This window comes from Paroedura picta, chromosome 2 (genome assembly GCF_049243985.1).
Source record: "Paroedura picta isolate Pp20150507F chromosome 2, Ppicta_v3.0, whole genome shotgun sequence".
Lineage (NCBI taxonomy): Eukaryota > Metazoa > Chordata > Lepidosauria > Squamata > Gekkonidae > Paroedura > Paroedura picta.
In genome coordinates, this window is record NC_135370.1 from 150,359,139 (window position 1) to 150,431,227 (window position 72,089).

A 72,089-nucleotide genomic window follows, 5' to 3' on the forward strand; every position below is an offset into this window, starting at 1 on the left:
AGCAGGCACATCGCTGCCTCCTGGGGCTCTGCGCTACTAGACAGGCCCCAGCACAGGCAGTTTCCCCAAACGGAAATCAAGAAGCCCGTACCAAGCCACCTTCTACCGATACAAAAGAAGGATGCGTGGAGACAATATTTGTTTCATTCACACCACCCATTTTGTTTCTTGGGTCTCTCTTCGCATGAAGTAGAACGATGCTGGAAAAGACCTGGCCTGGCTCAGGTATGACCCTGACTGAGATGAAAGCGCTCTTTCATGGGCCTTTGTCCTCCCAGTGTTTCCTTGAAACTGGGCTGCTACCCATTCTACACAGCACACCTAACCCTCTGTGGCACACACATCACAGGTTTGCGTGAGAAGCGGTCCAAGTCAAATGAGACGTTGCAAGCACAAAGGGCCACGAGGAAGGGCTCTTGCCTCAGCAGGCTTCTAATTTAAAGCAGGCCTCGATTTCAGGGATGGAGGTGGAAACTGCAATGTCTTCCCTCCACCCCCAGTTCTTTCCTCATTTCTTTCTTTCCAGGCCCTGCCTCCCAACTTCGGTTGGCATTTCTGAAAATTCTTTTCCCATCGGCCACTCATAAAATTTCAAAGTTCAGTCCTCCTTCTGTGGTACATTTTATTTCTGTACCATGATGCCTGGCTTGACCCAACCGTATAACTTCAGGTACATAGGCAATAGAGCTGTGGCGTGATGTTTTTTGCCCTTGCAACATAATGTTGTGTGGAGTTTGAAGCAAGATATAATTGTTGTAAATGGATAAATGGTGACTTGACATAGGCCACAGCAAACCCAGAGACCCTTCACAGCACTCCATTGACTGAGAACTGCAGCCCAGCCTGAATTTGTTACTTGTGTTTGCAAATGTCTGTTGCATTCACACTTTAAAGATTTTATATTTTTAGATACTTACATCCCACTTTTCTGTCCAAAGATTTAGAACATAGCCTTCCCCTCCTTCATTTTCTCCTCACAATAACCTTGTGAGGTAGGTTAGGTCCTGATGTCATCTATGATCCCTCAGCAGAATGGGGATCTGACCCTGGGTTTCCCAGATACTAATCTTATCAGATCTTATGCGTGCAGTTCAAAGGCTAGCATGCAGTGTGGTCCTCAGCACTGAGGAAAGAGCAATTTGTTCTTACTTAGAGGATTTCCATATCCATTAAATGTAGTGTTCTGCCAGATGAATGTAGGTGTTATATTCTGGCCCCTTCACATGACGTCGCCCACATCCAGCATCTGGCCAGCTGACAGCTTGCTACATTCTCCAAAGCACTTCTTTGGGAATCGCATAAAGTGGATTCACCACCCTAAAAAGCGCTAGCTTATGGAGAGCAACCAGCAGAAGGAAGGTATGGAGGCTCAATGGCACTAGAGTTGTCTGTATCGTCCTGCCCTCACACCCGCCCTCCTCTCCCAGGGATGAGAATTTCTTTTTAAAAATGGCGAGGTGCCCGGAGCAACAAATAGGTGGACATGCGTATAGGCAATGCCAAAAATAAAAGACCTTGAATGGAGACAGATGCAGCAGGGGAGAGAAGGCAGTGGGGCGGAAACAGTGAATATAGACAAAGATTTGTCTGTGACACAAAGCATAGCTCTCGAAATTGGCATTCAGAAACACTGTGCATCTATGATTCCATGCATAGGCATTGCAATGGATAAGTTTGAATTAAAAAAAATAGTGGGCATCACGGGACCTTTAAACAGCTTCAAAATATGGAGGAAGGGGATTGGTTGCCTTTATTGATTGACAGGTGGAAGCGTGATGCATATAAGGCAGTTGCTCTCTTCCGCCTTTTCCAGCAGCTGATGAGGATGTGTGAAAAGACAGCAGACAAAGGCGAGACAAGAAAAAAGGTGAGGAGGGCCTGGGAGGTGCAATATAATTTTGTGCTTTGCCATTCTGCAGGTGTGACGCTATTTTAGCTAATGTGCAGAAATGCCCTCAGAGACACTCTTCTCCAGCTTTTCTGAAGAAAAAAGGAAGCAGTAGCACATAAAAGCAGAATTCCCGGGGCTTAACACTGGCTTTTGAAATGTCACCAGGCTTCTTGATTAGTGCCTTTTGACTCAGATTAAGCACAGAACCTTCCATTTTTCTCACAATGAGTGTGGTTTGAGAAGTAAAAGCTGTTTTGTACAGGGGAGCTATGCTTCAAAAGGAGTATACTGAATTAACCAGGGAGAGTACCTATTTTATGGTCCTTGTCTCTGGTAAAGCACAGCCCCTGTGGTGTCTTTTGGGGAAGACTTATCAAAATGCTGCTCATGTGAGTTTCAAGGATTTATCTCTCTTTGTGGTCTGTCAAAGTTAAATCTCTATGCAAGGAATGCATGCATCTTGTACATGTGTTCTTTTATTTATGTATAATGTCTATCCCACATTTCTCAACCAATGCAAGTCTTCACGATGGCATACAAAACACAAGATGTTGTTTGCACTGTTGACGTTGCAGAGTAAATTAACCCAGCAGCCTATAACTGACAGAGTAGAGCTTTCCACAATATGTTTGTTCATGCTATGACTCTTGGCATGAGATTAAGGATTAGAATTTACAAGGAGATCCTTATTCAAGCCTGTGAAATGTTGTGGGTGGGAAAGGTTTAATCAGTATGAGAGATGGTTTATAATACATGGAGACATTTGTAAAATGTTTCCGGAAACATTGCTGGCAGGGAGATAAATTATGCCAGGGCAAAATACCTTTTCTGTCACTTTGGTTTATTAAAAGTCACCAAGCAAATTAAAAGAAGATTTTTGCTGTAGCATAAAGTTCTCCCAACCTTTGGCCAAGGGAAGTCCTAGCCTGCATTGTTTGAATGATAAACTACACCCATCTTGGAGCAAAATGACCTGGCACCTCCAGCTCGATGTAGTGGTTAGGAGCACGGATTTATAATCTGGCGGGCCGGGTTTGATTCCCCACTCCTCCTCCTCCACATGTAGCCAGCTGGGTGACCTTGGGCTTGTTACAGCACTGATAAACCTGTTCTTATCAAGCAGTAATATCAAGACTCTTTCAGCCTCACCCACCTCATAGGGAGACTGTTGTGGGGAGTGGAAAGCCGCAATTGTAAGCCGCTTTGAGACTCCTTCGGGTAGAGAAAAGCAGCATATAAGAACCAACTCTTCTTCTTCATGGCAAAAGCTGCTTGGCCACTCTACAAGACAAAACAAAAAAAGGGGGCGGGGGACTGGAACTGGAACCATAAAAACCCAACTGATGACAGTTAGGACCTTCAAAGGTTGAATGTCTGTATTAATTTTAAAATTATATAACTATCACTCAATGCAATACGTGTAATTATAAGAGAACACACCATTGAAATTTTTGGCAGCCTTTAGAAGAGAGCTTATGGCTGATAAACAGACCTCTTCATTCATTAAGTGACTTTGGTACTTTACAGCTCTTACTTTGGAGCTTTTATTGGCTGCTGTACATATGTCATATGTGTAATGAACTGGTGTGTGTTAAAACCAGACCTTTGTAGAAAGCCATATAGGGGCCGAAACATATCGGTCTTTGGTTTCATATAGTGCACAGCACACTGTTTTGCAATAGCCTATGGGGCTGGACATATGTTTTTAAATTCCAATTTTTTTTAAATTGTGCACAATAAAAGTTATATAATTTTTGAGAGGACCTTGGAAGGTCCTCTCTGCAAGACAGCCTACCTTCATGAGCCTATCTTGGCCAGGCACCTCCTGCCTAGGTATGGCTGGGCAGATTCTCCCTTCCTCCAGGGGTGTGGCAGTTTTACAGGACCGTTCTTCTCCCAGGCTGCTCCTGCCTTCAAACTTCTAGGAATTTCCCAAGCAGGAGTGGGCAATCCTGTCTCCAGTCAGGCTGGTCAGCTGGAAGTACCAAGGCTGCAGGAAAGAGCTACAGTCTGTGCTGCTGCCTAGCATGAGCCACTGTCTAAAAACTGGAATTCCACAGCTGGATCATGCCCAGATTGATGCCCTGCATTCCACTGGAATGCCCAAGATCCTGCGAGTATTTTATGTGGCTGACCAGAATAAGGACACTTGAAAGAATTTGCCAGACCATTCAGGTGATGCAACTCAGCTGCCTAGACAAGGACTCTTTTCAGCTGCCCTCATTGAGATTCTGGACATTTTTACCCCCTTTGCAGTAGAGTTGTGTCTGAAGGCACCTTCTGCTAACTGGTGTACTTGTCCAGTCACGTGAGCAGGGATGTTTTCCCCAAGCAGGGCTTTTGCCCTGGTACAGGAAGAGAAACCTGGGTTGCATACCTACAAAGTTCCAAGTGTTCAAAAATGCATTTCCCCCTTCTGCCAGCTTAAAAATTAAGGGTGAATTGGAACTTAAAACCTAATAAATAAACATTTGAACCACGTAGTTTTATCTTGAGGAATGTGGAAATCCGTTAGATGTCTGAGCTCAGCAAATCAACCAGGCTCCATCCATATTTCATCTTTATTTTGTGAGCTGAAGCAGCAGCGGCAGGCCAAAAAAAAAAAAGGGGGGGGGGGGAGATAGACAGTTAATTGGAAATGTTACGTCTGCTGGATATGCAAAAGGCATAAATATTTATACCGTGAAGGCTGACTTTTGGGTTTGCTCCTAAGTAGTAAGAGAGAATTAGATTTGGAAGAGAAGAGTTTTTTCTCTTCCTATCTGTAAACGTGAGCAGTTTTTTATCCCCTTAAAAAGGAGCACTCTGGCCTTGCATTCCTTTTATTTATATATATTCAGCCCTGCCAACTTCAGTGGGAAGTGTGTATTCTGCTTAGAGTCTTTCAGAGATTGAATGCATTGGCTCCTCATTACGGAGTGAGAATGAGGGCACCATGCCTGATAGGGACAGGTAAGAAAAATCATTAGTAAATATAAAGCTCGAAAGATGGATTTAGCAATGGTCCAAAAATGCCAGCTTAAAAAAAAATCCATTTCCAATTATAATACAGAATCATCTGTGTGGATGGATAAAGCAACTTGGGCAAAACACTAGTAAATAAAAATATATCTCCCTTTCTGTTCATAAGGATATAAAGGAAATGAGCCAGCGCAAGATATTTAGCTGTTGCCAAAATCTGAGAGTAAGTACAGGCTTGTGGGAAACATGCTATAACATGAAAACCTATTCTGAGCCGGTGTCTTCTGCCAGGCATAGATTTGTGGATATAGACATGAGCATATTGCATTGACCACTGTGTAGTGTGGAGGTTGCCTGCCTGCCCATGATCTCAGGGAGCAAGAAACCCCCAAGTTCTGCCCTTTGACTGGTGTCTCTGAGCAAGCAGGAGTTAATTACATGGATGTCATTCTACCAAGCTCAATTCAGATATTGTATGAAACTATGGTTTGGTTGGTCAGTGTGATTCTCCAGGTTCAGGCCACTAACTATGATTGGCTAGGATCTGAGCTCATTGTTTGAAGCAGGTTAATTCCTGTAAGATTACAAAATTATTAACCATAAGGTCATTTTAGCAGTGGTTTTGTGGAATGCAAAATCACACGCCGCCTGGCTGGTCCCCTGGCGCTTCCCTCGCCACAGTGCAAGTGGGTCACTTCAAGGGAGGCAGGGCAAACAGGAAAGGATAAAATCAAGGAGTTCTGGGGGTTTGAATGAATTGCCTGTGAGCCAAATAACAAAACTAACTTTAGTTCAAGTAAACCATGGTTTTGCATTATGTATGAAGTGACTGCCAGTGTAATTAACGCATACTGCAGGCTTGTAATAAATTCCAGAAGTAGCTGCATTAGTCTCTGTTATGAAGCAACAAAAAACAAGACTCTCATGGCACCTAAAAGACCAACCAATATATTGTGATAGGAGCTTTTATCAACTTTGTCTAATGCAGATACTGACTGAGTTTACACAGAAATATCACAGAGTTACTGGATGACTTGCATTTATTTGCTCTGGAGTTCACCGATTACAATCACTTCCCTCTGCTTGCAAGTGACTATATGAAGACTTGTGCCACTAACAGTCTTTAAGATGTCACCCACTCTGTGTGTGTGCATGTGTGCATGTGTGCATGTGTGCATACACACATGCTGCAGCAGCCTAAAGTCTCCTGTTCTGGAATGCTATTTCATTTAAACATTTTTATCCCATGCAAGTCAAATGGCCTACAACTGAATAAAAGCAACATTCAAAAGTACAACAATATCAATATCTGCAACACAGAAGTACAACTTTCAATGATGGCTTCTTAGGAAAACTGACCTCTGGACTACAGACATCAGTTCCCGTAGAGTTGCAGTCATCTATACTAGGCTTTTTCCTTTCTCCAGGCAGCTTCCCCAAATCTCTGAGAATTTTCCAAGCTGGATTTGTCAACCATACTGTTTGTGTCATTCTATGCAGAGCTTCTCTGGTTTAAACCCACAATAGGAGCAACTGCATATGTCTGACTTTTGACTCTGCATATTCCTTGCTCTGCACCATACCCAGTTAGGGGTCAGAGTATATCTGTTGAGCGCTGCTTCCTCACACTGAAATCCTGAGCAGAATTGTATCTTTCTCATTGGCTTCAGTGCACTTAGAAGGACATAACTATTGGGATGTTCTCCCACCATACCAGCCAGAAATGGGTAAGAATCATCACATCACAACGAACTTGCAGGACAAGTTACATTCACACTTTTTTCTAAAAGCTGAGAGGCAAGTATACAAAGTTACCCCTATCTGGAAGATCTTTGTACAGCCTCAGAAGGACAGACACAGAGGTTCTTGATGCAGGAAGTGAAAACAGCTTCAAAGAGGAAACGAGGAATGATTTCCGAGCTTCTCATTTCTCCTGGTTCACCTTGAAAATCCCATTTTGCTTTGTTTCTCCCTTGCGCATATTAACTTTATCTTCATGCAATTTGTCCCCGTGCCTCAATTTTTCCCCTGTTAAAGGCACATATTTTAAATGCTCTCTTTTATTGAAACATATAAATGCTGTATGATGTACAAATGCTGCAATGACATTAAAACGATGCACAAGAAACAAACTAATTAGAAATACCTGCAGTAAAAACTGGTGGAACAAATAGGGTCACAACAACATCATACAGAGCCAAAGAGAGGTGGGAAAGGATATTTTTGTGTATCCCTAGAGGGAACTCAAAGTAGGGTAAGATGAGAAAATGGGAGAGAGGGCATGCTTATACAGAGAAAAGCATTCTCGGGGACTTCCTTGAGTGAATAAGATTCTCTTCTCTGTGACATTAATCTGTCTGGCAACTTTTGGCTGGCAACAGTTTTCAGCCCACTAAATTTTGCTCTTTGTAACAGCTTTGTTGTTTCCCTTTAGGATGGCCCTTAAAGCTTTGGTTTTTAAAACATATTTTCACAATATTGAGCAATGCATATTTGAAAGCACCCCTGAATATGCAGTGAACTAAGCATGGGAGGTATCCAGATCTGTCTGAAGGGTTCCTCTTGAGCAGTATCCTTATATACTAGAGAATTTGGAGGCTTTCCATGTATTTCTTTCCAGTGAGGACAGCAGACAGTCCTGAACAAGTGCAGAATTACCTGCCTGGGATTAATACTAAATAGGAAGGAAATTTCAGTTATGCTGCATAAGCATGGCTATGGGAGTTTGTCATCTTCCTTTTCTTTTGTTCCCCTTTTTTCCTAAAGCCATGGATATCCAGGGCAAGATTTTAATTTTTGTGTTACTAAAGAAAACCCCAAAACAGGTCTTCCTATGGGATTATTTCTTTGGCTCTCACTTTTCTTTCTGTTTCCATAGCAACCACAGCTGGCTCATATCTGTGGTTGCTATGGTAACCCCAGTGCCCTTCTTCCCCCTTTCTTCTTTAAAGGATGCAATGAAATGGGAATTAGATTAGCATCCTTTGCACTCTGTGTGGAGCAAAACCTGTCCTGAATGTTATGGGGCTGAGGTGAGATGCTCTTGACAACCACCAGATCTTTCCCCACATTTCATTTCTGCTCTCAGGCACTAAAACCAGACTGTTATGCCTTCCTGCAAGCAGATGAGGACAAACAGAGAAATGGAACAATTGCACTTCAGCAGGTTTGCTAGTGAAATATTTTCCGAAGAGCATTGCAAGGACCAGCTTTTTTAAATGGGTTCTAGATTATTTTTTGCACTCTCAGTCCCTCCCCCATCAAACATGGGTTACCTTAACCAATGGGCAAGGCAGGCAGCTGCCCCAGGCCCCACACTGGTGGTCCCTGACCACTCATCGCTATGCAGACAGGAGCAGCAGGCTTGGTGGCAGCCACTCACAACCACCCGGTCTTCCAGTGGTAGCAGCAGTTCCTGCCTATCTCTTGGGATAAGGGTCACCCCTTATATGGGTCATGATGGTGAGAAGTAAGCATAGCAGGAGGCTGGCAATGATTCTAGAGGCTTGTCCTGGATTGTTGCCGGAGCCCCAGAATCATTTAGACCAGCGGTAGTCAAACTGTGGCCCTCCAGATGTCCATGGACTACAATTTAGACCATCAAACATTTCTGATTTTTATGCACCAAATATTCTGTACTTTCCAACCAATTATGGATTAGTAGCTACCTTTAGTGTTCCTTTGGTGGACAAACTGTGCAGTATTTAATCTTAAAGATAAGAGTTCACATAGAGAAAGATTATTTTTAAAAAAATTACAAACTATAAACTACTCTGTAGTCTGTGCTGGACTTCATCTGTGATATCCACCCACATCTCCCGCTGCCTAAACCTCTAATGACCTCTATGCTACAAAGTCATTGTCTCTAGTAAAAAGTATCAGGTAGCAGATGAAGTGAAAGACCACCACTCAAGGGACCCTGGAGAGCAGCCCCCAGTCAGAGAAGAAAAAACTGACCTAGATAGGGATTTGACTCCGTATAAGACTGCTGCATGCATTCACCAGCTGTCGCCTGCAATGCTTCGCAGATCCAAAGTCAAAAGCCTTTGACTGCAGACTGCACAGGATTGCACAAGGGTTCTCCTACCATTTCCCACCACTGGGAATTCAGCTTCCTGCTGCATCTAACAATGGAACAAGATGGCACGTTGCCAACTGGGTTGCAGGGGTGGGCGGCCCTCACTCAACTGGAAACAGCAACCCTCCAGATCAGCCGTCCATTTCACACTGGCCAGCTTGGGCACGGAAAGCAATTAAGAAAGTTTGTGATGAGGAGAGCTGCGTTCAGCTATGCTGAGCCCAGTAATTAAAACATCTTGGCCAGGGAGATGTGGGGCAACAGAGAAAATAGGTGAGTGGCACAAAGAACATACTAAGTTGGCTCCTTCTGTGCCGGCAGGGCTCTCAGTGCTCCTTGACAGAAGCCAAGCTTTGCCGATTCTTGCAGCATGGATCTTATTAGTTTGGAGGTCAAGCCAATTGATCCACTGACTCTGTTGTGCTTTCATTTCTGTGTTTCTTATCTCTCGGATGCCAATTAATGATCACCGTCTTCAGTTGTGTGCGCCTGGCCCCTGTGCATCTTCTCCTTCCCTATTGATTCTTGCTGACCCAAATCCTTTCATGAGCTCTCATCAGAAGATAAGACGGGTCAGACCAAAAGCCTCTCTGGTCCAGCAAATGCTTCCTTTCGTCTAGCCCCAGTCTACCACCAATCCATTTTATTGGGTGATTCCTAGTTCTAAGGTTCAGAGATTGGGGGAAAGAGAGTTCTATCTACTTTCTCAACATGGTGCATATATTTATATCAGTTTCTCCCCCCTTTCCTCCCCCCTTCCTATTCATGTTCTTGTCGCATCAAACCAGAAAACTGTTCATTTTCTCTCCCCCCCCCCATTCCTGTGCCTTTAACAGCGACCTGACATACAGAAAGTTAGCAGTGCAAAACTTTTCCTATCACATTATCTCCAGGCTGAAGAGCTAATGCTTAATTAGAGACTTGCTTAATTTCCCTCCAATGCTATGGAACAGTCTCCCAAAGGACGTTAGAAGATCTTCCTGCCTTCTGCATTTTAAGAGAAGATGTAAAACAACTTTGTGGGCTCAGCTTGATGTGTTTTTAACACTCTTGACTTTAAAGGGCAACCACTTCGACACTATTTTATATTTGTTTTTTTTTCCTGGCTGGTTTAACAGTTATTATTTGCTGGGGTTTTTTTTTTTTTTAATGATGCATTGATTTTACTGTTGTTACCCACCTTGGAACATAGTTTTCTGGTGGGAAAGTAGGCTTATGAATTTTTAAATAAATAATCTCTGTACAAAAGAAGAAGAGTTGGTTTTTATACCCTGCTTTTCACTGCCTTAAGAAGTCTCAGAGCCGCTGGCAATTGCCTTCCCTTCCTCTCCCCACAACAGACACCTGCGAGGTAAGTGGGGCTGAGAGAGCTCTGAGAACTGTGAGTAGCCCAAGGTCACCCAGCGGGCTGTGTATGGAGGGGGCATGGAGAATCTAACTCGGTTGTCCAGATTAGAGGCCACTGTTTAACCACTGTACCACCTTGGCCACATAAGGTCAGACTCTGTAAAAAAAACTTATCAGCCCAGACAATGTGGCTTTTCTAAAAGAAGAAGCTTCTAGCACCCTCTCTTTTCTAAGTTTAGGATATGGCCTTTTTATTCCTGTTTAAATTTTCTAGGATCAAGACCTTTAGATCTCCAATCAAGAGTCTTTGAAAATGAGGCAAAGGGAAAACCTGCAGGGAACTGAGATCTTGTCAGGCACATGAATACACATGAAGCTGCCTTATGCAGAATGAGGTCACCGGACCATCAAGGCCAGTATTGGCTACTCTGACTGGCAACAGCATTCCAGGTTCTTGGGCAGAGATCTTTCACATCATCTCCTGGACATGCCAAGGATTGAACCTGGGCAGAGTCTGCACTTACTTTCTTTATTCCATTGTCAATCCTGTTGAATTCAGATCGCTTTGAACTCAGGTCTTCCTCTCCCCTCTCCTCCCCATTGAAACAGGAAAGTTTTCTGCACGTGGTTAGGGAGGCTCAGAAGGGGGGGGCTCTATCTTTCTTTTCTTGAAGCCTCTTTCTTTTCTTGGAGGGGAGGGGGAGAGGATCGAAAAAGGCAGAGGAAGGAGGAAAAATCCAGGACCAAAAGAACTTGAGAGAAGTTAGGGGCTTCTCCTTTAAGGCAAGTGTGTCACATGACCAGGTGTAGCTTATCAGAAGTTCTCTACCACGGAGATTTCTTTATTCAGGATTAAAAGCAGTCTGAGATATTGCACAATAAAGGTAGGGTCACTCCAGATCAATCCTTCTTGCTGCAGAAGGAAAATTTAAATCGCCCAAAATCCAAACGGAAATTGCATTCTGTGTAGAGGGCAGGGACTGAATCGATCTGGGGTTGGAATAAAAGCTCCGTGCAGTTTACACCTTGGGATCTTCTGCATGAAAATCAGAGGCTTCTCCACTGTGCTATAGTGCCTGTTTGAGGTTGTGGTCAGCATCATGGCCTTTCTCCCAGTGTCCTTCAAGGTCAGATTTTTTAAGGCAGAGGACAGTTGTAGAGTCTCGGCCAGTAACCAGATGCAAGGGCAACCTGCCTGGGAATGATCTTCATGGTATCTATCTACAGCTCTCATTTTTACTGGGATCTCATTTCCGCTAGCTTAATGACATCCTAGTTGTTGGACTCCACAATATCTACAGTTCTGCTTTTCCTTCCCTCCCTGTTTATAGGTTAGGCAGGGTGAAGGCGAGCAGCAAGGATGGAGAGAGATGTTTTCTGGCAATGTCTGACACTTTATTAGCTAGTGTGGTTACAGCATGTTTCTAGTCAACAGGAGATTTATAAGATGGAGTGCAGCCACTGTGCCTTCCCCATCCATGCAGCTAAGACCCTTCTCTGCTCTGCAGCAGTGGAATTGGATCCTTGCACTGTCTGCATTTAATGCTGCATTTAGCAGTGTGTTTGTGGACAGGGCTCTGCGCTAAGCCACACTTTTTACAACCTGCCTTCTGCTATCAGATCGGGTTAGATAGATGAGCTCAACAGACAGGATGATATACAAGGAAACAGGATGCATTTACCTTGAGTGGGGAGGCCCAGCAGTGGCTTCTGACTTTCAGAGGCCATCTCGTAGCCTGGAGTGCTTTTCACCTTTTGCAGAAACCCTGGAGAGCTGAAGAAGTGGGTCCTTCACGGTTTGTCCCCACATTCTGTCCTCCTTCCCATGAAAACAATCCTTGCACTGTCAATCAGCCTTTCCTTCTCTCATTTCCAGGCTTCTTCTTACACCCTTCAGTAAAAATGACGTCAGTGTGTGCAAGACTGCTACCATGTAAGCACCGTCCTTTCATGAAAGTTCTTTTTGTATCCAGACATCCAAGTATTAGGCTTAGTCACTCAGTGTTCTACTACAGCAATGAGAAAGACAGAGAGAAAATTTCCTTCCACACCAAGCTCTTGTCCTAAATTCCCACCCTCCCCTGCAGCAATTTTTCTCCCCAGGCTTCTGTATCAGATTGTTCTGCAGTCACCTACCTTCTTGGGTTTCCCTCTGCTTTGCTGCAGCTTTCCCAAAGCCTGTTTTGGTATAATCTTTCCAGGAAGGGCCCATTCAGAATAGGTTTGGGTCTACGGTTGCCAGCCTCCAGGTGGGGCCTGGGGATCTCCCATTATTACAGCTGATCTCCAGACATTTCCCTGGAGAAAATGGCTGCCTTGGAAGGTGGGGTTTCATGGTGTTGTATCTTGCTGAAGTTCCTTCCCTCCGCAAACCTTGCCCTCTCCAGGTTCCATCCTTCCAAATCTCCAGGTATTTCCCAGCCCAGAGCTGTCAACCCTATTTTGGTTGCATGTGGATGAGAATATGCAGATTCCTACTCCCATTCCTTTCACCTCTGCCATTTCACACCAACAGTGGACATTGGTTGGTTCTTTGTGAGTCAGTAGTAGGTGCATAACTATTGTGTTAAAATGCTGTCTGGATTATATAGCATTTTAACACCACCATGAAAAAGAACAAAATTCAGGGGGAGGGGGGAATGGTGGGTGCAAGGGGAGAGCATTAAAAATCTACTTGCATTTTAAAGAGATTATTTCTGGGTTTCTGTTTTCTTCTTCGAATGGCTTGCATGCAGAAACCTGTCCACCTCATACAAGCCTGGACATTTGAATAGATATGAAAGTGATGAAAACTGGGGAAAAGGCAGTAAATACAGCCTAATAGGAAAATGTCTGCAATCTGCAGTCCATTAAAAGCTCTGGTGAATAGAATAACCCTGAAGAACTGTCTCCGAAGATGGTGCTTCTCTCACCTCTCTGGGAAGCCTGCACCATAAAGTGGGAGGAACCACAGGAAAAATCAGTACTAGGTGGGACACCTTTAACAGCAAAACCAGAAGCTAGCAAGCTGTATACTGTTGTTCCCTTGTATGTGTATGTGTGTGTGTGTGGGGGGGGGGGATAATGGGTAGAGTCAGTCCTTTAAACTTGGGGTCCAGAGGCCATTGAAAGGCTGTAGGTGAGACGCAGTACCTTGACTGGAGCTCAGGAATAAACTGGCAGCCACGGAAGCGGCATTCCCCATTAGTGGCCCCTGACAATGATCAGGCTGACCCAGCTGCAGCCGCCTAATGCAGAATGCACTAGAGTAGTTTTGAGGCTCAGTGAGCAAGGCAGGCTATAAACAAAGTAAATAAATAAAATGCAAGGTTACAAAAACATGAGTCACTGCAGCCAGGTCAGTGAAGTCTGGGAAAGGAGAGGGGGAAGGGCAAGCCAAACGCAGCTGGAAGAAAGCTTGCTCGGCTGCTCCACTTACCTGTTTCTCCAAATAGTACAGCTGGGTTTCTGAGGGACCCCGAGCTTTTCACCTGCTCTGCAAATGCCAGCCCCCCTCGACCACCACTACTGGATCCAAACCTTCCCATGCATCTGCCTTGGTGACCTGCAGCCCCTCTGCTTGTCTGGATGCAGATGTCCCTTGACCACAGCCTAAAAGGCGGAGTGCCTAGCTTTGATGGGCACATCTGGAGGCTTGTAGAATCCAAGAGCTGTGAAGGGTCATATGGCCATCTGGTCTGCCTCTACAAATTGAACACTAGCTATTACAGTGTACAGGGGAAGAGATTTTGTGAAGAATTTTTCCAGAAAGACCAGTGTTTTATAAGAAACTTCGAAACGATTGTGTCATATAATTCTACTAGTTTCAAAGCCCATTTCTAAAAATGGGCCTTGAAAGGCGATAAGGGGGAAGGGGAAAGGAGAGAGGAGGGCCGCGGCAGCTTGCCTGTTCGTCCGGCGGGCCGTTGGCCAGGTGCACAGGCCGCTCCGTCGTGCAGGCTTGTAGCGGGGAGGCCCTGGCAGCCGCGCTCTATGCGACTACCGGGGGCTCCCTTGGGCGGTGGTCTGACGCGGCGAGAGGCGCTTCGCGCCTCCGACGCGCCAGGCCAGCGGCTAAGGGAGCAACTGCGAGCCGTGCTGCGCGCGGCTCGCAGTTCCTGGGGCTGGGAATCAGAGGGACCAATCGGCAGGCGCTGCGCGCCTGCCGAATTGTCCTTCCGATTGTCTGTTCGGAGGAAGGGTCCAATTCGGACTCTTCCTCATCAAGGACACATACTGCCCTAGAATCCCTTAGCCTTTTATTTAGTCCGTGGCGCCCGCGTTGTCACGGGCGGTTTAAAGAGGTAATACCATGTCTGTTCAATTTCACTACCGTTCCTTAACTCTAGTGACTCCACCTGGATGGCCCGATCTCATTGAGGCTTGGAAACTAAGAGGGTCAGCCCCAAATAGCACTTGGGTGGTATTCAGTTTTCATCATCACCATTTAAAGGATGTCAGATATCAGATGCTGCAAAAAAATTGTTCTTTGCCCAATACCCTGGGGAGCCACATCCAGTCAGAACAGACATTATTCAGTTTCAAAACTCTGCTACACCACACTGGTTCATTGTGAGTACAAGTATGCACAGACTTTGGGGAGCTACATCCAGGCTTCCTAGAAAGTGTGCATGCATGGAAACAGGATGCAACTGCAATGTCTTTTTGTGCATTTTCTTACATAGAAGTTGTGTAAATCGTAGTAACAAAAGAACCCTCAGGCCAATAAGACACCGGCAACTTCCCCCTTTTGAAATGTAAGGTGTTGCATATCAGGATGAGTTTTGAATAGTTCTTTCTCCCTAGCCTGGATCAATAGCTGCCTTTGGGCCAGTTTGTACAAGCATGTACATCACTTGATTCCTCACCACGCAATTATTTGACCCTTGGTGACTCACAGCAGAACATGTCGATTGACTCCACTGAAACATATTGTTGAAGGTGATCGGAAAATTCTGTCTGCAGCGTGTGATCTGCAGTAGCTCATGCGGCCTTGCAAATGGTTGCACTGAAAGGCTAAAGAAGAATAAATACATTTGCACATGCAAGCCCCCGCTTGGCACCACATGCCACGAGCATGCATGTGTGAACTAGGCATAACTCACAGCTCTGACGCAGAAATCCATCAGAGGCACAGAAGCAATGCTCTGTGATGCGGACGGAATTGTTAATCAAATCTTAAGCCCCCAAAGGTGACGGTACAGACTTTTTCACCCTCCTTCCACTTCTCCTTGATTTCACATTGAGAAGCTGCATCAGAGGACACAGAGACAGCCTGACAGGCTTCTTCGGCCCAAGCCCCGCTCTGCATTATTCATGCAGTTCTTTCCCATTACACACATTTTTGTCAGCCTTCATTCAGCCAGAATGTTTTCCGGCTTTCCATACTTTCCATTCCCCTCCCCCTTGTAGAAATGAGTTCTGGTTTTAGGTTTCTTTTTAAGGATATCTCCCCCCCTCAAAAAAAAAAAAAAAGATAAGGCTCTCCCTTTGTCACTCAAGACATGGGACTCATATTTTGCTATTGCTTCCCGGCGCATTCCACTGTAACATTTTGCCTCTGTGGGATGGGCCACACAATGCGCACATGCATTAAATTGTTTACTTAAAAGGGATCCTCTTTTGTGCCATTTGCCAAGACTCCTCATTTGTTAAAAACAAAATCTCGGATCTGTGGTGCCAGGGTTGCTTTCCCTGCTGCCTACCCCCCCCCCCAAAAAAAAACAAGAAATGTTATATGGTCTGAATTGAGTGTGTTGCGATCTCTACTGTTGCTTGTGCTTTTGGAGGAAATGGAGAGTCTTGCCAGTCTGCAGATTCTCTCTCTCTCCTTTATTAAATTGTGAAGCCTTGTAGGCCTTTCAACATGCTCAGCTTCTGTCTTCATCACTGAGGCAGGCAGCGATACTGCAGGGTGGGGAAGCTGCAGCCTGAATCCCTTGGGAGGGGGAACCAAGCTGCTCATCAGAAGTGCTGCTGGTATCCAGGCAACCAGCCTCCTTTGCCTGAGACGAACATAAACAGCTGAGAGCTTTGGAAAACAGGAGAAGCTACTGTAAGAAGCGTGTGAGGGGAGGGGGGAAACGGGAGGAGGGGGAGCGCTGTGTTATTTTAGGATGGCTATTTTCACCATATCACATGTCTCCCATTTTCCCTAGCTAGGAATGGTCACTGCTGCCAAAATTTGACACTGAAGGCTATTAGATATCGTTGCTAGCACTCCTGCACAATAAGAAAAACAGGAACACTTCCCCACCCTCTTTATACCATACAGTGAAGAGCATAGGAGAGCTCTACCAAACACATTTTTCATCAAATCCTATTTAGAGGGGGAGCTACGGCTCAGCGGTAAAGCATGTGCTTTGCATGCAAAAGGTCTCAAGTTCAACCGCTGGCATCTCCAGCAAACCGGTTTTGCATAGCAGCATGATGGGAAGGTCCTTTCTCTGCCGGAGAGACCCTGGACCTCTGCCAGTCAGGGCAGACAACATTGACTTAGCGTAAGGCAGCATCACATCTTCATCTGCTTCCACGTACCCCCCTAGATAAGTTAATGAGGTTTACATTTCATGCAGAGAACAAACAGCAAGTCCAGGGCCATAGAAAGTAGAACGTGGGGAAAGAGCCTCTGAATTCTGCAGAGAGCATTTCCCTCCACACGGACATGGGGAAAGAGACTCTGAATTCTGCAGAGAGCATTTCCCTCCACACGGACATGGGGAAAGAGCCTCTGAATTCTGCAGAGAGCATTTCCCTCCACACTAGGTAACCATGGACCCTGATCTGGATATCTCAGGCTGGCCCCATCTTGTCAGATTTTGTAAGCTAAGCACTGCTCAGTAAGCAGGGTTGTCTCTGGCTAGTATTTGGATGGGAGACCTCCATGGAAATCCAAGTTCATGGTGTAGACGGCAAACCACCTCTGAATGTCTCTTGCCTTGAAAACTCTGCAGGGTCACCTGAAGAACAGCTGGGTTTTTGTACCCCACATTTTTACTACTTGAAGGTGTGTCAAAGCATCTTAAAATTGCCTTCTCTTCCTCTGCCCACAACAGTCACCCTGTGAGGTAGTGGGTGAAGTTGAAAAAGCTCTGAGAGAACCGTGACTGACCCAACATGACCCAGCTGGCTGCATGTGGAGGAGTGGGGAATCAAACCTGGTTTTCCAGATTAGAGGCCAATGCTCTTAACCACTACACCATCAGTATAGATGCCTCCATATAAGGCAGCTTCATCAGCTCAGCTTGATATCTGGCGATGGTGTTGCTTTGTGGAATCTGAGGCCTGTGTTCCAATCTCGCTGTCCCCTTTTTAAATCCAAAATGTTTGTTGGCAGCAACTCCCCCTTCCCAGACATTGTCTGATGATTGGGACTCAACCCCACAAAGCTCTTGCATTTTACTGGGTGGTGATTTTCCCCCTTGGTGTTTTGAGGGTTGTTATGGTGTGCATTCTCGCTCATGCGGGAGTCAGCTGTACTACCATGCTGTGTGCAGAGGTCACATCATTGTTTGTGTGGAAGCAAACTGTGGCACAGGACCTGGAGCAAGTACTTGCATTGCATGTGGTCTTACACAGTGGGCTTGGGGAGAGACCCAAGATCCTGAAAGTCATGCCATTTGGACAAGCAATTCTGATGGTGGTGGGCCAGGACACTCCCACATGGTTAGGCTTTGTGTGTTTATGGGAATTCAACATGCAGCTCTGCAGGCTGCCAGGATGAGACCACTGGCAAGGCCGGCCAGCCTGCCTTCTTTTGCACTGTCTGATTCCCAGGCTGCTATGTTGCCAGCTAGCTTTGAGCTGATGGAAATTTCCAGCCTCCGAGCTTGTGGCTGCAGATCCAGGCTGCTGCCGTGCCTTCACTGACTGGCACAGAGCAGATTTGAGGAGCTTTTCCTGAGTGTGCACTTTTTCATCGTGCATTTAAGAGGAAATGCACTATGTGGTTGTCACAGCATTTCTGCAGTCACTTGCCAGGCTTGCGCAATGTGGGAGTGTCACCCTGGCAGGTAGCCACTAGGGCCCCTTTGGGAGTGTCCATGATTGGCATCAAGTTGCACACTTCCCCCCACTGCTTTGAACACAGGATACTAATTCATTAGCTGCTGCTAGGCTGGAACATAAACGTTTGCTCTCAAAACACACTCCGTTTCCCCCCCCCCTCAGTTTGACCATGAATGCGTGCAAGACCAGACTTCCATGCCATGCTGACCTTTCTACACCTTTCTACACATTCATCTCCCAAAAATCTCTCTTGTGCTTTCCCCACATTGAAACGTGAAACGTCGCCTGTGCCTTTCCATCGGGTTCCACCGGTTTCCTTGTGCTGCAGAGCAGTGGCTTCTCATCCGGGAATGAGAACAGAGGCCCCGGCCTCCATTGCTTGCTTCCCTCCTATACCAGGTCCTTGAAAGAGCCGCCTCGGACTGCCCTGCTGGTCTTTTCGGATGCCCTTCAACCCTTTCGCTGATGAATTCACAAACTGCCATTTGCCAAGGGGGGGGGGCTCCTCCGGAGCATTCCAGAGTTAAAAATAACTATAGGTCAGCTGTTAAGCAGCCGGAGGCTCTTTCCCCCTCTCACTACCCCCCCCCCTTGTGCATTACCTTCCCCCTCCCCACACGCACAGCTGGTGCTACAGTCATGATGAGGACAAAGAGCCCCATGACAAATGCCGGCTCAGCTCCCTCTCCGTCAACAACTCCCCCACCCTGTGCCCATCCATGGCCACTCTGCTGCACAGCGACAGAAAGGAGGAGGGATAGAAAATAAACCAGGCAGGGAAAGGTTGTTGCAAGAATACCTTTCAGTCCATTGCCGCCTGCAAACCAGCTCTTGAGAAGAATTTGGGATCCTATCAAGGGCTTGATTAAATGTAGATTCGAATGAATAGCCGTGTTGGTCTGAAGTAGCACAATAAAATCAGAGTCCAGTAGCACCTTTAAGACCAACAAAGATGTATTCAAGGCGTGTTGGTCTTAAAGGACTCTGGTTTTATTGATTAAACGTGAATTCCTCTGCAGTCCAAATGTGGTCAGTGATGGGGAGATATATACAGTTCTGTCATAGCGGTCCTTCCATTGCCCCCACCACCCTGACCCTGGCTGCCTCATCTCCACCCTGCCACATCTCTCCAAGAGCTGAATAGTTCATTATGAAAACAAATAAATCCACATTTTAAGATAAGACTTGTTTGAACTAAGAGGCAAGGCGAGCTGCTAAGGTGTAGCTAGATGATGGATAGACCGTGTCTCTGCCCATCATGACAGACTCTCTTCGTGTTTCTGAATGGCTGACAAGCTGTGCAGAAATGGATACATTCACAAACCCATTCTTTCACTACCAAATGGGAAATGTATTTGTTCCCTCCCCCTCGCTCCGCCTCCGGACATCTTCAAAATTCTTGTTTTTCACATCTTTAGAATGAGTTGTATTTAAGTGTGTCTTCGGACCCTGATGTCCAAGTGCAGGCACCTGAGCAACATGGCTTTTATTTCCATGGCTCACTGAGATTCTGTGGGGCTTGTCATCCTTGCCTTCCCCCTTCTTGCCACTCTGTTATGGAAGACTTCCTCATTTAGGAAGTCTTCAGCACGGATAAACAGGATTAACTGACAATGTGCAAGTAAATGTACGTTTGCTACTCAGGGGTAGTCAAACTGCGGCCCTCCAGATGTCCATGGACTACAATTCCCAGGAGCCCCTGCCAGCAAATGCTGGCAGGGGCTCCTGGGAATTGTAGTCCATGGACATCTGGAGGGCCGCAGTTTGACTACCCCTGACTCAAATCATACACTATATTGGAATCAACAGAATCTCCCATATAAGCATTCTTCAATCTGAACCTTTCTCAACAAATGCATAGTTGTAGTAGAATTTAGTTTGCATGGCTTTTAGCTATAACGTTTAGAGCCACGTCAAATGCTGCATTTGGGGACATATTCTTGAGATGTTTTAAATGCTACGCAGTGTGAATGTGACAGGCATGCATTTCCAACAAATGTTTCACAGAGGAGCATTATTATTTCACAGAGGAGCATTATACTATAACTCCCAGGCAAATATATGCTCAGGGGCAGAATTGAGTTTCCAGTGACATTATCTCTAAAACCGCTTTTTCTAGAAATGTGGTTGGATTCTGCAAAAAAAAAATGATTTTTGCTGTATGGTTTTATGTCCTGGTGTGTTTTAATGGGGTTTAAGAGGGGTTTTATTGTAGACAAAATGTACCCTGCCATGAGCCGGTCCTAGGAGTGGTGGGTAATAAATCTAAAACTAAATAATAATAATAATAATAATAATAATAATAATAATAATAATAATAATAATAATAATAATAATAATAATAATAAACATTTCTGCTAATGGAGGTAAGGCAATTTTTGCCACTTCCCCTCTTTCGTGCTGTTTCTGGTGGGTCCCCTGTCCTCCAGGAGGGGCACTGGAGTCTTACCCTGCTGAAGGCAATCCCTTCACACACTGTCAGCACAGGTTCCAACTCTAGGCTTAGGGAGGGAGAAAGAAAATTCTCCAACTGAGAGCCCTCAGAGGTGTGATAGGTTCTCCTCTCTTTTGCTGTTTTTAAAGTATATGTTGCCCTCCTCCTCAACAAGAGACCTCTGAGTCTCATGGAAAGAGGCTGGAAAAGATCTCATTAAGATGATGTGTGTGTGTGTGTGTGTATTGTCAGGCAGTGGTGACTGATGAAAACACTAGGGAATGATGACATGGAAGGTCCTTGCCCCAGTCTTCGGAGGTTACTGTTTCTCCCACTGCTGCTCTTTAAAGCTTCTCCAGCGGCCCAGGAGAAAAGTAGATTGTAGCTCTCAGGGTGTTCAGGAGTCTCAGTACTGAGGGGGTCCCCATGACATTTTCCAGATCCAAACACTCCCTAGAGCTGCAGGTTATCCGACAGGAGTAAGCATAAAAGGGTAGATCCAACCAGCTTTTCCACTAATAAAAATAAAGAAAGGAGGATCCCCCAGTGGCCGCCAAATAAAATGCTATAATGCCGCTCATGGGACCTGTGAGCATGAAAGCCATTTGGAAGAGGCATGAATGAAGGAGATGGATGAATGAAAAAGCTGACGGGATCCACCCTGCTCCCTGTCTGCTATTTTGGTGTGTTTCACAAGTAAGTCATTAGTTGCATGCAACAAGAACAAGTTATTCACCATTTAAAGGAGCTTCTTACTGTGGTTAAAAGCAGGTTTCCTAACTTTTAACCTGGACTAACTCAAGGCATCCAAATGCTCAACAGATTATGGACATGATGCTGCACGCTGAGAAAGGCACTCAATAATGCTGCTCTCAGGGGTAAGGTCCTCCTGGTATTCTCATCCCCATGCTATGGACAACTGAATGCTGGGAAGAGACACTCACATGGCTTCAACAACAAAAGAGTCCCTTGCTTCAAAGGCAAGACTGTCATGGTGAGTCACAAAGGTCATGACCTTACCAGGGAGTTTTGAGGAAATAACCTCAGAGCCCAACCAGGGTCAAATCCTGATTCCCATCTCAGAGCATGTCACATCCTGTTCTGTAACCTTTCGACAGCTTCCAGTTGTACACTTCCTGTCCCCAGCCGGAGTCCTGCCACAAAGCACTGTGTTTTGTTCTGCTTGTTTTTATCCTTACTCCTCTAGAAAGGTCCTGCAAACTTCCCTGATCCCATTCCTTTCTCCATATTCTCTTCCCAACAGGCTGATCCTATGTACCTGAGCTTCAGAAGTGCCATGGTATCCCAGTGACTGACTTCCAAATAAGCTCTCTTAGTATCCAAGCCTCCTACTGATCCTCCTCCCTTAACTATTGGTCTTTGGCAGGTTTGATTCCTAAGGGCTGGCTGCGGCCCCCAAGCATCTGAGCCAGGAGGAGTGGAAATGTTAGTGTTCATTTTCTTGGCCGATTTATAGACCTCCCCTCTCGGAATCTACCACTTGCAAAGGCAAACCTGGGCCTTCCTTTTTCCCTCTGGCTCTCTCTCTCTCTCTCCTCGGTCTCTCAAGCAAAAGGGGAAACATGCGGAGCTTTGTCAATGTTAATTACCAGAAGCCCAGCAGTCATCCTGTTGACTAATTTGTCAGATGCTGCTGACTCAGCACCTGTGAGGGCTGGCCTGGAGGCAGAAGCAGTTGAGGGCCTTGGGAAGCAAATGTCCCTGTCATAGCTGAGTTGGCATTTGCCATAGGTGTCGCCACCTGTCCATTCGTCACCTGGGCATGACGGATCTTGAAGATCTTCATCTCATGTCCAGACGGCGGCTTTTGATCCAAATGCCCCAAATCCACAAATAGCATGAGAGAGAGCCCCTCTCTCTCTCTCTCTCTCTCTCTCTCTCTCACACACACACACACACACACACACACACATTTATGTACCACCCACAAGGCTTATTCTTGCTCTGCTCCGATGAAGAGTGAAAAGAAGAAAAGGTACAGAAAATGAGAATGAATCAGTTATTGCCATATTTCCCTCCTTCCTCGCCTTCTGTCAGTCGACAGCCAGCCTGGTGTAGCAGTTAGAATGGCTGACTACAATCAAGGAGACCTGGGTTCAAATCTCCCACTTACGTGGTGGCCCTCTGTCCAGTATTCTCAGTCACATCTACCTCACAGGATGGTTATTGTGAAGATCAAGAAGAGGAAAGGAGAATTATGTGGTATGCTCACTTGATCCCTAGAAAACGGATGTATAAATATCAAAATATTCTGGGTCGTATCCATTTGCAGTTGAGGCTGGTGTTTGGAACCTTTGTTTGCCAGATCATCCTTGTACACATTTAATCTTGACTTTAGCCTCGAGTCAGAAATGTTGCCAGCTTGGTGTAGTGGTTAGGAGTGCGGACTTCTAATCTGGCTAGCTGGGTTTGATTCCCCACTCCTCCTCCACATGCAGCCAGCTGGATGGCCTTGGGCTCCCCACAGCACTGATAAAGCTGTTCTGCCCGAGCAGTGATATCAGGGCTCTCTCAGCCCCACCCACCTCACAGGGTGTCTGTTGTGGGGAGAGGAAAGGGAAGGCAAACGTAAGCCACTTTGAGACTCTTTCGGGTAGAGAAAAGCGGCGTATAAGAACCAACGTCTTCTATTGCTAGTGGTCTTCTTGTTAATGGAGCAGAGTCAAAGCAGAGGTCAAGCAAAGAACATGTAACCTAGAGTGGGAAACAGCTTGTACACATACAAAGCCAGCAGCAAGAAAGCGTGTACCAACCCAGATTCTAGCTTGTAAAGGCTAGCTTGTATTTCAGCATCAGTTTTCATGAGTCAGAACCTACAGATGCACGGCAGGTACAACCATTAGGCCTGATTTTATCTGCAACAGAGAGGGGAGGGCTGTAACAAGAGAGACCAGAATAAAACAAGGTCCAGTTGAAGGAATAATCTATCTGTACAGAGTGGACATGAGAACTTACTGACTTCTAGTCTCTATAGGAATCGGAGACACTAGCAACAACTGTGCTCCAGATGCAGAAAGGGATGCTCCAGATTTCCTAAAACACGTTCACATTTTCCTTTCGGGATGCTGCCAGTGCTTGATGTGACTTGAAAGTAAAGCCTTGGGTCTCTCCCCAGACAAAACTAGTTCCCCAGCCGGGAGCAACAACTTCAGAGACAGGAGAAAATGTGCTTCTGCATCTGAATATTATGCAAGCAGGCTACATGCGGAAAAACGAATCAGCATGGTGCAGTGAACACACTGTCACATCTGGGAGATTTGGGCTTCAGTCTATCAACCATGGACTGATTGGATAGCCTTGAGCAAGCTGTGCTCTCTTTCTCTCTAACTGAAGTCACACATGCATGGGAAAGCCCAGGAAGGTTATAAATCAGCTTCCCAACATTGATTCAGAGCCCCTAGTCAAGCACACTGTTTTGCTCATGTACATATGGGCTGAAAAGCTCTCCACGACCTTTTCTGCACTGGACGTTAGCTCCACCTTACCACTCTTCCAGTGGCAGGGCTAATTCCCAGTTTTGCATGACATCAGCAGGGAGTCGGACCCATCCAAGGTGTGGCCCAAGTCAGGCACTCTGTTGTCCTGCAGCAAGGGAACGCTGATATATCCACATTCCCTTTTTTGCCCCAGATGACAACAGGGACTTGGTCAGGGCAGGTCCATGTGGCAGGGGAAGAGTCAGGCCATCCAGGCCCGGCTCCTCCCCTGAATACAGCAACCTGTCAGGGACAAAAAAAATGCCCTGGCAGGCTCCATGGTACTGGGCAGCACCACCAAGCTGTCTGGGCATTTTTTTTTTCATTTAGGAACACAGTATTGCTACTGCATTCCTGAACAGGAAAAAACTAACCCCCACCCCAGTTGCCTGGTCTAGAGGCAGAAATCCAAGGCAGATGGGGTGCACCACTGGAAATGTTCCCCATGGGGATGCAGGAAGTGAAGAAGCAAAGTGTCCCGTCACAACCCCCCAGCAGCAGCCCAGCTCGGTGCCACCAGTGGGGTAAACATCCAAGTGACACGGGGGAATTTCCTGGGCCTTGCATAGGGGGGCTTCCAATGAATTGTCCTCTGCCCAAAGACTAAAGTTCTTTGCACACAAAAACTGCTTTATACGGTTTCTACCTGCCCTTGAGGCAAATCAAGGCAGAACATAACACTGTATTAAAAGCATGCCATGGATTGAATGAGTGCTTGATTGATGCCATTTTTCTCCTAACTTTTCCCTCAGAAACTTAAGGCAGGTTACAGTGTTCATTCAACTACATGTCAAATAAATCAAACAAAGGCACCACTTCCCAGAGCCAGCTTGGTGTCACGGTTAGGAGTGGCGGCCTCTAATCTGGAGAACCAGGTTTGATTCCCCACTCCTCCTCCACATGCAGCCAAAGTTCTCTCGGAGCTCTCTCAGCCCCACCTACTTCACAGGGCATCTGTTGTGGGGAGGCAAAGGGAAGGCAATCTAAGTCACTTTGAAACTCCTTCAGGTAGTAAAAAGCAGGGTCCAAAAACCCCAGCTCTTCTTCTAACCATCTCATACCCTTCTTAGTCACCAGAAGCATGTTAGGAAGGATTTCATAAATACGTTTGCCTTGAAATGCCAACCACCTGGAAGGCGTCTTGACACTTCCAGGAGCCCCATTTTATAATCCAGGGGCCACTGCAGAGAAAGCTCTGATCTGGACAGGCAATGACCCATCAGTCTCCATGTCGCCTTAGGGAGGCCTTACTCAGAGGCCCAGAGCTGCCACACCAGAACACATTGGGAGAGGCAGTCTTGCAGGCTGGAGGTTCGCTAGTCACCAAGGGCTTTTCAAGTCATAAGTATTCACCTTGAATGGAGCTCAGAAGTCATTAGGCAGACTCTGCAGTGCTTTCAAGCACAATGCCCATCCCTGCCAGTGCCTGCTAATAAAGGAGCTGGGCACAATTCTGCACTGTGAAACATAAAAATTAAAATCCCAGAATGAAGGAACGGACAGCCAAATAGGCTGGGTTCCAGAAAAACAACCCCCAGAGCAGCAGTCCCAGAGCAGAGGATTGCCCATGGATCTTCCACAAACAAACGGACTCTACCTCTGGTGGCTGCCTGCCTAACATGCAAAGCTGCCTTCTACTGAGTTTGTTCCAGCTGCCAGTGGCTGCCCAGGGCCTCAAGGTCTGCCACATCACTGACTAGCTGATCTTTTTAAAATGAAGATTGGGGGGTGGGTGGGGGGGTCAAAACTGGGACCTTCTCCATGCAACTCAGATGCTCTGCCCTTGAGCCACAGGCTCCCTCCCAAAGACGTGGTCCACACAGAGAAGGTCTAAGTTGGCAGGCAGATTCATGCAGGAAAGAAGAATCAGTCAGGTCCAGAGTCCACGTTGGGCTGTAAATAGCATGTTTTTCCTGGGGGTGAAGAGCTCTAAGTCAGCCCTCCAGTCTAAGGCCCTACTCAATGGGTCACTTTGGGGGGGGGGTGTTTCGGAGCCCATTCCCTCACTTCTGTGAGGAGTCCCTTTTGGCCATGTGCTTAAGAATTAAATTTCAGCACAGGCCTTTCAGCACACGCTGGCTAGACAGGACTGGGGGAGGACCCAGAATCCTTGTAAAGTGTTAATAGGATGTTGCCTCATCCGTGAACTCCCTTGGTGGTCTTAACCAGTTGCTATTAATTCCACCTGTAATATGGGCAAAATAATTCTGCTCTGTCTTCTGGGGCTGCCATAACTATTAGGGAGATAATAAGACCAGAAATTCATCATGAAAGTTCTAAGGATCATAAGGAGGTTCATATAAAGCACAGATGCCCGAATCTTCATCATAAGATTCGGCAATATATTTTGCTTGCCATTTTAGCATCAGCTGGGTTCTAAGGCAAAGATATTAAACAATCTCCAGAAGGAGGATTCTGCATGAGTAACAGCCTCTAGATTTGTCTGTGCACAAGAGAATACAGAAAAGTAGAGCACATTTTCATCTCTTAAGTGCTTTGGGACACCTAGTCCTAGTAACAGAGATACCAAGTGTTATTTTGCCTCCGCAGTTTTCAGAAACAAAGGATTCTCCCAAGAACGATCCTGATTTTAGTTTGTGCTTAGAAGAATGTCTGCCTATACGTAATAATATTTGCTCACTGAGTTATTCTTGCAGAGCCACTATTCAAACCCGCTGAATAATTCATCCGTAAACAAATACCCTTTGTGATTTGCGTGGTTTTGCTGACTCGGTGTAAATTTGCACTGCCGGAACCTCATTTAAATAAACAGCCAGGCTTCCTTCTTTTTTTATCAATCAGACAGATGATCCTGGGATGACCAGCCTGTTCTGCCCTTGGTCAAACAGCACGGGTGCAATGTATTGACTGTGCATACAGACTCAGGATCATCATGGTAACCAAAGGAAGGTTCAGCACCCAATGAACCCAAGCAACTGTTTGGGGACACCAAACTGACAGAGGATAACATGTGAACGTTGCCTTCTGGACCTGTACCACTTCAGCCCAGCGAGGTCAGGGTGGGTAGAGGTTTGTGGGGAGTGGGTTTGTGGGGCCGTGGCTCAGGGCAGAGCATCAGCTTGATATGCACAAGGCCCCAGGTTTAATCCCTGGCACCACCAGTTTAAAGAATCTGGCAGTGGGTGATGCAAAGGACCTCTCTCCAAGACCCTGGCCTCTGGGTAGACAATTACAGACCTTGCTGGGCCCATGGCCTGATTCAATAGAAGGCCAGCCCTTCCCCGCTTGTGCGGCTAGAGGACTCCAAGATGTGCTGCAAGAAATGCATTAGAGCCTACCAGGGGTCATGGGAGGGGTATTGTTGAATTGGCAAAATGTGTTGAGCTCACCCTGACAGTCTCTCACAGCCATCCTTGTCTTAGGAGACACTGGCCAAGCCAAGCAGTTTGTCGTGACAGCTGGTCCTTACAGAAGACTTGCAAGGGTCACCTCTATCACAAAAACAGGCCAAAGGGGTTAGCTTCCCCGTCACCATCCCTCTGTAACCATTTGTTTAGAATCTAGGCATAAGCTCCCTGCCCAAATTGTAACCATCTTTTTATTTGTCTGTTTGTTTGTCTTCCCCCTCTCAGGTGTCCCTGACTCCTTCTGCGGCCAGCTTCTCTGCTGCTCAACAGGAGCCAGACTGCTGTGCTCCCTGGACTGTTTCATGCTTAACGAGGAGGGTTCTTTCTTTGTACCTGAAGAAGTGAGCTCTGTTAAACAAAAATTCCTACCAGGGAAAATGTTGTCAGTCTTCTACGGTGCCAATGGACTTGTGTTTTGTGGCAACAGACTCACACGGTTGCCCCTCTGGAATTAATGCCTGGCTGCCTCCAAAGCACTCTGAGATCCTCTGGTGGGTCTCCTCTGGCAAATACTAATGCCTCCGCATCATGCCTCCCATGTCCTGGCTTGTTTCCCCTTCCTGCCAAGGGAGCTATTTATGGATTACAGCTGTTGTCGTGTGCTAGCGCCCCAGTTTGGCCACCCTGGAAGAGCTGCTGCTCTTCCACCACACCCAGTTCCCTCCAAAGCAGGCAGGACTCTCTTGCCCCACAAACACCGGTGGGGGTGTTGTGGCTGCTGTTTCATTTGCAGAATGGGGGGATGCTTTCTACCATGTTCCCCTCACCAGCACAGAAACACACACATAACTCATTCCCTAAACACAATCCGCTGCTTGAGAGTCTCTTTTGTCCGGAGATTTAATAAATACAGCTGGCGCTAGGTGGCTTTATGTCTGCCGTCTTCCCGCTCCCTTTGGATGACTAAGCCCCTGGAACCTGCAGTGTAATTTCAGTCCCCGCTCAATAATACTTTCTAATAATCTCGATCCATCCGTCTCCGGAGCAGCCGTGGCCTGGCACTGGAGTGTGAAGGCGCCGCCCCTCCACAGCTGCGCCTCTTTGGCTGACACCTTTGTTTATGCCTGTCAAAAAGTGAAACACAGCCCTTGCTCAAGAAACAGGCCCTCCAATCACGCATAATGCAACCCCTGCCCAAGTGGGGAAGGGTGGTCAATACTGACCATTAAGTGGCAAGTAGCACGAAGAGGTCTGATTCCCTAGCTTGCCTTTCCTTCCAGATCCATCCTTCTGTCTCCTTACCAAAGCCTGCAGAGGAGGAATGCTGCAGTATTACAGGCAAGTCTCCCAAACGGCAGGAAAGCATCTCATTATTTCACGCACAAAATGAAGGTTCACAAGTATAAAAAAAGAAAAGGATTCTAGCAAAGGCCATGGAGTCTGGAATCCGTATTCTGCCCAGGAGCAGGAGTGTCGACTAATGGTGAGTGGAATAGATGGCCTCTCAGAACTTCCTTACTCAGCTCAGCCTGTTTCCCCTCACTACAAAGAGTCCATCATCTGAAGCACTGCTCTGTTTGCAGAAGAATCAGGGCTGTGCTCCGGACGGAGAGGCAGGGGTCACAGGCAGCTTCTGAGCCGACTTGGACAGTTGTCAAAGGGGCCGTTTTGTACAGTGCTGGCCAGATCACTGCCGCACCCAGGAGTTTCTGTATGGAAAAGGAATGTGAAATCCCAGGCAGAGCTAGATGGCACCAGATCCTCCTGCAATGGGTCAGCTCTGGTCTTGCAGCAGCTGAAGTGCCTTAAGGCTGTTTTGAACACAGAGGGGAGCACGATCAGCCCAAACTAAAGTGAGCACATTCCAGCAAAGATAATTTGGGCACTTGGCTGGGACCCAGTTGCATGAATGGAGCAGCAAGGGAAGTAAGTCTCCGTGTCCTGCCCTCAAGAGCCAGCAATCAATACGGAGGATTTGCTTGCATGGGTGGGTTTTAGCAATCGTGCTCAGGGCTGGCGAGCAAGAGAGGGAGAATCCTGTTTCTAATACAAGCTCATCCTTGCTTAGTGCTATCTCTGCAGAGTCAAGGCAAGGTTAAGTCAAACATGAAGTGATTAAAGGGTTTGCATTTTTATCCCACATTAAACTTTCAGCCTCGCCCCCTTCCAGTTCCCGATTAGGATTTTGCAATCTAAACTTGTCCACAAGGCCCCGGCATGCCTTTGAGGGAAGACACCACTCCGCTGCTTTCACAGGGCAGGCTATTTTCCACTCTGCCCCGCCTCCCACCCCTCTGATGCTTTCCAAGTTTGAGATCTTTCTGTCCCAGCCCGAAGGAGGGGGAGAGAACTCAGCCAGGACCGCCTCCAGGAATTCACCAGATCAAAGCCTTCCCCAGCACAAGTGTTAAAGGGAAGACAAACAGAGGGAAGGGAATGAACAAGGAGCCCATTGGAGGGGCTCTCCTCAGATTCTGAAGCAGTGAGGTGTGGTGCGGTGGCCGGAGTACTGGACTTTGATGGGGATGGCCAATTCACATCCCAGTGCGGCCACAAAAGCGTGTTGGCTGAGTTTGAGCCAGCTGCTAATTTAGATCCTGCATAAGATTTTCACCGACAGAGGGGGAAGGGTTTTTGTGTCCGTTCTTCCCTTCTGCGTTTTGAGGAGCATTCTGGACTGCAGGGGGAGGGGGAGGCACAGAGGTTATTTCCAGTGGATGGAAATTTCCAGCAGATCAAAGCCACTGTCTCTTCATCTATTCTAACCTGTTGCAATGGGCTGTTGTGAGGATAAAAATTGGGAAAGGGAATCCAGCGTCCAAGCTCTTTGGAGAACAGTTGAAATAAATTAAGATTTGTTTGCTGCCATAGTGGTGGTTTCCAAATTCTCTACTTACAGAGAACTTTTTCTGTCTTGGCTTGGTAGTCAGGAAGCCGAAACATGAAGCCCCTTGTTCTACTGCAAAACAACACAGCTACTCTCTGAAACTAGGCACACTGCAGAGAATTCTTTCAGAATTCAGTTCATGCAGAGTTATGGACAGACTTCTTGATCATTGCCCTGAGTGAACTTATGGATACTAGTCTCCATATGGGACCTAGGGATCCCCTGGAATTACAGCTCATCTCCAGACTACAAAAATCAGTCTCCCTGGAGTAAATGGATGTTTGGAAAGGTCTGCCAAACTGTGGCTCTCCAGTTGTCCACAGACTACAATTCCCATGAGACCATGCCAGGATGTGCTCATGGGAATTGTAGTCCATGGACATCTGGAGAGCCAGTTTGGCCACCTCTGTTCTATGACATTGTACCACACTGGGGTCCCTGTCTATTTCGGGCTCTATTTCCAAGTCTCCAGGAATTTCTCAGCCTGGATCTGGCCACCCTACCCTCTCATCCTCCACCAGTGGCCGAGCCCGGAGGGTGGGGACTGGCCTCCCTAAGTGAACTGCAAGTGTGATCTAGAAACTTGCCTGTATTTGACCAAATGGACACCTCCTCCTCTAGCAGAAACTATGCTTCAATATTTCAGTCCGCACCATGAAGTGGCATGCGTAGAACATGGGCCATCCCTGTGACTCAGTAGCCCTTTGTGTGATCTCCTTTCACCGCCAGCATTTGTAAAGAGCAGGCCTTGAAAAGAATAAATGTTATATGAATCACAACTAGGGATTCTGTCTACTTTCTTTCTTCACCTGAAAAACACCAGAATTGCTTGGCTGTCAGTAAAAATAAACAGTCGTCCCAGAGGCAATTTTTGACAAGTAGGCTGCTTTGGTTGCTCCAAATAACAGAAAATGTCTCCATGAAACTACATCTGACAGTGAGCATTTTCTGGCCCCAAACTAGCATCCTCTTGCACAAGCGTCCCAGAGACAGAAGGTGGTGGCGAGGGCGTTCCCCTGCTCTTGATCCTCAACATCTGCAATACAGAGCATGATGCACATCTGGTGGTTCCATTTTTATCAGCCAGGGCTAATTGTGCCTTGTACGCTTCTTTTCAGATGTGCCAGATCCTTTCCCATAAAACCTTCCATACCTGTGGCATTTACATTTTGTGTTTCTTAGTCTCTCTCTCCCCCCTCCCCCCTTCCTTGCCAATGCCCATCTCGTTCCATCGGCAGGCGTTCAGCATCAGGGGAACGACTGCACGCAATATGGCTCCCGCCTGCTTTTCTCCCTGGCAACGCACCCCTCCCGAACGGTGCCTCCTGTAACCTTCTCTCTCTGATGAGCTTGACACAGCTAGGGAGCATTAGGCAGCAACAGCTGCAGACAGTTTCCCATCAGTCTATTTCGAGTGCATTGTTATGTGCGCCTGTGCCAGGCTGTATGTGTGTATATATAGATCTAAACACACTCACACACACACGTATTTTACTTCACATGCTTAATCCAAGGGGGACCGGGAAAACCGAGCAATGAAGGCTCTTATTGTGGCAGGCCGGAATGTACTGGAATGCCGACATTGCCAGGCGAGGGGCCTTGGGCGATGGACGGCAGTGCTGACCTCACTGTCTCACACTTGTGTTTTGCCTGCTGCTGCCAGAGAATGCAGCTGTACTGGCGGCAGTAACCCTTTCGGGCCCTGGGGCAGGCTGCTTCAGCTGCTCTTGCAGGCTCCCTCTCTCTCTTGTTCTTTCTCTGAACAAGAGTCAGGAGTTTTCAGACTCTGTTTGCTGGTTTGCCCCTCACGTTGCATGATCCTAGTCATGTTTACTTTAGAGTGATTCTCACAGTGTCTGCTGGGATTACTCTAAGGTGACCAGATTTCAACATTGGTAAAGCAGGACACCATTGACTGGGGGGGGGGGGTGTTCTTGATTAAAAATTCGGTCTATATGGAGCAACAAAAAGTTTCATAGAACGCATGGAATGCAAAAATTGTATTGTAATATATATTTTTTAATTTCAACATAAGTACAATTTGCCAGGTGCCCCCAGATGTCCCTCCAAAGGTGGGACAATCTGGTCACCTTAGCTTACTCCCAGGTAAGCATTCACAGGACTGTATCATTACAGTCAGAAGACTGGCCCTTTCCCTCACAGAGAAATTGCCTCTATAGCTAAAATGGAGGAGAGGAGAATGACCTAAGCCATTTGGGATCCCCACTGAGGAGAAAGGCAGAGTACAAACAAAGTAAATAAACAGGTTACAGACCAGCGAGGGACTGCTCTCAAGCTCCTGTCTCCAGTTCCCCTGAAATTTGGGGTTAGCTGAAAGACAGAATGTTCAGGCAGGCTTAATTTCCAGAACCTCTCACTACAGAAAAGAAATACGATACGGCAAATGTCAAAAGGGCTGCAGGAGAAGATTATGCAGCAGTCTTAAACCCCACTGCCTATCTCTATGAGGGAGAGAGGGAGGGAGGAGAACTGAAATCAACTGAAGCCAAGTATAGCCCCTGCTCTAGGTGCCAAGACGACATGCACTTTGCACAGGTGCCGAGTCCTTTAGCCCTAAGTAATCAGCTACAGTGCAATTAAGGGAGGAATTTCCAGGTTGGAGGGAAGGACTGGCAGGCAGGTGTGACTCTGGAATCTCCCCTTTTCGTAATGAAAGTACTGATTGATCACCCTCTCTCCCAACCCCCCCCCCACTCTTTCCAAACACAGTTTCCAATTACACACACACATACACACACACACCTACGCCCTGGTAGAACTTGAGAAAACAAAAGAGCCTATGATTAAGTCAACAAAAAGAAGACTCTGAATCCTTTCCCTGGATAGCCAATGAGATGCAGTGCTGCAGATATATAGTCTTATACTCCCTGTGACTTCCCATCTCTGCAGGTCTAAGGACAGCTGCTTAACGGCTTCATCCCTGCATGCGCTAACGGCCTTGTGGATAAATGGGAGACAGGAGGCCATAATCAGGCACAAGCAGCTCAACTCCCATTTGCGCTTTCCCATGGTTAATTGCCACGTTGTTTTATGGCGAACAGCCTGTCTCCAGAGCCACATGACTGCAATGGTACACATTCGCAGACAACAGCTAGGGGGTGAGTAGAAGTTCTATTGTTCATACTGCCATTCAGTGTGGTCTTACCACAAGACATCACTGGTCACCATCCTGCCCCCAGTGGCATCATCAGATGCTTCCCAACAGATCTCAATGTTTGGAATGGTGAGAACCTGGAAGCCATGTCCGCCTATATATCTACATGGCCCCTTACCACTAAATGTCTGCCAGTGGCTTCTCCAAAACCCAGGCCCTTCGACATCAGCAGAAGAATCCTGGAATCCAGAGGATGGGAGAGACACACCTCCTGGACCACCTTGGGGAGGAGCCACTGAGGGAATCCATCTGCCAGAGATTTCCACCAATCACGAGGAGGAAGAACCTGCTTGCAGTGCAGACCAGTGCTGGAGCAACAGCCCGTGTCCCGGGAGGGGGGAGTCCCTGGCTGAAGCCTGGCCTGGCCTGGCTTGACCTTCTCTTTGGCACCAAATGTGCTGACCACAGTGCTGATTTTGGACTCCTGCTGCACTTTCTAGTCAAGAGCCACACTTCCTGCCTGCTGAGTCCTCCAGTCTATTCCCGGTGGGGACTGCAGTTGCTTCCCAGCCTGTCCCTTCTGCTTCCAGCAATGAATCTTCTGTGTGTGAACAATTCATTCCTCTTTTATATATCTATGTATAGTGCCATTTCTAACAAAAAAGTTCACATTCATTTAAATTGCCCTAACTTGTCCTCAGCCGAATCCTGTTGACTATATATTGTCTTGATGTCACCGTACTAAACTTGTGATACCTAATCAGGTGGGATCACCAGTGTGACTAACCGAGGAAGGAAGAAGAACTGGCAGCCAAGGGGAGAGACAGGAAGGGCTTACAAAGCAACTAACAGTGTGAAAATGCAGAGCAGCATTCCCCCTCAATCACTGTATCTTGGCGGTATCTAAATGAATAGCAGAAGTGGGGGAAAGGGAAAGAGCATATTGCAGTCTTTTGGATCCAGGAATGATATGCATGCTTGGCATTCAACATCACGGCTCCTTCTGGGTTCATTTCTTGGCCATACCAGAGCCTCTCGTCACACTTCTGGCTTCCAGTCAGACTGCATTGCCTCCTGGCTAGTTTGGGCTGGCCTGGCTGGTTTCTGAAAGCCCCAGACCTAGCATCTACTCCTTAAGGCCTTAAAAGCAATAACCCTAACATTCTAGCACCAAGCAACAAATGCAGCAAGTCAGTAAGGAGGGGGGAAATCACAATCTTTTTTTCTCCGTTGCAGATCAAACACCTGGCATTTTATGCCCTCTCAACATTTCATGGAAAACAACCTATACTTTTGCACGGATTATTGAAAATGTCCCTTGTACCATGGAGTGGTCAATAAACCAAGTGAGCCTGCAACATCCACATGCAGCAAGCCTAATGTTGCAGGTGGAGTGTCAGACTAGGATCTGAGAGACACTGGTTTCAATGGGAGCTTACTGGGTGGCCCCGGGCCAGTCACACACTCCCCCCCTATACAACCTACTTCACAGGGTTGTTATGAGGATAAAATTGAGAGGAGGGGAACAATGTAAACCACTTTGGTTCCCACTGGGCAGAAAGGCACAATACAAATGAAGTAAATAAATATTGGGAGTAAGTAACAGGTTCGTCATCAGGAACTTAAAAATCACAGACTCCTGACAGATTCTCATCCAATCTCCTCCTAAAAACTTCCAGTGAAGGAAACTCTACCACCCTCCGAGGTAGCATATTCCATCTGCCAACAGCCCTCACTACCAAAAAATGCTTTCTAATATTTAAGTGGAACCTCCTTTCCCATAATTTGCACCCATTGCTCCTAGTCCTAAAGCTGCAGGAAATAAGTTGATCCCCTCTTCAACATGTCTAAAACACAGCTATCCCATCACCTCTTGCCTCCTCTTCTCCAAGCTGCACATGCCCAACTCTCCCAACCTCTCCTTGTAAGGCAGGGATTCCAGCCCCTCAACCATCCTGGACACCCTTCTCTGAACACCTTCCAACTTGTCAATATCCTTCAACTGAGCTGAACCCAATATTCCAAACAAGGTCCAACCAATGTGGAATATACTATTATCACTTCCCTTACTCTGGATTCTGTGCTCCTAGCAATGTAGCCTAATGTCCCATTAGCCTTCTTAGCTGCCATATAGTGCTGCTGGCTCATATTCAACTCATTGTCTACCTGAACTCTTAAATCCCTTTCGACTGTGCGACTATCAAGCCAGCCATCCCCCATCTTATAGTTATGCATCACATGTTTACTAACCAAATATAATACTTTACACTTCTCCCTATTAAGAATCATTTTGTTGGCTATGGCCCAATTTTCCAATCTATCCAGATCTTCTTGAATGATAGTCCTTTCTTCTGGGGTATTAGCCACCCCACCCAATTTAGTGTTGTCTGCAAATCTGACCAATGTACCTTCTATGGCCTCATCCAAAATGGACTACTGTCTGACTCAGCAAAGCTCCTCTTATGTTCCAAGGTATATGTATATGTACCTTTCACTGGCAAAATGCTTTGAGACCAAATGGACGTCAATAAGCCTAAGATGCATCCAGGCAAAGAATGAGATGGGAATATTAAGAGCTCCTTGAGAGACATTTGCAGTGCTTTGAAGGCAGAAATCTGAAGCCGCAGGTGTGAAAAGGGAAGGTCAGGACTGCAGAAAGGAGGGGTGAAGGCAAATAAGCCACACCTGCCCTCATGAGCCAGCAGCAATTAAGCTAATCCCTTTGAAGCCTTCCTGCACCTGAGAGCAAAGACTTTGGCAGGTAAATGGACTTTTAAAAAATTGCCAAGCGCTAAGCCAATTTACCTTGTTCCGCAAAGATGTGAACTATATTAAATGTTTCTTTAAAAGACTTCCGCCTACTTAAATACGTGTTTGTTAGCTAATGAGGATGCGGGAACATGGCCTTTGATGGGAATGATTAAATGAAATTTGTACTAAACACTTAAAACTGAAAGCTAGAGAACTTGTACACTTGGCGGAGAACTCAAAGCATATGCTGCTTACGACCATCCTGCAGAAGCAAATCTGTTAAAATCACACAATGTTCATTTTAACTGATGGGCTGGGACAGGCCAGCCAAGTTCCACCAAGAGGGAAGATGACACCACCCAGAAGCTTCCATTTCCTCACCTCTGGGGCTAGTGCATCAGGTGGGGCTGTGGCTCTGTTGCAGATCCTGTTATTCATGCAGAAGGTATGCTAACTAGATCTATTTGATCATTTATATCCTGCCTTTCTTCCCAGTAAAAAAAAGGTAAAGGTATCCCCTGTGCAAGCACCGAGTCATGTTTGACCCTTGGGGTGTGGACTAGGATTTCCAGATTTCCTGAAATAGTGGGAGACTTTTTGCTGCAGCCTCCAGGATCCCACCACTACAGGCAGTAATGGGGGTGGGGGGTTAGGTTGTCTGGTGGAAATTACTTCACATGCCCTAGGAAGTTCCTGAAATGCTCTGGTTCTACTCTTTCGGGGGAGGGGGATCCCTAAAAGTGATGAGGTCCTGATGCTTTTGCTCCCCATGCTCTGCTTCCAGGAATTTCAGGTCTGGCATGGCAACGCCAGTGCACAGAAGTGGTTTAGATAATTCTCCTGTCCTCCATTTTCCCCCACAACCCTGTGGAACAGGTGAGGCTAAGTCCGTGTGATCTGCACAAGGTCACTCAGTGATCTTCCATGGCATCGCAGGGAATTGGAAACGGTGTCTCCCAGATCTTGTCTGACATTCTGGCCACTGTACCATGCAGCAGGTACTGGGAAAGACTGTTCTCTACCTGAGATCTGGAAGAGCTGCTGCCAGTCGCAGTAGACGTCTGAGCTCAGATGAACCAATTGCACGCAATTTACACACCATGAAGCACAACAGTTGGGTTTTAGGACCCTGCCCTATGTGGGAATCAGACATGATTTGAAGAGTGTCAGGGCCATTCTGCACCAGGATCTATGTGGCATTTTAAATAGTGGAATTCGTCGTTATGCATACCTGGCTTTGTAGTGGAATCCAGTTGCGTTTCTATTGTTTCCCACAGGTTTCCGGTCTCTGCAAAAATCGCTAGCCAGGAAGCGATATTGCCGAGCTCGTCCCGCCCCTAGCCATCAAGCAGCCAATGGGCGGTCGTTATCATGATCCCCAAAAGCCCCTTTCCCTTTAAGGAAGTTAAAAAAACACACACATACGTTGCAACGAATCTGCGTTGATTCATTGCAACAGAGAGACCCATCTAGGTAGCAGGTGGTGTTTGAGCTGCTGTTTCATCATTGCCACACTCCCCCCAAGTGAGAAAAAAAATTACCCCCCCCCCCGGCATGGGCGCGATTTTCAGCCGAAAATACAGTAAAAAATAAAGGGAAAATAAACCAGCAAACGGGGCTGTGTGTTGTTTCATGCTTGGTGACTTAAAACAGCTCTGCAGCCAGGGAAGCCTCGCTGAGTAAACGAAGGCTCGCCGGTGCGTTGATCTCCACTCGCTCGGAGAAAAAAAATGGCGATCGCTTCGCCGGAAGATCAGAAGAGAGAGCTAGGGGGAGGGACTTTGCAGAAACCGCAACAATGGTAACGCACAGAACTTTCCCGCTAGTGTTGCTGATTGGTTGCAAGAGTGTAGCGCTTTCCGGAGGGTGAATCCACTTTTTGGGATTTCCCTGAAAGCGCTACAACGAAGCGCTTTTTGCGGATAGGTTTCAGGAGTGTTGCAGATTGTCAACGACGTTGTGCATAACGGCAAAATTGTAGCGATTTCAATTTGTAACCATTGTGTTATTTTGGACGAGTGTGGAATGGCCCTCAGTTTCCATGTGCAGGATGATGCCTGATTTGGATTGGGGCCACAGCGTGCATGGAGAAGGACCTCCAGCCTCCCTAACATAGTGCCTTTTTCCTGACCCATGGTGGTCAGGGAGGTGGCATTTGGCATGTTGGGGAATGAAGATCTGCATGGTAGGATGGGGTCAGCACTACGGACATCTAATTATTACAGTGGGAGTAGGGCATATCTGTATACCCTGCACCGTGTGATCTGGGCTGCCTCTAGTGCGTGCTTGGGTACACCTGCCACTCTGGCGTACCCAAAGCCGATTACGCACAGAGGGAAGAGGAGGAGAAGCAGAGGCTTTGAAAAGACCCTTACATCATACACAGCCTGATCCTTTTAACTGGGGAGAGTGGGGGTTGAACATGGGACCTTCTGCATGCAAACCATATGCTCTGCCACTGAGCCATGTGTCCTTCCCTGTGCCTTGGATACCAGGAACCCTGCCAAGAAAATGAGCCTTATTAGCAACATTTTATTTGGTTTTTGCTGGAGAATTTTTGCTAGGAATGGGTTAACAGAAATGCGCTCCAAGGCTCTTTGCATTCCAGGGTAAATAGTGTTTTGCAGAGGCTGGTTACCTATGGCAACGGGGAGGGGAGTATTGCAGCTGAATCTTCTGAATCACCGCCTTTACACTTCCAGCTCTCCCCCCCCCCCCCCACTTCTGATGCAAGAGCGTTTCTAGACAGCCATTTAAAAGTCACTGTGAGTTGGAAGCAAAGTGGCTTTTAATCAGTTATCTGCTTCAGGAAACAGACAAAGGAAAAACCTTTGCAGAATTGAATGCCATTTATTCATACCACAACCTGGGCCAGACAGGGCATTAGAATATGCCCATCTTTTAAACGGAGAAAATCGTGGTCTGTCTCACAAAATTGCCCTGAGGAACAATTAAAAGCTGAGGTTGTGTTATTACCTGACTCTGAGGTGAGTCTGGCCATGCTTCCAGCACAGAGGCTCAAGTATGTTCCTAAGTATTACATATGACCATGCAGGCTAATCAAAAAGGTGGCCAGCTATTCATCCCACTCTTGGCATTCACTTCAACCAGAGTGAAAAACCATGACTAGCATTGTACACGAAAGATGATCACATGAGAAAAGGGGTCACAAGTATTTTTGAAATTCCTAGCATGAGCTCTTTCCCTTCTTTTTGTCGCATCCTCCCTTTTCCCTTTGTACTTATGTTTCTACTGATTGGTTTATATTTAATATGTTACAAATATGTGATTAAATGTACTCCTTTAGCTTCTATGATTGGCTGTTAAACAGCAAGCGTAGGTTTTTTTGCCGAAAAGACGTCCACTTAGAGGTTGCATCCTACTTGAAGATACTTTGACATCTGTCTTTTATAGACAATCTACAAAGGCTGTACAAAGCCATACTGCCACAGGACTGGAACAGAACAAATTCTGAAGAAGATCCTGAAATAGTGTCTTAAATAGCCAGCAGACCATCAATTGCTATACTTTATTCATTGCTATAATTCACTGAATTTTGTACTGAATTTTTATATTTGTTTGTTTACTTGTTTGTTTATTCCATTTTTATACTGCCACTCCCAGCACAGCCAGCTCATGGTTTACACACGATAAAACATAATATAGTACATCCATAAAACATCATAGCATCACACTAATAATCCCAAAACCACAAAATTACAAAACCAGAGAAAAGTCATGGTGGTTAAACATGTAGCTCCTCCCCAATGTCTCATTGTTTTGGCATCAGTATGGCACACAGTCAGTATTCCTGATGATGTAACCCAGGGGAGGAAGATCACCCCATGGTTCCAAACACGGTCTAACACCTAGCCCAGGAACTTGGGGGGGGGGGTGACCCGCTATGAACCGTCATATCTCATGCACTGTATATAGAGACTGTTTTCACTAATTACACTTTAGTCTTTGCACAGTATGTATTAATATTTGTTTTGCAAACATTTAAGTATCTCAACCTTCTTTCCTTTTTGTGGCCTCTAATACTCAGTACCTTTTGTTGATTCATTTCAACAAGGCTGTCTTCGAATCATCGTTGCATATATAATTGAACAAAGCCATAGTGGGTGGCCCCTGTCTGCATGTCCCAATTGGCCCGCGGACCGGCCACAGCCAAGGGCTAGCCAGGGGCGCTCTGGTGCTATCGCCGCCATATGCCCCTGACTGCTACCGGGACAGAGGTTGGTGCGGCTCCAGGGGGGTGGAGCTACTGAGGTTTACTGCATTCCTGGCTTTTTCCAACTCCTGGAAAGATCATTCACGGGATCACAGAACCCTCCAGGGAGAAATAGCAAGGCAGATTAGGGAGGCTGGAGTAAGGAAGGGCAAGGGGGTTAAATTGTTCCTTCTTCCTCTTCTACAAGTACAACATTATTGATGAAAGAGGTCCATTTCATCTCCTTGTCCCTCCTGACCCCGACAGCTCTGTTGCTCTGCATGAATTATCTGTCTGGGGTTCAGAAGCTGGAGAAATGTGAGGGGGCATGGGGAGAATCCAGTGTGCCTTCCATGTAAGAACGAAGGGATATGCACCAGAACCAGAAACCTTGTGACTGTGGAGCACACTCTACCCTGGGTCTCCTCATTTGCCTTCCTCACCTGCTGGCTGATGGACAGAAGAATTAGAGGTCTACAAGTAAAGAACAGAGTAGGGGAAGGAACTGGTAGAAAAACAGGAATAGTTGCTGAATCATCTTGCAGGGCCTTAGTGCACACAGAGTGGGAAGATGAGCATTAATGATGGAGATACTTATTTCAATGCAGAGTGGACTGAGAAAGACTGTTAATTCCAGACATATGTCCAAATTGCTTTAGAAAAGGAAACAAAGCATTGTTTGGGCTACAGCTGGCTAAGGCAGCTAGCCTTCTGGAACAGTATTTATGGTTTTTCTATCACATTCATATGACCTTGCTTCCTGAATCTCTTTACTGAGCAAGAGGTATTATGCATTAAGCACTAATCTTGCTGATTTCAATACTGAGGGGAAATGCTCTCCTAGTAGAACTGAGAAGCTGGATCTCATTCAAGAGATTTTCTGCTGGTTCACAATACAAATCACTAGAAACAGTACTTCTTGTAACCGTAGGGATTTGACTCTGTAGTAAACATTTAAGTCATAAAGGCCTGATCTGTGATGCCATTTTTAGAAGCTCTTTGAAAGATGCCATTGTTCATTCCTGCGAATGGAACAAAGCATTCTGGGAAAAGAATCCAGAAGAGGCATGAAATAATAAAATGTTTGTTATTATCCCCATAAGTGAAACACACCAAAAGGGACTGCCCTGGCTTTGCTAAACTCATCTTCAGTGAAGGATGGCTATCCGATTATTTTTCTGCATTAGTGTCCTTCTCAGTGTGAAAAGGAGATGGAATTGTATTGATCTCCCTGTGACACATTTCTCAGATTTTTTTCCCCTGGAGCTGAAAAGGGAGGGTAACACTTAATGAACAACAGAGAAATAATGGAAGAGCCTTGTCCCTAGCTAAAAATGTAATAGATCAGAGGCACACCAAATTCTTAAACCTAAGCACCAAACGACTCCAATTTATTTATTTCAAAGCTACGCTTCCTTATGCATTTTGTACACTTTTATTCTGCTTTCTCCTAGTATCTCAGGCCAATAATCATTGCTCTCCTCTCCTCCATTTTATTCTCAAAACAACCTTATAAGGCTAGGATTGCCAACCTCCAGGTGGTGGCTGGAGATCTCCTAGGATTACAACTGTGATCCCCAGGGATCAACAGAGATCAGTTCCTCTGCAGAAAATGGCTGCTTCGGAAGGTGGACTCCATGGCATCATACCCCACTGAAGCCCCTCCTCCCCGTTCCCAAATCCTGCCCTCCTCAGGATCCACCCCCTCTCCAGGTACTTCCCAACCCAGAACTGGCAATACGAAATAAAACTGAGTGTAGGTGCCTGACCCAAGGTCACCCAGCCACTTCCCTGGCAGAACCCTCCGTCTCCCAGATCCTAGACCAACACCCTAAACAGATTGTGGACTCCACCCCACAGCAGTCACTTCTCCCGGCATACCCATTGATTACCTCTCCATTCGGGAAGCCACTGTAGCCCGTCTGCAGTGCATCTCGATGTCTTTCTCCTAAGGCTGCCCCTGGTCACTTTATTTCCTGGCAAAGCTCCCATTGCTCCATTAGTCTCCAAACAGGCAGCAGTCATGCAGGTGGTTCTTCAGTCATCACTGCAGGAAAAAGTTCTGTTCAGGTAAAAGTTACGTTGCTGAATGCCCTGAAGCAGTTAAAGGCTAGCAGACTCCGCTTGAAGACAGCTGGCACCTCTAAACTCTCCTCCAGAGTCCTGGAGCAATCTGCTATGCCTCTCTCCCCAGCAGCCATCCTACCACTAGGTCCAATCCAGAAGGATGCTCCCCCTTCCAGGCAGTGGGCAACCTCCAGGTATCCTAATGTCGCCATTCTCTCCATCTCCTCTGCCCCAGATGCTTTTGACTGGACAGGCGATGGAGAAGAAATAAAAGTGTGCCATTAGTACAACCATACACACACATTCTTTTCCATCGGGTTCTCTCCCAGGGAAGGGAGTCTAAGCCTTTAAATGCATCTTGGCATGAATGAGGCCTCTCAAACAGTTCCTCCACCAAAGTCCTTGCTGACTCTCTTGCCAGCTATTGAATTCTAATTCTACCACATCCCAGGCAAGGAAGGAGGACGGGTGAGAACTAGGGATGCCGGCCTCCACGTGGGATCTGGGGATCATTCAGAATTACAGCTCATCACTAGACTACAGAGATCACTTCCCCTGGAGAAAATGGATGCTTTGGAGGGGGAGGGGGGGCTCCAGGTCATTCCACCCCACTGTGGTCCCTGTCCTCTTCAGGTTCCATTTCCATATCTTCCAGCCTGGATCTGGCAACCCTAATCTCCCATCCCCCACCGGTAGCCAGGGGACACTGGGAACCCTAGTGAGAAGCCATAGAGGAACAAGGGGTAGGACTAAAACTGGGGCCATGATAGTTGCACAAGGGTTCCCTCCACACCTTCAGTCCTGTATGAGCAGTCTCTGGGAGCAGGGACTGACTCACCCAGTCTGAGCTTCTCCTGGCTCTTTTTGCTTCATGGAGGCCTCCAGAAGAGTCCTTGAATGGCCCAAGAGCTTGTAAGTGGCTCCTGAGTGGCTTTGATCAACTAGGAAATACCTTAGAGGGAAAGTAGGTTGACAGCTGTGCTGAGAACTGCCCACGGCCAGAATCAGTTTTACGGATCAATAATTAGTTAACCAGTATTGAAGGCAGAAAAGCTCAGCCAAGGACTTTTGGCTCCTGGCAGACTCTACTGCACCCTTACCAGCCTCCTTCTCAGAAGTTGTTCCAGACCCACAAGATTTCCCCCAGTGCTCCCCGGGCTGCCCTGGTTCTTCTAGCCCCTGCCTCTGATCTGTTTGAATCCTCTGAGCTCCCCCCTCAGCCACACACCAGTTGCGTGTTTGTATGTTTTAGATCAGGGGTAGTCAAACTGCGGCCCTCCAGATGTCCATGGACTACAATTCCCAGGAGCCCCCTGCCAGCATTCGCTGGCAGGGGGCTCTTGGGAATTGTAGTCCATGGACATCTGGAGGGCCGCAGTTTGACTACCCCTGTTTTAGATAAAAGTTGGCACTGACGGCAATCTTTCTGTCCAGGGAATTCCCCCCCATTTAGGCTTCTCTAATCAAGATTCGAATTTGGTTTCTCTGAAAATGGCTATGCCCTCCACCGTTCCTCCTGGACTTCATGACTTTGCCAAGGACTTCCTAAAACATTGGGCTTTGCACTGGCAACAATGAAAACAAACTCAACATGTTGTGCGTGCGCTGCGGCTGCTTCTCGCTGAGACCTCTCTTTTGTTTGTCCGGTCTTTGCTCACACAGGATTTCAAAAGTTGCAGGGGGGATGGAGGGAGATCAGCCCCAAGGAGGAAATCTGCATGGTCTTAAGAGGAAAGGGGGAGGGGGGAGGAGGCTTTGTTCCGTTGTGTGCGTTCGTTTCTCATTTCCCACCATTTCCTGAAAACAAGGCTTGAGGGAAGAAAAATCACACAGACACAGAGCATTTTTCCATTAGCAGAGCAAGCTGGGAGAAGTAATGGGCTTGGGGGAGGGGGGGTCTGCAATCAGAGATCTGCTTAGTCTTCAGAGAAAGAAAAACGCCTGGGCGCCTGCTCTGCCGTAAATTGCATCTGGTGGTTGGAGCTACGGCAAGTTATTAAAGTGACTGCATTAAAGTCATAATTCAGCAGGTCAGCAGTGAGCATACTCTGCAATCTCTCCTCCATCATCCCTCCCAAACGCATTTTCTGAGCCGACTAAACCCCAGTGGCCTGAATCAGCTCTTACTGCAGTGCTTAATGATTTTTCTCCCCCTGAACGGAGGGGGGGAGAGCAAGGCAGTCAACGGATGACATCATTGCGCTCACAAAGACATGGGGCTGACCATCCAAGGCCGGTGGGTGAAGAAGGAGGAATCCCCTTTTCCATTTTCACTTATCCCTTGCAAGGCAATAGCCAACACCCTTCCAGTCTAGACCCCCAAAACTATAGTGACCATACGCCCTGAAAACAGCTGGACAGTCCCGTGTTTTCTCCAAATGTCCCGCATCCCACATCATTAGCAGAATATCACGCGATGTCCAGTGTTCTCTGGGCCCGGCCCGGGCCACACTGAGCCCAAGATGGCATCCAGCGTTCTCCCAGCTCCTACGGCTTCCTTTGTTGTTGGCGTGGCCCCGGCAGCGCTGAGATCATGCCGCAGCACCACCCATGCACATTCTGCTGGGCCTGTGCATATTGATAGGCTGCCACCGCCCTGGACTCCACCTTCTTTGTTTGGCGGGTCCAGGCAGCACGTGGACGAGGGAGGTGAGCTGTGCGTGCGACTCACTGCGAGGGAGGAAAAGAAAACGCACAGGAAAAAATCCTACTGCCGCGGCTTCTTTCTTCTGCTCTTTCTTTCTGGTGAGCCTCGCAGCTCCGAGGGCAGCGGTCGCTCCGGCTCAGACCCCAAGGGGGTGGAGGGGAAGAAATTTGGCAACCGCCCCGCCCTCGGCTGGAGGGACCCGGGCTGAGTGGTCGCGCAGCACTCGGGGCAGAACACAAGCCCCCCACCGCCCAGCCGGGCAAGCACAGCAGTTGTGGCCGCACTTGGCCACGCTCACCTGGTGGGAGCAAATGACCGCGCAGACCTCTGCATGGCCTGCGCAGCCTCGGGAAGTGAGAGAGGGACAACTCTCTCTCCCCGCTTTTGCCACACATCAGGAATTTCCCTGTCTGTTACTATTTTCTTTTATGGCATGCATGCTGCTGTGTTTCTAACCTTTAAAAAATTCAAGTGAAGTTTTTTCCATTTTTCTGCATTATTATAGTCAATAGATTGAAGCCCTTGGATGGGTGGAGGGAATCTTCTGGACATAATATCTTGTTAAAATCCATTTGGAGTTGCTATTTTCTTCATAGTACTATACCTTCAAAATTTGCAAAATTCTGGTGGCCTCTATTATGGTGCAGCAGGAACCTGTTGTGGGTTACTGGCTGGAGTACTGAATTACAATGTAGACCTCTTTACCAACCTTTTAGTGATAAAGGGGAACGTGGTGACTCCAGATCTCCAGGCCACAACTGGAGGTTGGCAAGCCCCTGGTGTCTCCAAGCTGTGCAGGCCTGAGGTGATTCCAGACCTCCAGGAAATGCCTTGAGGTTGGCAACCCCCCAGTCAGTCGTGTCCCTCTTTAGCAATCTTGAAATCTGGTAATCGTACCCAAAACCCACTTTTTTGTGATGCCTGCTGATTGGTCAAAATGTGGCCAACAGGCACAATTCTACCGAGAGGCTGATACCAGGCTGCAGGGGGACAATTTGTACTTGATCCTGGGGCCAAAGGTTTTTAGACTTACTTAGTGCCCTTCCAAGTTTCTGGTGGCAGCCAGAGATTCTTTGTACTCTTGTAAGAGAATGCAAATCCCTCCTGGCCTGTGTTCAAACTCCTGTAGTTCCATCCAGGTTGCTGGCATAGCTGCCTTTACTTCTGATGCCTTACTCAGTTCTGCTACATTATTGCTGCTTTAGGGAATCTGGTGTCTGAGGATGCTTCCAGGAGAACTGTTGCTCTGCATTGCCTCCCAAGTGGCAGCAGATCTTCTGTTTATTAAGAAAAACAAACAACTATGTAAAGAAAATAGAGGAGAGGGAGAAATTCTTGACTGTCTAACTGTTCTGTTCTGCGTTCATTCTTTCTTTTCTGGAAAGAAGCTAGGAGGAAGTATGTTCAAACAAGCCAGAAGAATCCAGTTGAGCCAATCAGGATGCTGGAGGAAATTATTTGAAAACATCAGGAAGCTCCTATTCTAACTATGCTAAATAAACATCTCTTCCAGTGCCCCCTGTAGGACAGTATTCATGTCTGAATCACACACCCTACATATTAATTATTTATTGTGATTATTTTTTCCTCTTTTTTCCTCTTCAGTACTTTTTTATGCTATATGGAAAATACTGTTGTGTCCTGCCATCCACAGACTTCACAGGGTGGGGCTCTGTCCTCTTGTTGCGGCCCACTGATTCCCCCCTCCCCCCCCAAAAAACCCGTTTGTCTCCCTGAGGTCAGGAGTCTCTGAGCAACTGCCTAGAGAGGGTAGGGAGGAATCTGTAGTAGAAGAGGACTGGTAGAAATCAATTATTTTTCTTCCATAAATGAAAATGCTATTCTGTCAGAGAAATTGTGTGGCTGGATACAGACCTACGTGTTTTAAGGCACTTCATAAAAGAAAGAAAATTTTTCATTCTGCTGTTTATACCCAGAGTATTGTGGGCAATAGCAATGATTAAATGGTAACTTGGAAAAAGATATGTGAATACTGCAGGAGAGTCATCGCCTACGTAGATTAATATTTCATTCCATGATTTTTCTTCATTGTTCTTGGAAGGTATCTAGCTATGTCACCGTCATTTCACTGTCATTGTTTTCAACTGACTGCTATAGGTGTGAATTTCTCTCAGGGACTGAGGCATGATATGGAGATTCTGTTTACAGGCCTAGCAAGATTCCAGTAAATTGCCACACGTTTCCCTCGCTGTGTGACAAACATTTTCTCTCATGAGCTCTCAGGGCAAAATGAATATCTCACTGCCTCCTGGGGCTTATTCCTCTGCTGAGAACTAAGTAAGACCTTGACGTCTCAGGAGACCGAAAGCTGATGTGACTGAACTCTGTGGAAGAAATAATACCAGACCAAAATTTCCTATGCCATTTCTTTCTGCTGCTGTGAATCAGCCCTTGTTTGGACAGACTAATCTAGGGGACAGACAAGCGTGCAATAGGTATGACCTGTTTAGAAAGTGTCCTTTCCAAACACAGGTTATAATCAACATTCCAACTAAAGATATTGGGATAGAATACAAATGCATTGTCAGAACAGGAAGGAGATTTACTCGTTCAGTTTATTTCAAGAGCAGTAGCCTGGGGAAAGCAGAGAAAAGAAGAACAGATAAAACAAAAGAAAAATATTATGATAACATAAGCAGTTCAAAAAATGAGAGTCAAATGAGGAGGGCTACGAAGATAATCATAGAGAGATGGGGCAGAGTTTTTTTTTCTGTTGCCCCATAGGGTCAGGCCACAACCAATGAGTTGAAACTAATTCAAAAGAATTTTCGGCTAAACATACGGATGGAATTCACAAAATAATATAAAACATAAAACAGATCTCCTATTAAAACACCCCAATATTAACATCCATTTAAAAAACTCCAACATAAAAATGCTGGTAAACAATCTGTAACCATTAGCGACCCTATAATAACTGGGGAAAGGGCCAGTGCGTGGAGCGTGTCTGGGCCCCAGAGAGTATCCGGTCCCTGGAGGCACCGCCCTCCCTAGCCAGCCGCCAGCCTCTCCATGGCCCTTGCCACAAACAAGCCTCTTTGCTGGCAGACACAGGTCTGCAGTGCCCCACTGCTCCACCCGGGCACTGGCGGCAGTGATGGCCTGCAGGGGCCGGCGCTGGCCGTACCAGTGAGGAGGAGGCAGCAGCGGTGCTGCTGAGGAGGCAGACACACCATGGAGCCCTGAGAGGATGTGCCAGTGGGGTGTGGAGGAGCCGACGCCGGCACGTGGGACAGAGAGGAGCCCTTGGCGGTGGCAGGCCAGTGGAGGCAGCAGTGGCAGATGGCCCTGAGAACTCTTGCAGGTTGGGGACGGGGGCCCATCACCCCCATGGGCGATGCACATTTGCCTTGCCACCTTTCATTTTACCTTGTTTATTTATACCAGGGTCCCCAGTGTGGCACCCATGGTGCCCACCTTTCCTGGAGCCTGTTATTCTAGGGTTCATGGGAGTGTGTGCTTGTATTTTGCTTTAAATTGCTCTTAATAAAAACAACTTTCCTTTTTACTCCAGACTGGTTTATTTAGTGTTTCTCAAGGGAAAATTCTGGCATACATTGGTGGAGATCTCATTGTTACCTGCCTCTTGCTAAGTTAATTTCACCAACTAAGTTCAAATAGCTATAATTTGGGTTACAGAGCTTCTTCCTGAATGTTGAAGAGTTACTAAAAGAGTTATGCATAACCGCTCTCCCTAACACTTGGCTCCACCTCCTACGGCAGCCATTTGGTGGTTGACTCATAATTTGCCAGACTGGTCTCTATGTTGTGATTCTCACCCAGAGCTTATTACACTTTCTGAGGGCCCCTATAGATGGGAATAGGGTTGCCAGCTCTAGGCTGGGAAATTCCTGGAGATCTGGGGGGGATGGAACCTGAGGAGAATGGAGATCTCAGCAGGGTTTCATGTCATTAAGCCTGCCTTCCAAAACCGTTCCTTTCCCCAGGGAAACAGATCCCTGCAGCCTATAGATATCAGTTCTCCAGCCACCAACTGAAGGCTGGCGAGCCTAAATGGGAATATCGATGTGCACCCCTATCAGCAGCCACAACTCATGAATACCACCTTGTTTGTCCACCATAGCCTTTAACCTATGAGACCACAGTCTAGATGGGACAGCTCTTGCTGTACATAATTTTACATACATAACATTCTCTGCACTTTTGCCAAAACAACCAAAAATGTAGAGAGCAATAATCTGAGGGAGCAAAACAACAGGCATTTCTTCCCACATCACAGAAAATATGCTTGAAGCATAGGTCTAAAACAGAAAGTGCGAATATATAGCCTAGAGCAACATTTGTCAATAATACTTTTTAAAAAATTGCACGCAGTAGGGAGCCATAATTGGCTCAGTTAGTCGAGCTGGTAGCAAGCCCAGGTTTGTTTCGATATGATGTGGGAAATAGCCCACAAGGACTGTTGAAAAACCACTATGTTTGCAGCTGCTTCCATGTAGGGGTTATAGGGCTGGAAAGAACCTCAGAAGATAATGAAATCCTGGCTAAAGATGTCGTCCTGAGAGGGTGGCAGGGCATCTGCTCTGCTATCTCTGAAGCCTGACAGGGGTCAATTGTGCAAGCAATTGGCAGAAAAGAGGAGGGGTACGCAAACCCCACCTCACCTTTCTACCCAGGAAGTTCTTGGGGCCGTCTCCAATCCTTTAGGGAGTGTATCTCCCTGGATTATAGGCTGTCAGCGTTCCAGGTCCAGAGGACGACTGCCATTTTCTACCTCGGACTTTCTTTTCTTTCTTTAATCTTAAAGTATCTGCTTCAACCCTACATGATGATTTACTACAAATGAACGCTTTGAACTGAGGGGAGGACATCGGCTGAGTTCCAAAACATCATTTATTGCAAGTATCTCTCGTTTTTTTTTTCTTCGTCTTTCTTCCTGCATCAAAGCCCTTTGTTTCCCCCCTCCTCTTACTCTGCTCTGCCTGAAGCCACCTCGTTAAGAGGCAGGCTAATTCTCCTAACTAAGCAGAAGAAGGACTCAAATCAACTCGAATTAATTGGCAAAAGCTCTTATTGTAATTGTTTTGGTTTTCGAAGATAAGAAGATAAGAGCTGTGAATGGGAAAATCTCACGAGAACTCTGTGCCTTAACTGACTTTAATACGTCACATGCCTGTGCCGGAACATTAGAGGATAAAACAGAGGACCTCTACTGGCCACTTGTAAAATTGTTTGAGGCCGGGTTTTTTAAAAGTCAAAATCATGTCTATGTTAAAAAGATTGGCTCATCTAATAGAGATACAAACCCAAGATTACAAAGTATTCTTAGATGGATTGATCAAAAATATCTCCAAGGAGATTCAAGATGGCAAGGAAGAAGTCTTCAATAGGAATGATGGATTAATAACAGTGACTGATGACAGCTTTAAACAAGGTGGAAAACCAACAGCAGAAGAGAAATCTGAAATTCATATCTTCAAGGAGATCCAAGATGCCAAGGAAGACGTCTTTAACAGGAATAATGGATCAATAACAGTGGCTGATGACAGCTCTAAACAAGGTGGAAAACCAACAGTAGAAGAGAAATCTGAAATTCTGGAGACGGAAAATGGGATGCCGGAGTTCTGCAGCCCAGATAAGGACACCCTTTTTAAAAAGACATACAGCCATCTCAAAGCAACAGTGTACAAAAATCAATCAAAAGAAATATGGATCTGCAGTGAAAGAAACCGATTTAAAGGATCTCTCTGGGGAAAAAATTGTATTGATACTGGAGTCCAGGAGGTGCAACGGCCTCAAGATTTATCGATGCATACTCTGCGGGAAAGAGTACAACTGCACTTTCTACGCCAAAGGCCTATGGGACAGAATATAATTTTACGGGAACGACAAGATGTAGCAAGCCTCGAGATGAGACCCCCTTAAGAAGACCGAAAGCTCATATTGTTTTATGTTTAATGTTATACTGTATTCTATATTTCCATTTTTATGAAAAAGGGGAAGCAGTGTCTCTTTCTCTCTTGTTTTTCTTGTCTCTTTTCTTTTGTAGGCATATAGGTAATATAATCATTAGTGCTGAAAATGTAAAATGGGGTTCTCCCCCCTTATTTTTTCTTTCTTCTATTAGTGTATTGTCCTAGGACTAAAGCCTACACTGATTTGTAGAAAATGTTTAATGTTAAGCTTTCAACTTAAATCTGAAAATATATCTGTTAGGATGGTTCTTAGAATGGGTCAAGCATAAATTGTTTTGTAGATGTATCAGAACCAAGGATAAGGAGAAGCTATATAAGACTGAAAGCTTATATTGTTTTATGTTTAATGTTAAGCATTTAATCTAAACCTGGAAATCTTATTATTCTCTGTATTAACAACATATACTGTATTCTACATTGCTACTTTTATGAAAAAGGGGAAGCAGTGCCTTTTTTCTCTCTTGTTTCTTTTTCTTAGTAGGCATATAGGTAATATAATCGTTAGCGTTGGAAATATAAAATGGGGCTTTCCCCCCTTATTATTTTTTTTTATTATTGGTGTATTGTTATAGGGCCAAAGCCCATATTGATCTGTAGAAAATGCAAAGCTCTCAACTTATACCTTTCAGGATGGCTCTTAGAATGGGTCAAGTATAAATGGTTTGTAGATGTATCTGTATTAAGGATAAGGAGAAATTATGAAATCCTTTTGTAATTTTTTTTCTTTGTACATCTTTAAGGCAAAGCCCTACTTTCCTCTCCCTTCATCAGGGTATTGATACAGGGCCAAAACTCATACTGTGCTATAAGAAATGTTTAATGTTAAGCATCTAACTCAAACCTAGAAATATCTGCTAGGATAGCTCTTAGATTGTATAACTTTTCTTTTGTATATCTAAACAGGCCTTTTTTTTTTTTTTTTTTTAATGTAGTGGAAATGCGGACGGCTCTTAGACTCATGGCTCTTAGAGTTTTGGGCAAAAGTTTATATCACTGTGGAGTCAATGTGGGGTCGTATATTCTCAAACGATGATTATATTTCTATCTTTATGAAAATAAAAAAAATCATTATAAAAAAAAAAAGAAGATAATGAAATCCTCTTTTCAGAGATATGGCATTCATTGCCTGTGAAATAAATTATTAGCTTATCGTTTAAGGACTATTGAATCATGGACTGTGGAAATGATTAGAAAATGTATTGATTAAGCAATAAAAAAACCACTTCATCCTCTTCGGCCATACACAGCCTTGAGGTACAGCTTGATATTAAAGAATGGTTCAAAATCATTACTCCTCTGAAACGTCATTTTTCTCCATTAATCACGGCTTCTGTCTCCTGCAGGGATGGCTTGCCCTGACAGCGGAAGCAGGAGATCAACACCGCCAAGCCAAAAGCAGTGCTGGCCCTGCGTCTGCCCAGGCTGCCTTTTCAGGCAGGCTGATATTCTAGGCACATCCCTGTGGCAATAAAATGAGCATTGCATCCCAGCCGTGACAGCAGAGGGAATCTAGAGCAGCTAAAAATACAGCCCCGGTTGCCTTCGCACGCAGCAGCCTTTTGCTTGTGACCTCTCTGCTCTGTTTCCCCTCTGCTTGGTTCAGGCAGCCTGTGAACAGCTTCATCATCAAGACAAGTGTGAGGCCACACAAAGACCTTCTATGGCAGTAAGACAGGGAAAGACAGCCAGGCTGGCAGGCTGAAATCTTTGGGCTGTCAGCTAAATGGATCTGCTCCCAAAAACTCCACAAAATTCGCCTTTCCGAATTTTAACGCTGCCTGTTCTCCAGCTCTTTCTTTGAGTGCTCAAACATTCTCTGAACAATTGATTTCAGTTCTGCATACCATGACCACTGATCGTTTGTACTAGCTAACTGTAGCAATACCCTGATATGCCAAGTATTATTATCATTATTATTTAGTTTATAGCCCACCACTCCCAGACAAGCTGTATTTTAGCTGTTGCTTCCTTGGATAAATCCCAGTGATCTCCAAAAGAATCTTGTTTTGTTTTAGAGAAACTTAATTGAAGGAATACCTCTCCCAGCATGTTCCTGTGCGTCCATTCTGCTCTCCCTGCCAAGATCTATTATCAGTCTAAGGCACAATATGCCACAGTCTGGACTTGGGCATAATTCTGGACACTTTCTCCTATCGATGGAGGCCCAGATCACAGAGGTCACCTGCCAAGCATTCTACCACCTTCACCAGGCAAGGCAGCTTGCATCATACCTGTCACCACCTGACCTAGTCACCATGATCCACGCAGCAGTCACCTCCAGACTAGACTTCTGTAGCTCACTCTAAGCAGGGCTGCCCTTGAAGCTGATCTGGAAACTCCAGCTGACCCAGAATGTAGAAGCCTGAGTCTGTACCGAGACTCACTGGCTCTCTCAGCTGTAGATTGGCTCCAGATCAGAGACTGGATCAGGTTCAAGGTTTTGGTGCAGATGGTCACAGAACCGACCAGAGGGGAGGCAATCCAGGACTTGGTCCTAAGTAATGCTCAAGACCTGGTGGGAGATGCAGACATGATGGGAAAAGTGACCACAGTGCGATTAAGTTTAGCATTTATGGAAACATTGAGCTGCCCCAAAAGACCAACACAAGGACATTTAATTTTAGAAGGATAACTTCTTTCAAATGAGAGGGCTTCTGAAGAAGAAACTGAAAGGAAACGTAAGAAGGGTAAAAGGTACTGGAAGCAGTAAAAGGTAAGAGAGATTCCTTTGGTGGAAGGCTAGTCCACGTGAGGGAAATTAAAGGGAAAACAGGCTGTGGCAAATAAAATAGAAGTTGGAGATCAGACAGGCAAAAAGGGACTCTGAAGAACATATTGTAAAAAACATCATGACCAACAATATATATTTTTTCAAAAACATTAGCAGCAGAAAACCAGCCAGGGAGACAGTGGGACCCCTGGATAACCAAACAGTAAATCGATGGTAAGGAAATGGCAGAGAAGCTGAATGCATTTTTGAGCTCTGTCTTCACAGAAGAAGAAGAAGAAGAAGAAGAAGAAGAAGAAGAAGAAGAAGAAGAAGAAGAAGAAGAAGAAGAAGAAGAAGAAGAAGAAGAGTCTTATAGTGGCATATAGTCGTGTTCCCTTTCCTCTCCCCACAACAGACACCCTGTGAGGTGGGTGAGGCTGAGAGAGCCCTGATATCACTGCTCAGTCAGAACAGTTTTGTCAATGCTGTGGCTACCCCAAGGTCACCCAGCTGTGGGGGAATGCAGAATTGAACCCAGCATGCCAGATTAGAAGTCCACACTACTAACCACTACACCAAACTGTGAGGAGTTTGCCAACTCCAGAACTGCCAATTTCAGAAGGGGTGTGAAAAGACCTGGCTCAAATTGCAGTGATGAAAGGGGCGGTCCTATGACTGATGGACAAATTAAAAACTGTCAAAAAACCAGGCCCAGATGCCATATATGCAGTCCTCTGAAAGAACTCAAATATGAACTTGTGGATCTCCTTACAAAAATATGCAGACTGTCACTGAAATCTGCCTCCGTCTGAGAGGAAGCTAATGTTATCCCTATCTTTAAATAGAAGGTTCAAGATGAGATCCAGGAGATTGCAGGCTGGTCAGTCTAATGCTGATACTGGGAAAGTTCAAACTTGATTCTCTTGCTTCAGACCAACATGGCTACCCACCTGAATCTATCAGCATAGATTCTGCAAGGGAAGATTTTGTCATCCTAACCTTTTAGAGTTCTTTGAGAGGTTGAACAAGCATGTGGACAAGGGTGAACCAGTAGACTTTGTTTACCTAGATTTCCAGAAACTTTTGAGAAAACTCCTCATTAAAAGCTCCTAAGTAAATTCAGCAGTCATGGGATAAGAAAATAAATCCTGGATTAAAAACTGGTTAATGAGCAGGAAACAGTGAGTATAAATGAAATATATGGATATACACTGTATGAATATACATTGATAGGGTTCAAACTGAGGGTGAACTGACCAGGAGAAAGATATTGGAGTTACACACTGAAGATGTCAATTAAAAAAGGCAAGATGGAGATTATTAGGATAGAATCAGTATCATAATGCCCCTGTATAAATCTATGGTAAGGCCTCATTTGAAATGCTGTGTTGCCATACTTGGAACAAGATATCATAGCATTGGCAAAGATGTAGAAAAGGGCAACTAAAATGATTAATGGGATGGAACACCCCATGAGGAAAGGTTAAAGAAGTTAGCCTGTAGAAATGACAACTGAGGGGTTACTTGACAGGGGTTTACAAAATTGTGCATGGGATAGAGAAGCAAGAGAAAGAAGTACTCTTCTCTCTTTCTCACAATACAAGAACCTGTGGGCACTCCGTGAAATTAATGAACTATAGGCTTAGAACAAATAAAAATACTTCTTGACACAAAGAGTTATTGACACGTGGAATTCACTGCTGCAGGAGGTAGCAGCAGGTACAAGCATAGACAGCTTCTGGGGGGGACTGGATCAACATATGGAGCAGAGGTCCACCGGTGGCCACAATGTTGAGGTAGAAGCTATGTCTGAGGCAGTGATGCGCTGTATCCTTGGTGCTTGGGGGGACAGAAGTGGGAGTGCTCCTGGAGTTCTGGCCCCACTGGTGGACCTCCTGATGGCACCTGGGTTTTGGCCACTGAGTGACACAGAGTGTTGGACCGGTTGGGCCATTGGCCTGATCCAGCGTGGCTTCTCTTACGTTCTTATGTTGCTCTGCAAATTCAACTGTTCACATTGAAATCTTGCATTTAAAAAAGGATCATAATGGAAAGTGCGGCCGAGTTTCACTGTTTCTGAGTATTAATTTCAATCTGTGGGAATGAACAGGCGCTGCTCCCATTCCAGCATTCAGCAAGACAAGAATGAAAGGTGGTCTTTGTCTCTCATTTGCTGTCTGGAGACAATCATTTCTCGTTCAGCTTTGCTGTACAGCGAAACACCCCAAAGAACTTGGCTATTAGCATGCATTCTAAATCTCCAGGATGTTGCAGCTGTGATTGGATTATTTATAGCTCCCCTCTTACGTTACGATCTCCAAAACATCACACAAAAGAGGAAGGTAATGAAATCTCCACCTCTCCAGCCATCTCCCTCTAATCTGAAAAGGCTTTACCAGGAGCTATTTTCAGTGAACCAAGAAGGACAGAAACAAAGATATTTCTTTTACTCCCACTCAGACGGCATTCAAGCACCAATATGTGCTTCTCACACATACATTCTGCCTGGTACATAGTTGCACATTCTTGAACCCTCCATCCCCCACAACCACATGTTCTTGCGTAGGTTTTATATAGGAATAAACACAAATTATCGGGACTTAAAATTTCCTCTCATTTAACATAGTCTCATTTAACATAGTTATGAATCTGGAATCGTTCCATTCACAGTGCCTGGACATAATCATCTTTCAGATACAGACATGAACAGTCTCATTTGCAGAAACATTTCACTGCTCTCCCTTAAGGTTGCTTCCTTCCTCAGTTCTTCTGTTGCTCATAAATCATCTAAGATTTAAATTATGCTTGTGAAGGGTTTTGGGTTTTTTTTTGGGGGGGGGGTTGTTTTGTTTTGTCAATAAAAATTGTTCGACATTAATTATCAAACACATTTCCTGCTGAGATTTCCTTGGCTCCTTTTCATCAGTGGGTGTGTTTACACCCAGTCTTCAAAAATATCCTTTGTCTAGATTACTGAGAACATGCTGTATGTGTCTCAGAGAGATTTCGTGAATGTGCATGAAACTGTGAATGTAAAATCTTGTGAATGCTTTATGAGATGGGATTGCAAGACATATGCAGATGCTAAACAAATCATGTGCATTGTACATGTGTTCAAGTGGGGTTGTGAACATTGGTCTCCCCCCCCCCCCATCATCCACACATTCAGCCAAGATAGCCATCATGATCAATGAATTCTTTGTGCATCCTTGTATCCCTATATATACCAATCCATACAATGGGGAAAGCAGTCCCCCTACTTGCATGAGGGAAACCAGAAAGGTACATTTGCATGATGCAGATATGTGTAGCTGTTGGGAGTAAGATTGGTAAACAGCAGCTTCACTCTGTACAGAACAGGAATGTATGTGGTTTGTGATGTCTGCTCAGGACTACCGAACGTACATGTATGGGAATTTATGAATGTGGGCAAGGAGAGGCAATCTTTTCAAATGCAAACACACAGTTGCCCTTACGGAAACATTTTATTGCTGTCCCTCAAGATTTGTTCTTGCCAGAAAAGAATACAAATTTATAAAAGATACAAATACGCTCCATAGTGTTTTTCACCGTTCACAGGAGATCCATTCCTAGATCACCACAAAGGGCAAAAGCGACTTGCTAATGCTGAGTTGGAAAATTCCTGGAGATTTGTGGACTGAGCCTGGGGAGGACAGAATTGGGGGAGAAGAGGGAGTTCAGCAGGGATGTGATGTCAGAGAGTCTGATTTTTGTGGTCTGGAAATCAGTTGTCGTTCCAGGAGAACCCCAGGGTCCATGTGGAGGAGGGCTACCTGGGACGGACTGGGAGACCAAATCAGCATGGAAAATCTCTAGCCCCTCCCCTGCCTCATTTCCTTCCCCCAGGGCTGCCAGACCTTCCACTGTGGTGGGAGGCGTTCTGTCAATAGTCCTAGCTGCCCACCACTGCTCCAAGTGGGTGCAAGAGAAAAAAAATGATGACGACTGACTATACCACTTCGTCATTTCTGGGGGAAACCTGGAAGTGATATGGGTAGTTCTAGGAACTGCTAGAAATCCTATGGTAAAATTCTGGATTTTTTTCCATATAATTTCCAGCAATTTCTTGAGCCACTCCACATCACTTCCAGGTCAGGGGTGGTGGTGAGTGTCAATTAGAGACAGGGCTTTCTCAATGGTGGCACCTTTTGAAACTTGCCTGACATTTTAGTGTAAGCAACACATTTAGATTCTTGAAGCTTTTAGCTAAGAATATTCTAACGTTTTATGACCAGCCCTCTGTTATGATTTTTTTTAATGCTGCTGAGTTTATTGATTATTGCTTGCCCACTGAGATGGGTTTTTTTTTAAATTGCGGGGACTTTTTGAATAATTTCTGTTTGAATTGATTTTATTGTTACATTAGTATTGCTTATCCTCTCTCATCTGCTTCAAGCAAGATTTTAGCGAGATAGGTTAAAAACATTTTAAATAATTACATAAATATAATGGAGGCTGTAGCGTAGAGTGAAAATCTTTTGTTGAACAGATTCTAGAAAGGGAGAGAAAAATGAACACTTATGGCATATATAAACTCATTAACCAAAAATTCATTATTCCAGACTTTCCTTGTGTTTCTACAACTATAAACATCTTGGTGAATTATTTTGAAGCTTGAATAAAGCATCCTCATATAGTAATGTTTTTTCAGTCCCTTCATGATGGCAGAATGTTGCATCCTGTATTCAATTTACTGGGAACTGAGGCAATCAAGAAATAATTATTTTTCTGACAACAGGCTGTATTATAATGCCTACATAGTGAAGGCCCCAACAGTTGCCAACCATGGCTAAGACAGGAACAACATTGGGGGAAACCATCCTTTTTACGGGGAGAACTGTATCTGAGTCAGAGAACCAAATTAACAAAAACACTAACTTATCAGAGAATTGGCACTTGAATTTGAGATGTTTTCCTTCTGTTTAAGTCATGTTCTCATGGGCATGTTCCTAATATGGGTGGTTAGCAGGGTATTTGTTTTTCTTTTAATAAAGGTCTTTGTCCTAAAGAGAGCCAGTTTGATGTAGTGGTTAGGACTGCCAACTTCTAATCTTCCAAGCTAGGTTTTAGTCCCCATTCTCCCACATGCAGCCAGCTGGGTGACCTTGAGCTCACCACAGCACTGATAAAGCTATACTGACCGAGCAGTAATATCACGGCTCTCTCAGCCTCACCTACCTCACAGGGTGCCTGTTGTGGGGAGAGAAAAGAGAAGGCAAATATAAGCCACTATGAGACTCCTTCTGGTAGAGAAAAGCGGCATACAAGAACCAACTCTTCTTCAAAATTGCTAACTGGGAGAAGTCTTTGATCTTCAGGGCCTCAGACATCAACATAACCCTGCTGTCAAGGAAGAGAACATGTTGCCATCAGAAAGCATTTAGGTGGCCTACACATCTGAAAGAAATACATTAAGTTACTTCAATCCAGTTTCAAAGGACAAAAAAGATTTCATCTCAGTAGGTGATAATAATTCCAAGGCCCAGGTTCAAAATGCCCCAACAGAAGCAAAAGCACTCTCTAGGGAGACTTCAGTCTCAACCAACGACCTTTTCAATAGGACTGCCTCCCATGCAAATCGACAACATGTACCCCAAAGGCACAACTGCAGTGCAGTAACAGAAGCCCCATTTAAACAAGACAGTGGATTGGATCTGGATTAAACTGGCAACTGCCTCTGGTCCTCCCTTCTTTCTTCAGAACTGACTCCCAAGGTTCCTTTAGCACTGGCCAGGAGTAGCATTTTAGGGAGATCAGTGGGCTGCCATGGAAGAGGAGTGTGGGGTTGAAATAGCAGTATGGGAATGTTCAGCCTAGAGAAGAGGAGGTTAAGAGGGGGACATTATAGCCCTCTTTAAGTATTTGAAATTCCTAGAGGAGGGTAGGGAGCACTTCCTGTTGGCAGCAAGGGATAGGACCCACAGTAATTAGTTTAAACTACGTGGAGACCAGAACCAGCTAGATATTGGGGGGGGGGATTCATAGTCTGAGTAGTTCAGCAGTGGAATTGGCTTCCTCTCCCTCAATGTCGGTGAGCTCTCCCTCACTAACAGTCAAAGTCTGTCAACTAGGCAACTAGGAAAGCATCAAACCCTCCACTACCATGTATTTCAACAGATTTTTAAAGGGTCAGCAATTACAGATTCACCAAGGTGGCTATTATAAGCCACAAAGACACCTGCAGGTCAGATTCAAGTTTTTGTACCTGAGATCCCACCCCCTCTTTGTTGAGAGTTAGAAATTAGACCATGGCCTTTGCACATGTGTGCAGGGCTGCTTGCATGGGCATGGATAAGCAAGGGTCACCTTCCATAATAATCTGCACTAAATTTAGTTATCCATCGTTATATGAGTGTGGTATGAATAAATCGTAGGCAGTACAGTTGCTCATATGAATTTGGTTTCTTTTTTTCTGAACGTAAAAAGTAAATAAGCTAAGACAGCACAATCAATCAATGGATTTTTCTGCCACAGGGAAAATCAAACCTATAACAACTCATAAAACATTAAAACATCAAAAACTTGGTGGATGTTGATGCATACTTAGGAGGTCAGCAGAAAATGTATCAGTCAATCTGAAGCTCAGCCAAATGCCCTTGGGCAATGGCCATGTTTCATTGTCATTTCCCTGAACAAAATCTACTATGGCAGGTTTAGCATATTTCTATTCTAACAAAAGTTTCCATGGACTAGACCCCATTTCATCAGACGCATGGACTCATCGGATTTTGCATCTGATTAAGTGCAACTGATTAAGTCTATGAAAGCTTCTGCTAGAACATGTTAATCTTTAAAGTTCACATGAAGATGCTCCAGTGGTCTATCAAGGTCAGGGTTGCCCACTCAAACTGGCAGTGGCTGTCCAGTGGATGACTGATCCTTTTAAGTGAAGATGCCTTGATAGAACCTCAGACCTTTTATATTCTACCACTGAACCAAAAAGACCTTCCCTGCATAATTCTTGGTTTTGATGCACTAGGCCAACACAGCTCTCCTTCTGGAATTTGTTGTCATAAGTGGTTTCTACTGATCCAAAGTCAGCCCACTGAAACATTTTGAGGACATTTGCTGTAATGTACTGGCTAAACATGGTCTGCAACCAGATCACGTCCTTCTTGTTCTGAAGTTTCCAGACACCTCAGGCTATTGGTTCATCTAACCAGTGGCAGGCACACTGAACCACACCAGCTTTCTGTGGTCTCAAGTAGACATCTTTCTCTGCCTTTTAGAGAAGATCCTGAAGACTAAACCTGGGCACATTTTCCACTAGTGGACTATGGCCCCTCCCTGACAAAAGAGGAAGGACACAGCAGTTTAAAGAAGCAGATATAATGGATTATCATTGAGGCACTCAAATCTTTCTCCAAATACTATTGTCTAGTTTTTGTTACAACAGGATATGTCTAGATTCCCAACTACTGTAGCCCCAAAATAAGGTGTAGGACAAAATTCCTCCGACTTTCACTGCCCACTGGCCATCAGAAAATCCATGCAGTCAATTGGTGTAGTGCCAGTTTGGTGTAGTGGTTAGGAGTGCGGACTTCTAATCTGGCATGCCAGGTTTGATTCTGCTCTCCCCCACATGCAACCAGCTGGGTGACCTTGGGCTTGCCACGGCACTGATAAAACTGTTCTGACCGGGCAGTGATATCAGCGCTCTCTCAGCCTCACCCACCCCACAGGGTGTCTGTTGTGGGGGGAGGAAAGGGAAGGTGACTGTAAGCCGCTTTGAGCCTCCTTCGGGTAGGGGAAAGCGGCATATAAGAACCAACTCTTCTTCTTCTTCTTCAATACATAAGCAACCTATAAGAAGTTCTCGCTTCTAGATATATAAAACTGCCTGCCCACCATGCCTGATCATAGAATGACGTGTCTGGAAGAAACCTTAAAGTGATGATCTTGGACATGAAGTCTCAGGATTACATCATGATCTAATACCTGGTTTCAAAGTAAGCTAAAAGGAACATTGGTGAGAATCGCAACATGCAATACAATCTGAAGATTCCAGCAAAGTTGTGTCCTTCGTCCTTGCTAGTGCTATCTCCTAAATCAGGGGTAGTCAACCTGTGGTCCTCCAGATGTTCATGGAATACAATTCCCATGAGCAAATGCTGGCAGGAGTTCATGGGAATTGTAGTCCACGAACATCTGGAGGACCACAGGTTGACTACCCCTGTCCTAAATGGTTTATTGAGGACTGTGAGAAAATCTACACTAGTGACAGGTATTTAAAAAGCTGTACTGTTTGCAATAGAACCTCGATAATGAAATCTAAACATGAAAGATTCATATCTGGCGCAAAGGAAACCCTATATTGATTTCCGTCTTTATGTTTGTCTTTCAAGGAGGCACTGCAGCTCTATGGCAACTCAGCTTTCAGCACAATTTGATTGCCTGCTTTACTGTACATACATTTTCATGGAGCAGTGTGTATTAATGGACAGAACTTGGCTTCCCAAATCTGCATGAAATAAGCTCAGACGTGTTGATCAGAATTTTCCCATTTTTTTCTTCCTCTTGGATTTCAGAAAGGCAGCAGCGGGAAGGAAGAACAGCCGTAAATATAATGGACTACCTCCATTCTTTGATTAATCGATATCTCTCGGGTAGTCACAAAGCTACTGTATTGAATCTTGGGAAATAATTGCCTTTGAACTATCGTAGGTAGTCATCTGAACATACCCAGCTGTCATGCAGGAAGCTCTATGCCTGTAGGTGACATGCCAAAATCTATGCTCCATAGTCAAAGATTTCCCAGCAGAATCAAATGCGCGAAATCCCATTCTAAACATTTCTGGCCTGTTCTCTCCGTACCATTCATGATGGAGTCTCACTTCAACTTTATGTGCTATTTATAACTGAATCATACTTCTAGATTTTTATATAATAACAGGCTTAGTGATAATCATGGAGTCTGAAAGTCTGCATAGCCTTAATCTCAGTTTGGAAGCAGCATCTTTAAAAAAAACAACCCAAAGTGTTGTCAATTAGGCAGAAAAATAACAGACTCCTGAGCAGAGGTTGGATATGTAGAAATCAGCTGGCGAGGCACTTAATGGTCTGTGGCTGGACAGTGCTGCAGATCAAATTGGCATTCAAGCGACGATTTCAGTTCTTACTGGCAATCACAGAAACCCAAGAATCTCTCTTCTATCAAACACCATCTTCCTAGCCCTCATAGCTGCACTTAAGTAGCTTCTTAGAGGAAGCCAGGGCCCTCCGTTTGCAAGCCCTAACCAGAGCTGCTAACAATAGGACATTTGGGAGGGCTTCAGTGCATAGGGTCATCATAAATTGGAAGTGATTTGACATCACTTCACACACACAGAGCTTCTTGGAAACCAGGAGGAAAAATGCATTGCAGAATTTTCATACGAGACACTTTTTGCATTTCTCGTGCTAACAAAAAGAAATTACAAACCAGAATTAAACTAGGGGGGGAAACCTTGACTGCGAGCTGCTGACTCAGCAAGCCTGATTGACAGCTGCTAACTCAGCCTTGCTTGCAGCCTGCTCCTTCTGGGTGACTGGCCTTGAGAACACGGCCCTCTCACGGAGCTGTGCTCATCCGGCCGCCCCTCTGGCATGGGCCTCCAGTGGTTAGCAGGCCCTCATCAGTCATCTCTTGTTGCTTCTAGGGGGGTGAAGGTTTTTTGGGGGGAGGGGTCCAGGGAACTTGCAGGAAGGGAGATGGAAGTGACACCAGTCGATTAGGCTGGCTAGTTGCCTGGTAAAAAAAAAAAAAAAAAAGCATATTGAATCTTCTGTGATTCAGGGGGTGCAGAGAAGTACGGGAGCCGGAAGGTGTGGGGAAACATGCCATTCACAGGGGACAATGTTGAGCTACTGGCCACTGAAAGCTCCATCTGCTGATATCTGCATATCAAGCTCCAGTGAAGGGCACAGGAGCTAACCAGGCAATTTCCCACCCTCCCAGAAAAAACCTCCTCTTTAACTGTAAACGACGAGGCTGGCTAATAGGGTTAGGGCCTTGAAGGAACTAGTTCTTGTTTTTCCCTCCTCTGCCATAGCCGACATTCTGGAAGCTATCCCTTTAGTCAATTTAGGGAGCAATCCCAAGTACAGTCCCAATGGAGCTTATCCCCAGGAAGGTGTCTTAGGATTGTGTTCCTCCCGCCAGAAATAACTTGCAAAGCATTTGCTTGTGTGATTATGGCTTTTCATCTGTTGATGTGCTTGTCTGTTCACTCACCATAGTCAGCTGGTGCTCAGAAGTGTTCCTCTGCTCCATGGACCTAAGCAGCAACAATACTTCTGAGCTATTCAGGGTGGCTGGCGTTTTTTTTGTTTTGTTTTTTCATTTTGTACTTCAAAAAACCCCACTTTATTAACACACACACCCTTCCATATTCATTGAGACACTAAGATTTCTCAAAAATAGCTCAGGCTTCTCTGCCTGTCAAAGCCTGACAGGAACATGAACTAAAACAGCAGCAGGGTTGGGGGGGGGGGTCCATTTCCAACACTGAACACAATGACCTTTCACAAAGTTTCCTTCATTGTTGCTACGTGAATTTTATTCTGGGGAAAGTTGTTAGACTGACCCTCCCAAATGGAACCCTCTCTGCATGATGGTGGTAGATGACAAAACTGGCCTTTGCCATGCAGGCTTCTCCTAGAATGCCCTGGACATGTGGGTAAGATCTGAGGTGGAATATTTGCTGGCAAATCCATTTCTCCTGAGGGCGAGACCAGGTGTGCCCTGGGGATCCCAGACACAGAACTCCCAGTACGTCTGGGATGGCCATGAACATTAAAATCCTGTGCGACAGACACACACCAGTTGTGGTTAACAGTGTTCCTATGTACCTCTGGCTCCTGAAGTTGTTGCTAAATAATGTCACAACTGTATTTACTTATTTCTATTTATTAGATTTCTATACTGCCCTCCTATCAAGCCAGAAATATTATTGTACACTTTTGTAATATATGTACATTATCTTTATTTAAGCTCTTCTACCTGTAAAAGTGGTTTTGAATGTGTCAATAAATATTCTAAAAGAGAACAAAAAAGAAACTATTTACAGTGCCCAGGAGAGCCAGTTTGGTGCAGTGGTTAAGATCTGGAGAACTGGGTTTGATTCCCCGCTCTAGGTGGTGACCTTGGGCCAGTCACAGTTCTTTCAGAGCTCTCTCAGCTCCATCTACCTCACAGGACTAGCCACTTTTGAGACTCTTTTGTTTAGTAAAAAGTAGAGTACAAAAATCCAGCTCTTCAACACCAGTATGTTTATCTTGATTATTAACATTACCATCTTTCTAAGCTCTTGTGCTAGAAGAAACTAAGTGGAGATACATCTAGTTGGAAAGTTCCATGTAGTCCCTAATCCAAACTTATTTTATTAGCTGTTGTTTCTATCCTTCTAGAGTGCGGATTTCCACACCCCGCCCCCCCCCCCTAAGTCCATTAAACTATTCATGGATTAATTGCATGAGCTCATCAGATCTCTGGATAGCACAAAACTAAGGGAAACATCAGTGCATGCAAATTCCTCAAAGACCAATGCAGAAGCACATGGGAGGAAAACAGAATGCGGAAGTAACTACCTAAACAGTAGTCTGCTGAGAAGTCTCTGTCTTCAACAGTACAAGGCAAGTGAATACTGGCCAGCCACGTGACACTAGTACAGCACTGGGAACACGTTCTACAGGTACACATCAGCAGAAAGACAGGGGATGGAGCAGTGCTGCATTTAGCAGCATACTCAGCATAAAGGGGGAAGCATGATATGCTTGAGGAAACTAGTAGAAAAGCGAGCTAAGCTCTTTCCTCCCACCCCCCAGTTCAGATTTCATTCATGATGTCCCTGGGTGACCTTAGGCAAGCCACTGTGCCTCATCAGTAACATGAGGATAATAATGCTGGCTTGCCTTGCAAGGAGGGGTGTAAGGACTAATGGAATGTTGTGTGTGAATTCATGGGAGCACTCAGGAAAAACGCTGAGTAAATTCTACTCTTCCCTCTAAATGGGCATTCAGGAAGGCTGTTGGGAGCACGGGGTCAGGGGTCAGGAGTTTGTTGTATCCTGTCCTAGGTGTTTTTCATTCAGTCTTCCTGAGTTCATCACTGCACCTGAAATTGCCTTTTCACTAGTTATTTTTATTCATTTCTACGCCTTGTCCTGTTCTGTAGGGTTTTATGCATAGATGTGGCTTCTTACAGTAACTTGCAAATAAAAATCTTGTGAGAAATGTAGATAAATAACTCCTAACTTATCCTGGGAGCACCAGGTTAAAACAGCTTAGAAAAATGCTCTATGTTGCCCTGTGGTTGATGTACTCAGAAGCAACCTGTCACAAAAGAGGCAGACAAGTTTGCATAAATACCAAGAAAATATGACAGCTGGATCATTTTGCAGAATTAAGCTGTGCCAACAGATATGGGGGCAACATAAGCAGTTCTCAGAAGTGGATCCATGCAACCAACATTTTGGGAAGGCACACATGATTTTCCAGGTCACGCTGGAATTGATGAGTCGGCATTAAAACTGACAGAGCCAATCTGATCAGTGAGTTACACCGCACAGATGCCTGTGATCATGTATGTAAACTGTCACCATCCATTTAAACTGAAGACCTGCCAATTGTCTTTGAAGATGATGGGGTACATACAACCAGCCATTATATTTTTATCCCAAGAAGCTCAGGATAGAATTCAAGATTCTGTTTGCATTTTATCTTCCCGATAGCCATGTGAGGTAGGTGAGGCTCAGAGAGGAACTGGTCTAAGGTTACACATTTGACCACATGGCAAAGGAGATTTGAACCCAGAGTTCACCAGTTCTAATCTGGGATGACACTAGAGTTTCTAAATCCCTTGCCTTTTAAAATCATGTGGACACCATGGCATGCTCCAGTACTTCCCCCAAACTTTTCAGAAAGTAGGTGGGGCCATTTTAAGGCTTGTTATTGTCTCCCATCATTCAAATGAAAGCATTTTCCATGGCTTCAATAGCCACAGCTGCTAGAATAGGATTTTTCAGTGTACCACAGAACCGCAGTGTACTGTGAGAGCCCCTCAGATATACTGCAATGTGGGAGATTCTAAGATGGTGACTTGACCTTAGCTGTCGCTCTCCTCCCCAGCCTGACTGCTTGAGCCTCCTTTATACCTCTTTGCCACCTTCCATTCCAGGGCAACTGGGCTGTGTTTGTCACGGCTGGGTCTGGCCCAATGGCCTGGGCCCGTCCTCCTGAGATGAGTGGTCCTGCCCACAGCTATCTCAGCCCTTGGCATGGGGTGTGCCCGACCTGGTGGGTTGGTACCCAGATCAGGTGAGGTGTGGCTGTCTGCACCTCTGGGCTGTGCTCCACCCTTACTCTCCATCTTCTGCCAGCCCCACTGGCCTCTCATGCCATCAAGCCACTCTACCACCCCTGCCTCCAGTTCCCACTGGCGGTTTGCGTGTCCTGGCACATTGCTGTTGCGTCTCCCAGCCTCCACCAGTACCTGATGGCCCTTGGCACTTCTGGGCTGTGCACCACCATCTCTCGCAGCCTCCACCAGCTCCCACCAGCCTCATGTCTGTTGCTGCTGCTGCTGCTCTCCGAGCAAGATGCTGCTGCCTTCTCCCCCTGTGGCTGGGATAAATTGGCCGGGTGGGTCTTCAGTTGGGTGCTGAGGCTCTCTTGAGTTGCGAGAGGCATATGTTTATCAGCATATGAGGCATTCAGGCAAAGGAGATGGGGCTGTTTTTTACATTTATTTGCATATTTTAAAATATTTTTATTTGCATATCTAGGCATGTCAGGGGTCATGGCCAGCTGACATCACTTCTATGGTACCTCAAGGCCTCCTGCAACAGAAAGTTTGTTTGGCTCCACCTCCTGTGGCAGCCATGTTCAGATGGTATTCAGTGCTCCTTCTCAAAATTCCAAACGTTCCCACAGGCTCAAAAAACTTTGTGGATGCTACAGTCAAGTGTTGCCACGTTGCAGCTTTAAGTATTTCTAATTTCCCTTCATTTAAGGATTAACTGGTTCATGTATTTCACAATTTCAAAGAGCACGGAGAGCTGTCAGTTGTCTTTCTAATTCAGTATCTCTAAAGCTTCCATATACACTTATGTAATGAACTCGAAGACTAATGTTGTTATGTGCGAAGTCGTGTCCGACCCATCGCGACCCCATGGACAATGATCCTCCAGGCCTTCCTGTCCTCTACCATTCCCCGGAGTCCATTTAAGTTTGCACCTACTGCTTCAGTGACTCCATCCAGCCACCTCATTCTCTGTCGTCCCCTTCTTCTTTTGCCCTCGATCGCTCCCAGCATTAGGCTCTTCTCCAGGGAGTCCTTCCTTCTCATGAGGTGGCCAAAATATTTGAGTTTCATCTTCAGGATCTGGCCTTCTAAAGAGCAGTCAGGGCTGATCTCCTCTAGGACTGACCGGTTTGTTCGCCTTGCAGTCCAAGGGACTCGCAAGAGTCTTCTCCAGCACCAGAGTTCAAAAGCCTCAATTCTTTGACGCTCAGCCTTCCTTATGGTCCAACTTTCGCAGCCATACATTGCAACTGGGAAGACCATAGCCTTGACTAAACGCACTTTTGTTGGCAGGGTGATGTCTCTGCTTTTTAGGATGCTGTCTAGATTTGCCATAGCTTTCCTCCCCAGGAGCAAGCGTCTTTTAATTTCTTTGCTGCAGTCCCCATCTGCAGTGATCTTGGAGCCCAGGAAAATAAAATCTGTCACTATCTCCATTTCTTCCCCTTCTATTTGCCAGGAATTGAGAGGGCCGGATGCCATGATCTTTGTTTTCTTGATGTTGAGTTTCAAGCCAACTTTTGCACTCTCCTCCCTCACCCGCATCAACAGGCTCTTTAGTTCCTCTTCACTTTCTGCCATTAGAGTGGTATCATCTGCATATCTGAGGTTGTTGATATTTCTCCCTGCAATCTTGATCCCAATTTGTGACTCCTCTAATCCCGCATTTCTCATGATGTGCTCTGCATAAAAGTTAAATAGGCAAGGTGACAGTATACAGCCTTGCCGAACTCCTTTCTCAATTTTGAACCAGTCAGTGATTCCATGTTCAGTTCTCACTGTTGCTTCTTGACCTGCATATAAATTTCTCAAGAGACAAATAAGATGCTCTGGTATTCCCATCTCTTTAAGAACTTGCCACAATTTGTTGTGCTCCACACAATCAAAGGCTTTAGCATAGTCAATGAAGCAGAAGTAGACGTTCTTCTGGTACTCCCTAGCTTTCTCCATGATCCAGCGTATGTTGGCAATTTGATCTCTAGTTCCTCTGCCTCTTCGAAATCCTGCCTGTACTTCTGGAAGTTCTCGGTCCACATATTGCTGGAGCCTAGCTTGTAGGATTTTGAGCATAACTTTGCTAGCATGAGAAATTAGTGCAATGGTGCGGTAGTTTGAACATTCTTTGGCATTGCCCTTCTTTGGGATTGGTATGTAAACTGACCTTTTCCAATCATGTGGCCATTGTTGAGTTTTCCAAATTTGCTGGCATATTGAGTGTAGCACTTTTACTGCATCGTCCTTTAAGATTTTGAATAGTTCAACTGGAATGCTGTCACTACCACTAGCTTTATTGTTGCTCAGACTTCCTAAGGCCCATTTGACTTCACATTCCAGGATGTCTGGCTCCAGGTCAGTAACTACCTCATTGTGGTCATCAGGGATGTTAAGCTCGCTCTTGTATAGTTCTTCTGTATAATTTTGCCACCTTTGTTTAATCTCTTCTGCTTCTGTGAGGTCCCTACCATTTTGGTCCCTTATCATACCCATCTTTGCATGAAACGTTCTCTTCATATCTCCAATTTTCTTGAAAAGATCTCTGGTCCTCCCGATTCTATTGTTTTCTTCTATTTGTTTGCACTGTTCATTTAAGAAGGCATTCTTATCTCTTCTAGCTTTTCTCTGGAATTCTGCATTCAATTGGGTGTATCTTTCTCTTTCTCCCTTGCCTTTCACTTCCCTTCTCTCCTTAGCTATTTGTAAAGCTTCCTCAGACAGCCATTTTGATTTCTTGCATTCGAAGACTAATACTGTACAGCAATTTATCTACATGTGTGAATGTGTTTGAAGACTTATCAAAATGTCTCTTTTCAGTATTCTCATGCAGAACATTGATAGGGAGTCCTGTCTCCCCCCCCCCCCCCAGCCCTTGGATCCTTTGTCTTCGCTTTTTGGCACATATCCACAGTATTCTTGTTTGAGGGTCTCTGCATTGATGCTTGTCCTCAAAGAATGACATTTTCTTTTCTTGATCTTTGTTTACAGCAGTCCTGCTTTCCTCATCCAGCTGTTTCATTTATGCAATCAAAAACAAGATAGTGAAGATTTCAAACATGCCTTTATATTATTATATTTATTATATTAATTACACACCGCTATCAGCAAAGCCGTCCCGCAGTGGGTTACATAACAATAAAACCCCACATAAAATACATATTATTAACCCCCATTAAAATTATATTTCCTGGCTGTAAAAACCTATCTTCACACCCAAAAACAACTAGCCCCCTCTCTGTGCACCGATACAAGTAAGGGTATATGAACCCATGCATTTTATATAAGTGCTTGTTTATGTGCCCAAGGAGTCAAATGATCCTGAGACAATCATCCCTGTCCATGTAGGTTTGTGGGAAGTACTGGATACCCATTCTACTAAGATGATGCTGTATCTCTAATTCTGGGATGTAAGAGACCCTTGATTTTACAAAAGAAGTTACATAGCTGTTAACCAGGATAGCTGTTTGTGTAAATAAACCTCTATAGGAAAACCAACAGCTTAACAAAAATCAACAGGGTCCTCTCTCAGCACAAAAGAGATGGATGTAAGGGAGATTGGGACAGCTTCCAGATACTCCCCAAAAGATGACATAATCAGCAGGGAGACTAAGCAGCTGATATGGCCAATGATTCAATTTTACAGAAAAATAATTAAGCTTCCCAACCCTATTCCCAGTTCACAACTAGGGAAAGTTGAAGGGGAGGAAAGTCTACATTAGTTGGCCAAGGCAGCTGTCACCATCAAACCATGGGTGGGAATTTAGGAATTTCATTGTCAAAGAGCACTTCACTTGGACCTGGCAAAAACGTCTGTCAAAGATCTCGTCCCTCCACTATTTGCTTAAGGAACATAGTAGAATAATTGAATGCAACATAAGAAAAAATTATTAGCATACATTATTTTGAATTTTGATTCTACACCTGCCCTCATGGACATGTCTAAACATAACTGTGAGTTTATGCATATCTCAGTTCCAAGGATATAGGAGGAGGAGGAGGAGGGAAGAGTTCTTCAAAATAACAGAGCTTTCCGCTGTGAAGCAGTTTCAAGCCCTAACTTGCTAAACTATGTACAATTGACTATCTGAATGATAATAATAAAAATGCCAGTTAACTATATGAATTTTCTAGAAATCTTGAACTGGAGTCAAAAATTAAATATATAATTTGCAAAATTTAAATAATAGCAAAAGAGGGAAACAACATCATCTTCTACAAGCCTGGACCATGGAGAAATGCTAAGGTCTCCATGCTTCATATCCCAAATTTAGACCATCTAACATCATTGATTTGCAGCACAACCCTAACAACTATAGACAGATTCGGGGGAAGGATAGAATATGACCTAGATAAGTAAGTAAGTAAATAAATAAATAAATAAATAAATAAAAAGAGGGACAGAAATTTTTCTATAGAAAAATATAGCATCAGAAAATTTTCCACCTCATCTCTGGCCACCATACAAATCAAAACAGAAATATCTGGAAGTATTGTTCCTTCATGATCACTGAGAGCTGCTGTATGGAATGAAGAACATAATTATTGCCATGGAGAATCATCAGGATACTCCAGAGTCATATAAGTGGCTGAGAAAGACTAGTATCAATCTACTTGCAACATTATCCACTTAACCCTAAATGGAAAGCCATTATAGAACATTGCTACCAAATATTGTGGCAGGTTGCACCAACATAGCTGGCCCAATCACTGCCACAGTGAATCACTGAATTTGCAAGTTTTTCAAGAAAGCAGCTGTTTTATTTGTATGCATGGCTGATAGCATGGTATACTAAATAAAACATGACAATACTGAAAACAAATATTTTGACTTGTTCCGGGCTGGACTGGGTGGGTTTGTTCATTTTCATAAGTTTCCAATACTTTTCCAATGTCTTGACATATTTACCTATGCAATCAAAGAAGAAAATCTCACCAAGAAAAAG

General features: G+C 45.4%; 1 long non-coding RNA gene across 1 annotated transcript; it reads left to right on the forward strand.

Moving 5' to 3' along the window:
- The first annotated feature begins 1,820 nt into the window (after positions 1-1,820).
- Positions 1,821-31,043, forward strand: LOC143830600 (uncharacterized). Its single transcript, XR_013228544.1, has 3 exons — positions 1,821-1,867; positions 27,001-27,208; positions 27,788-31,043. It is a non-coding gene; the product is annotated as an uncharacterized LOC143830600 (long non-coding RNA).
- Positions 31,044-72,089: the final 41,046 nt, after the last annotated feature.